Genomic DNA, 72,089 nt, shown 5'->3' on the forward strand with positions numbered 1-72,089 from the left:
GATCTAGATACCAGCCCAGGTAAGTCACTCCTTACTTTGTGATCCTGGGCAAGTCACATAGCCTCTCTGAGTCTTGATTTCCTCTTCTGTAAAATGGGGATAGTAATACCAATTGTTAAAGTATATTTGGAAAAATTTTATAAGATAATTGGAAACTGATAGGTAAAATGTAAAGTATTTTACAACTGCAAAGTATTAACATCAACAAAAACCCATCACAGTGGACCTACGAAGAATCCTATAAGGGACCTCTCTCCATTATGAGTAAATACGCTATACTGTGGTAGGATAGTTTTCCAGCTGCCCCCTCTTGTTAAAGCAGAGATTCGCCGATCAGCTTCCAAAAGACCATGAGAATAGTCACATTGTCTCAGAGAAGTCATTACTTGAGAATTTGCACTTGTGTAGACACGACTTTTGCAAGAGCAAAGGTGAACTCTGTGCCCCTTAACTGTTTGATATTTTCCTGGAAATACAGTGACTTTCATTCTATAGAGTGGCTGCACTCTCAAGCATGGGAGCCACCAGCCACAGGTGCCTATTTAAATTGAATTAACTAAAATTAAATAGCATTAAAATTTTAATTATTCAGTCATGCTGATCACATTTCAACTGCTAAGTAGCCCCAGGTGCCTAGACTACCATATTGGACAGGATAGGTAGAGAACATTTCCATCACAGAAAGGTCTATTGGACAGCGCTATTAGTGTATAAAAAAGTAAGCCTTTACTGGGATGAAAGTGGGGAAGTAAAGATGGCACGTGCTTTCAGGTTCAGGCTTTGACCCAATTCTGCCTTTTCCTTGGGCAAATGACTTAAACTCCCTGAGACTCAGTTTTCTTCATCTGTAAAATAACAGTACTGCTTCATAGGGTCATTATGAAGATTAAGTGAAATAATATAGGTAAAGTATCCAGTATATTATACACTGTCTATAAATGTTATTTATTACTGTATTTCATCAAGTCTAAGATGCAGAACTTTTCACATTTTAACATATCGCAAATTCGTATGTAATTTATAGTCAGTGCCAAAAGAGACTTGGCAGAGGAGTGAGTTGTGACATAGATGTCAATGCCTGCACACGTGCAAATTAACACATGTGTAGAAGGTTACAGATCCATCCGGGTCTCACCTAAGCTGAGATATAAGCCTTGTTAGCATGGCATGCAGTTGAACCTTATTTTAAATTTGGATCCTAGTTGTCATTTAAAATGTCTTCAAAAAGAACATATTAAAATTTAGCAGAGAAACAAATATATTAAAATTTAACAGAGAAACAAATAACAATGTCTTTGCAGAATATTGTCATGCTCTATGAAGAGCAAATAAAGGCAGTGGAAATTGCCAAATCTCTTGGAATAGGCATGGGTTCCTCAAAACTATGAAAGGTGATGATGTCTATTCCTGAGTGCCAAATGGCTACGGGTCTGGTACCTTATCCATGTATCAGAAATCCCCAGCTGACTTTTAAGGACTATTTAATGTCCATCAATGTGTAATTCAGTTAAGAGAGAAAAATGTAATAATTTTAATCGCAAAGGAACTGTTCATCAAGCCTGGAATACTGTGATATCCCTTGAAATTACTCCTTTGTTCCTAAATGTGTTAAAGAGGAACAGATTATAAAAGACAGATTATAAGGTGCATTGGAGAAGGTCACATGACACCACAAATGGTGTCCAAAATAGACTCAGGAAAACATCTGGACTCTAAATGTGAAAAGACAGGCTCCAACCAAACTTACGAACTGAAGAATGTATGTCTATGACAAAAAAAAAAGTTATGTAATTTTATAGGTGCTCCTTTTTTCTGAAAAGCTGTTATAAAATTCATGATGTATCTAACAACTCCTGATATCTGGTACCAAGGAAATGTGGGATTATCAATAAGAAGAGGCATATGAGGAGAGGAGAAAGAGATAGATACCTAAATCTCCTAAGCTTAGCTCTAGAAGACAGCATTGTTTTAGTTTGTTTTTTTATTTTGCTGTTAGTAATATATGTCATCAAATCTGGTAACCTAGTTGAAAAACACACAATTATTTTAAAAGCCTCTAGGGGGGAAAAAAAAGGAATGCTACCAATTAAACTGATAACGTGTTTGTTTAATCATTTAGAATTTTTACTTTATACTTATTTTATTCTATATTCTATTATTTTATACTATATTCATTTTACACTTATTTAGGAAGTGATTTCTTAAAACTTGTACAGATATTTGTGATTTATCACTACTGTGTGTCCACGAAAAGGAAAATATTAGCAAACATGCTGATGATTAAGAAACTACAAAAAAATTCTTCACATATAGAATCCAACAGGCCCTTCTGTACTCCAAGCTCATCATGAGAATATAGTACCTGAGTTCTCTGGGGGAAAAATGCACAAGGATTGGAGAACATCCCTCATCAGACAGCCCTGAAACAGTGTCAGAGGCGGGGTGGGTGGGCGTTCGCCAAGCAAGAAGAAGACAGGGTTCCGTCCACAGGAAGACTGCCATAGGCCTCCACAGCCAGGAACTGAAACTCATATGCAACCTGCAGACCCCAGAACATTCGTAGCTTCCCCTACAGAAGCCAATCCACAATCTAGCAAGTCAGTTTTCTGACATAGTGCTTTTACAAAAATAATACTTAACTGGATTTTTTTCCTGATTTTAAAAGATACGCTTGTTCGTTGTAAAAAAAATTCAGGAAAACAGCAACAAAATATAAAGAAAAAATGTGTCCCAGAATCTCATCAATATTGGTAGCAATTTGATATATTTCCATCCAGTCTTTTTCCTATGCATTAATTAGGCCAACACTGATTATGCAATTTTGTTTGTGCTGTTTTCACTTAGTGTTTCCCAAAGCCAATAAAGTTCTGCAAAACAAATAAAAAAGAATTCAACAAAAATCACTTTTATATTTAAAGCCATTGATTTCTGTGTTTTTTAACACTATTTTATTTTATTTTATTTTATTTTTTAAAGATTTTATTTTTTCCTTTTTCTCCCCAAAGCCCCCAGTACATAGTTGTGTATTCTTCGTTGTGGGTTCTTCTAGTTGTGGCACGTGGGACGCTGCCTCAGCGTGGTCTGATGAGCAGTGCCATGTCCGCGCCCAGGATTCGAACTAACGAAACACTGGGCCGCCTGCAGCAGAGCGCGCGAACTTAACCACTCTGCCACGGGGCCAGCCCCTTAACACTATTTTATTGAAAGACAACATATATCTTGAGTATAAGTTGAAAGAGTACTCCACTATTGACTATGAAATTTTCTTCCAAGGGGCCGATTTTCTATTGGCAAGTGTTGATGCTGGTACTTTTTTGATCCTTTTCAGACAACATCAGGACTCATATTTCTTCTTCAACGTCCTTTCTCAGTTTCTGGTCAGAAACATCAAGGGTTATAGTGATCCACTTGTGAATGAATCAAATTGACACCCCTTGTTCTGTTTCTGTGTTATCCTGTACACGCACTGACTTTCCTTTCAATGCACAATCATAGTGTAACCTTTTTGGAAAAAAAATTAAATAGCAATTGAACTCAACACGCATAACAGCAACAGTGCCTGTAATTCAGATGAAGTGAAAACAATATAAATAGTCAAGACAAGTTTGCACATGCTGAAGCAAGACAACAGTATCATAAATGTTACCTGAGAAATTATACAATGCTTTTGATGGTAAGATGCACCCTGATTCCAGTGTGTGAAAAATGCCACCTTAAAAAATCAATAATTAGGGACTGGCCCCATGGCACAGAGATTAAGTTCACACGTTCCACTTTGGCCGCCCGGGGTTCACTAGTTCAGATCCCGGGTGCAAACATGGCACCACTTATCAAGCCATGCTGTAGCAGGTGTCCCACATATAAAGTAGAGGAAGAAGGGAGCAGATGTTAGCTCAGGGCCAGTCTTCCTTAGCAAAAAGAGGGGGATTGGCAGCAGATGTTAGCTCAGGGCTAATCTTCCTCAAAAATAAAATCAATGATTATCAATTTATAAGGAAATATTAAGGACATGATAAATTAATACTGCAGGGAGCCAATCACCACAACTCAGACTGCAAGAAACTCTACAGTCAAATAGGCTGGTTTCCCCAAATAAATTACAAAGGGGGAAAAACGGGAGAAGAAAGAAGAGGGAAAAACAATAAGACCTAAAAGGTATTTTAAAACATATCGATCTATCTCAATGCATTATATATTCATGCAATTCGAAATTTGAGCAGTGATTGGATACTTAAAAATATTAGAGAATTATTATTAAATTCTAAGTGTAATAATAGTCCTATGGTTCCACACTTTTTGAAAGTGCCTTTATGTTTTAGAGATACGTGTTGAAGCATTTACAGAAAAGATGATATGAAATGTGGGATTTGCTTCAAAATAATGTGGGAGGGAAGGAGTGATTTGGGGGTGTATATGTGTGACAGGCAGACTTCAAAAATATCCCCCAATGACCCCACCTTCTGGTGGATACACCTTATGTAATTCCCTCCACTTGAATGTGGACTGGACCTAGTGACTTTTTTCTAAAGAGCAAATTCAGCAAGGATAATGGAATACCTCTTTTATGATTAGGTGACAAAAGACTGTGACTTCTCGTCTTGCTCTCTTTCTTGCCAGCACTCTGATGACACAGCTGCCATGTTATGAGATGCTCTATAAAGATGCCCACACAGAAAGGAACAGAGGCAGGCCTTGGCCAACAGCTCGTGAGCAACTGAATCCTGCCAACAATGACTTGAGTAAGCTAGAAAGTGGCCCCCTCCCAGGTGAGCTTTGAGGTGAGTGCAGCCTTGTGAGAGACCCGGAGCCAGAGGACCCAAATGAGCCCTCTCTGGAGAGCTAAGCTGCAGAAATTGTGAGATAATAAATGTATGTTGTTTACAGCTGCTAAATTTTGGGGTACTTCATTTTACTCCAATAAATAACTAACCTGGTATGTGACAAGACTGGCCATGGTTTGATGATTTTTAGGACAAGTGAACAGTGTATGGGGACTCATTTACTGTTCTTTCTACTTTTGTGTATGTTTGAAATTCTCCATGATAAAGAGTATTTAAAAAGCAATCAGTGAAATATGGTAATAGCCATTCACAGGGCTAGCCCCCTGGCTGAGACGTTAAGTTTGCACACTCTACTTCAGTGGCCCAGGGTGCACCAGTTCAGATCCTGGGCACGGACATAGCATGACTCATCAAGCCATGCTGTGGTGGCATCCCACATAGAAGAACTAGAATGACTTTCATCTAGGGTACACAATTACGTACTGGGACTTTGGAGAGGGGAAAAAAAAGAGGAAGATTGGTAACAGATGTTAGCTCAGGGCCGATCTTCTTCATACACACACACAAAAGGTAAACTGAGACACACTAAAAAAATGTTTTTACATAAAAAAAATTCACTGCCTTTCCTGTCTGCCACCATTTAAAGGCTGTACAGTTACTTTCCACATGGCTAAGTTTTGTCTACATCTTCTGTTTTTATGATATGATTCCTACTGTGACTTGTCTACTGGGCTCCATAAGACAGTAAATATTTACTGAGTGTCTGCTAAGTGCTGATGAAGAAATGACCTAATGCACCAATTTAAAAAAAGACTAAGAAAGAAGACTCTTCTTACACTACTTTTACAATCAATTAGGGAAATGCAGTAGGATAAATGAAGATAAACTAAAGCAATGATTAAAAGAAAAATAAATAAACAAGGGAAAAAAGAAGCTCTAGTATCAGAATAAAAAAACAGAGATGAGGGCAAATTTGTTAGCTCACGTCCAAGCTGTGGATTAATTGATGTCCCTGCTTTTGTTTTGCTTTGTTTTGTTCAATCTGCCTGATTTTTTACTATTTCACTAGTTTTTAAACCTCTTCTAACAGGGCAAGAGGGAAAAAAGGTAATTCAGTAGTCATATATTTTCCCCTGACAACACGTGTAGAAAATGTTAGAGATGATGGAAACAAATAATAAAGATTAAACATTGAGTTAATTAAAGCATATTAAATATTGAGTGGGAATTTGAATTCCTACTGAGCACACAGCTCGCCAATACATTATAGGTCTAAGTTTATAAGGTCACATCTCGATAAAATGTAACAAGTGTTTTAGAAGAGATATAAAATGTTTTTTATCAAACCCACACGTAATTTTCTTATCTTCTTTTGACAGGGATAATTTTAAATTAGCGATTTGCCACTTTGTTCTCATAAAGCGATTATAGGATGTGACTCACTGAGGCCTAAATTATGTGAACGTGCTAGAAAGAAATATGCTGAGCATCAGCTGTTGAGTACCAGGAACAGTTCTGTGCACAGAAGCAGGTTTCCTTCTATCGTGATCCAGTTCACAAAGGGAGAAACTGTATATAAGTAGTTCAACGTACAAGTTCTAGGTGAGACCACCTAGATTTACACACAAGTGCTGTTACTGACTAAGGATACAGGCTTGGGCAAATGCCTTAAATGTTCCAAGCTTCAGTGTACTCATCTGATATGAGTATGATAAAGTAGTTAACGTCTGCATTTGTTACAAGGATCAAGTGACTTAGCACAGGGTGGGGCGCCATAATTGTCCCCCGATAAATGAGAGCTATTATGCTATGACTATCAAAACCAACAGAAGGTAAACTTAGACCTTTGGCTACCCAAACCCATGCTCTTAGGAGGTATGAGTGTAAGTTACGGTATAGAGTGCAATAAACCTCCCACCCTTTTCAGTTGATATTTTGATGTTAAAACTGGGGAGATAAACTTAGGAAGATGAGTTTATGCACATAATTTGCTTCTTTATGATATTATAATGTAATATATACTTTTAGGATCCTAATATCCCCCTAATTCAGTGGTTATCAACTGGGGGCAATTTTGCCCCCCTTTAAGCCCCAGAGGACAACTGGCAATTTGGGACATTTGGAAACATTTTTATTGTCATGGCCAGGAAGGTGCTCCTGGAATCTGGTGGGTAGAGACCAGGGATTCTGCTAAATACCCTATGGTGCACAAGACGGCTCCCACCACACAGATTTATCCAATCCAAAATGTCAATAGTACCAAGTTGAGAAACTCTGCTGTAGCTAAAGCCAGGACCAGAATTCTCCTTTTAGTTGGCCCTTAAAGGTTTGAGGCAAGCATTTAACAACAGCCAAGACTGCTTTTAAGCTCTCCTACGTTCAGCCAACGGAACTACTCATGATTCTTCAGTCATACTCACCAAGACTTCAGAGGGCCTCTTGCTGATGCTGTTAGCTAAAACAGACTTTACTTTTTGAGAAGAAAGAGGAAAAGAACAGATATGCCATGAATATACTAAAATCTTATATTGTTCCTCATTGTGACCTGGGAAAACTGACACATATTATATTGTATATTTTATAAATATATGACATATAAATAAATATCATGCACAATTTATACTTCCCTATACCAAGAGTTTGTGGCCCAACTGACCACAAATACCACAGTCTGTTCAGGGAGGGTAGGAGAAGGTAGCAATTGAGCTCTACTAAGATTGCTTCACTAGCTCTGATCGTCCAACCAACCCTCCTCTCCACTCCAATCAAAACACTTCTAACAGTCTCTGTGGATATTTCTCCACTAAAAACCAACAACAGACCCCTACCACCATCAGCTACCACGGCATTTCACACCACCTATTATTATTTGAAGAGCTTGAAACCAGAAGCCCTATTTTTCCACACTGAAAATATTTGAATGGGCTGTCAAAAAGCCTCTCAGAAATGCGCCCCATCCAACAGCAACAAACCCTATGCAAACAAATCAAGTGGTGCAGAAATCCTTTGCACAAGATGATAGGGGAGGCCTCCATGCTGACACTGTAGGCGAGCCAAGTTTTCATGTACTTGGATGGCTGACCTCCAACTTCTGACATATTCATTATATTCCAGCATGTCGGCTGCAGATTGCATTGAAGTGATGACAGCTACAAGACAGCCAACGAGGAATATGGCCATTCTGGCAACAGGTGGCCTTTCACTTGCACTGGGAAAGTTAATCTAGTTTATCATCAAAGTATATTATGTTCAAGGAGTGTCATGTTTTGAGAGTTCTAGTGACAGATCAAATAGAGAAAGCATTCTTCCGTGGAACGTGACATTTGGGGAGACCAAGCCTTTGAAACCGCTTCATTGTTTATGCTTGATTCAGGTCTGTTAAGTTACTCTGTTGTCTCCAGGTTTACATTACAGGTTCCAAATTATGCTTTCCGTCCCCTGTCAAAGGCTGTGAAGGTATCCACAATCTCATCTTAAACAATCAAATGCCTCTACTGCAAGGAATTTTTAATGGTCCTAATTTGTCAGCAGAAAACTGCGTTGAAGAAAAGGCCAGCCGCAAAACTATATTCATATCCTTGCAAATTGACCATCACATTTCCAGAAGAATTTTCAAATTATAGATGTTCAAAACCAACTCTGCCTACCTCCATTCAAAATATGATTTTTAAATATAATCAGTGAAATGAAATCTTCTCCAAGGCTCATAATGGGGAAACAATGGCCCCTGGAGGATACTAACTTCTCTTTAGGTTTAACCTTGCATTTTGGCAGGAAATCCCTCCACAACTTCTCTCCCATTCCCACTAAAGCCTGAGATAAATGACACTCCATGGTAATGTTTATTCAGTCATCCCATTGCATGGCTGCCTTCCAAGTTGGATGATTACGTTTTGCTGCACTTTGGACCTTATTTGAAGAACTCTTAATACTTCTAAAACAGGGAGGCGATCAAAATGCTCATTTGCCTTATGGAAAATAATTCTGATTTTCTTGGAAGTCTTCTAGCCTATTAGGTGATTCTTTATGAAGAGTCTTAGTGTAAGAGGAATACAGTAACACTGTTTATATTTTTTTCATTCAGTGTGAATGCCTTTTTGCCCAAGGACAGTCTAAGACATTTAAATGTCTAAAAGCTACTACTTTTCTTCACTTAAAGGATGACAATAGTCCCATAAACATATATAGAGAAGGCTACCCACTCATGATACTTCTCTTGTGTCCTTGGGCTCTACTGAGGAATGTGAAAGTAGGCATCAGCCGACTCATCTCAGATGTTGATGATTCTGAAGCATTAACCTTCCCTCTCAACAATCTGGCAAGTGCTTCTTTGGGTATTGGTCAAATTGAGTACTCTTTAGTACTTAATCGGAACAGTCTCCGATTATGCAGTTCTTCTGGTTACTGAACACGTCAGAGAAAAAGAAATATTGACACAGTAGGTTTATTTCTGGACTCTCAATTCTGTTCCATTGGTCTGTGTCTGTTTTTGTGCCAGTACCATGCTGTTTTGGCTACTATAGCTTTGAAATAAATGACATGATTTAGTTTTGTTCTATAACTATTTCATCCACTTATGACTTAAAATATGGATTAAGTATTTTATTTAATTTAAACAATCACTTATATAGCAATTAGTATGTGCTAGACATAGTTTTCAGTACTTTCCATATATATTAAGGTATTTAATCCTCATAAAATCCCATGCAGTAGATACTGTTATTGTTTCCTTTTTACAGATGAGAAAACTGACACACAAGAGGATAAGTGACTTCCCATGGCCACAGAGGACTAAGTGGCGTGCCAGGTTTGCACCCAGTTAGCCTTACTCCAGAGTCCGTAGCATTAATGACCATGTTATGCTATCTCCACCAGAACATAAGAACTATATTAATAATATCTCAAATTTAATGATCCAGGATGGCCACTGGACATGACATATTTAATCCTTACCACAGCCCAATTAAGAAGGTACAATTATAATGTCCATTTTGCGCACAAGGAAACTGAGGATTCAGAAGGTTCAATCATTCGTCCCAGGAAGAAGTGGTAGGGCTTGGGCTGGATGTCGCAGAGGTAAAGAGATAAAACAGAAAATAATTCTGTTTCTTAGCGTTCTAATAATTTGTAACAAGAGATGTTTATTAGTCTGGAAGCATTGGGGACATTTTTAGAAGTATAATTTTTACCTTCCCCAGAAATGGAAAGTGAAGCTGAGGTTCTGGTTTACTGGCCTTCCTCAGACTTGAGGTCTTATTCCTAAAGAACTTGAAGATTTAATTATTGCGCCATTAGGTTAGTAAGACCCTAAATCTTTAAAAATACCCAAAGCTAATTCACTAATGAAAACAAAAGTTTAAAAATTGAATCCTTTCACAAAGGTAAAATTATACGGCCTTTAGGAAGCTCAGAATTTATAATTCTTCTTTTAAAAAAATAATAACTAGAAATGTAAGATTTTGACTTTAAAAAATGTAGTAATATCAGGAAGTAAATCATACTCATAAACGTCATTGTTTTACCAAGAAGAATACAATGCTTCCAGGAAAAAAATAACACAAGCAAAAAAGCAGAATAAAATATTCAGTTTAAAGGACACACATATACTGAAATATTGTGCAATTATTTAAAATCATGTTACAAAGATTTTCATGGATTTGGGATAATATTTATTTAGGTTAAGGAACAAAGTAGCATAAAGTCTATATGTAGAGTATAATCCAACTCTTTTTTAGAAATCTGTTCATTTTGTCAGATATGTTATACGTTTCAGGTAGGAAATGCACCAAAATGTTAACAAAGGATACCTCTAAATAGAATTACAAGTGGTATCGATTGTCTTCTTATATTTTTTCAAAATTTCTACAATTCACCATCTATTACTTTTGTGGTCAGGAAAAAAATAACAGTAATTAGAAGTCTATGGAATAACTGTCCGCCTCTGTCCCGGTCCCCATCTCAGGCAGCTGTGGTGAGCAGTGGGCTTCTGCAACCCAGACGGCAGCAGGACTGGAGACAGGTTCTCAGACTGAACTGAAACCTAGCTAGAAGGCCGTTCAACTGTGGAAACATATAGTCTAAAGGAATATTGGAAAGCACCGCTGAAAGAGCCGGGAAGTAAAGGAAGTGAATTTGGCAAGGTTCTATGTGGGAGCACAAGAGCATCTACCCCAAGGGATAAGTGGGGCAAAAAGTCTGTAGCCTGGAAGGGCAGAAACAGAAAAGGAGAGCCAGAGCAGAGAGGAAGTCAGTTCAGAAAGAGGAGCAGGCATTGCAGGAAGCTGCAGAGCTTCCCTTTTGTGACTTGTTGGGGCTTATTTCTACGGTGGTCACAGTAGCTCGAGGAAAGCATACAAGGCAGGACAGGCTTGTTTCTGGTTCCCTAACATAACCACGTGAGCCAGCCACACAGCAGGGAAGTACAGATCACTGACACCTAGACCAGGATAACCTGGGGAGCTCCCTATTTCCTGCCATATGGTTAAATTCAGGACAGCTCTAGGATCCCAAGGACCACCCAGACTCAGGCCTGACCAGAACAAACTTGGGAGGCCCAACAACCGTGGCTACTTTCAGGTGGCTATTAGAACAATTAAAAAAGAAATAACAAGCGTTGGAGAAGATGTGGAGAAAAGGGAACTCTCATACATTACTGGTGGGAATGCAAGCTGGTGCAGCCACTATGGAAAATAGTATGGAGATTTCTCAAAAAATTAAAAATAGAAATACCATACAACCCAGCTATCCCACTACTGAGAATTTATCCAAAGAACATGAAATAAACAATTCAAGGAGATTTATGTACCCTTATATTCATTGCAGCAGTATTCACAATAGCCAAAACATGGAAGCAACCCAAGTGCCCATCAACAGATGACTGGATAAAGAAGATGTGGTATATCTATATATACACAATGGAATGCTAGTCAGCCATAAAAAAGCACAAAATCTCTGCAGGAAGGGGTGAGGGGGAAGGTGAAAGGGATAAATGGGCACTTCTGTAGTAATGGATAAGAACTAAACTATTTGTGGTGAACACAATGCAATCAATACAGAAACTGGAATATAATAATGTGCACTTGAAATTTGCACAGTGTTATAAGCCAATATGACCCCAATAAAAAAAAAGAAAGGAAAATTCTGAAATTTAAAGATTCTAAGGAAAGAGTTGGCCTTAAGTAAATCGTCCAAGTTATAGGAAATCCTGGGAAGTTTCAGGAGCAGGCCAACATTAGCCTAGTTCAAGGGAACTCCTGACAAGGAACCAGGCAAAATGTAAAGACTTTCCCACAAGCATAATCAAAGATATTGAGCTTGTCTAGATGTAGCTACAGCTTCTCAGAAATACTTTTGGATGATATTTCCTTTCTCCAAAATCCTTTTCTTCCCAGCCTGCTTTCTTTTGGTTATTTTTTCAGCTCTCCTTTGTTCTTCACCATTCCTTGATTGTGTTGTGATTTAAGTGTGTAGTCCATAGATTACCAATTCTTGAAATTTATTGAGACTTGTTTTGTAGTCCAGTACCTGGACAGTTTTTGTAAATGTTGTATGACATGCAGGAGTCTATGTATTTCATGAAATAAAATTTCTTAATTGCACTGTTCAAATCTTTTCTAACCTACTTTTTGTCTATTCAATCAATCCATTACTGGTATAAGTGTATTACAATCCACACTATGACTATTAAATTTTTCTCTGATCCTTGAAATTATATTATATCTTCTCTATTGGGCATTCATGTCCAACTTTTAATTTTCCCACCCATACCTGCTCCTTCTGTGGTCCTCCCCATCTCAGTAACTGATAACACTTATTTTTTCCACTTCTCAAACTAGAAAACGTGGGCTCATTCTTAACACCTCTTTTTCTCACACATCAGATCCCAAAATGAAGGGCTCCATTTTGACATCTACCCAGAATCTGACTTTTTCTCCTTGCTTCCAGTGTTCCAAGCCACAATTGCCTCTCCTCTGAACTCTGGCAATAGCATACAAACTGGTCCTCCAAAAAAAAGAGACAGTCTTCTTGCTATTTCTTCACCCTCCTACAGCCTAAACTCTGCACCATAGCCCAAGTGAGCCTTAAAACAAAAGCGCTATCAGGTCACACCTCTACTCAAAGGCGTCCCATCTCACTCTGAAAAAAAGTCCAAAATCACTACAATGGCCATCAAAATCTGCACGATCTGACTACTACCTTTCTGACATCATTTCCTGCCACTTTCTTTACTGCTAACTCCACTCCCGTTGTACTGGCCTCCTTGCTGTTCCATGAGCACATTAAGCCTATTCTTGCCTCAAGGTCTTTGCATTTACTAATCCCTCTTCTCTGAAAGCTCTCTCTTATATATCCACCTTCACTTCCTTTGGGTCTCAGCTCAAATGTCACTTCATTAAAAAAAGCTTCCTTACCCTCCTATCAAAAATAGTACCCTCATATTATTTCTTTTTATCCTCTTACACTATTCATTATTTTTCATAGTACATATTACCTCTTGAAATTTTTTCTTTGTTTAATACTTAATTATCTATCCTCCTCTCACTCCAAAACTAGAATATAAGTTCTATGAAAGCAAGAATTTTTGTCTGTTTTGTTCACCAGTGTGTACCCAACACCTAGAAAAGGCTCTGGAACAGAACGACTTTCAATTAATATTAAATAAATGAGATTGGGGGATCCTATTATAAGTGATTATAGTATAGAATTGTAGAACTCAGAGTGAATTAAAATGTTAGTGATTATGGAGTAATCCCTTTACCCTTAAAGATATTTTTGGTGTTGAAGTTTGTTTTGTCTGAATTAAATATGGCTATGCTGACTTAAAGCTTGGTTAATATTTCTGTGTCATAACTTTTCCCATTCTTTCCATTAAGCTTTCCCAAATATTTATGTTTTAAAGATCATTTGTAAATAGCATATACCTAATTTGATATTTTAATGCAATCAGAGAAGTCATTGACTTTTAACTATCAAATTTAGACCATTTACATTTTTTATTGTCATATTTATATTTATTATTTTGTTCTTTATATTTGCAATAATTTTCCTGGATGTCTTATACTGGTGTTTTCAAGAAGTTTGCTGACTATTTAAGTGTCATAAGCTTTTGGTAATGTAGCTTTTCTTTCTGGCTGTTTTTAAGATGTTTCCTTTGAAGTTGATGTTTTCTATGTTTCACAGTGTTTCACTATGAAGTATATTGATGTGAATCATATTTTAGTCATTTTACAATTACTTATTTTAAAGTCTCCCTTTATTAATTCTATTCCCTCAAATTCTTGATTCACCTATTTGTTGAATCTGCTACTCCTTAATTTTGGTGTGTCTTTCCTTATGTGTTTTGCAATTTTGGATTATAAACTCATGTTCACTTCACTTTATAGATGGGATTATTGAGAAGATGCATTGATACGGTATCCTCCTAGAAATATTTTGTGTTTGTTTCTGTCAGGTCACAAAGAGATATTACCAGAGACAGACCAATATTTATCATAAATTCTTGGCTTATAGATTACCAAATGATGCAAGTAGTGTAACAAACCCATGTGAAGGTAGACCTATAATTATGAAATCACCAGGGAGACTTTTTCCCCCACCCATAACCCAAGCCAAACAGGCAGATAAGGTTTTTTCCCCTCCTTGGGCTGGTAAGTGGCTTTGTGGTTTGGTGTTCATTTGTTTGTTTGGTTCCCCCACACCCATACTGGTATCATTTAGGGTAATTCCTTATAGACTTTTATATGTGGGAATGTGGGGTACAGTCAGTTTCTCTTTCAATTCCTCTCCTTACATAGACCAGAGATGCAGTTCCTATTTTCTGCCTGGTGACCATAAAAATGCATGCCCTTGACCTTCAGAACCAGCACCCCACCCATCAATAGGCAGACAAAGATTATCTCCCACATTCAAGAAAATTAAAGAAATCCTAGGAACTAAAGATGAAAAGAAAATTGAGTTCCTAGGATTTCTTTAACTTTCTTGAATATTCAACTCTTCATTTAGAAATGTCATATTTTACCAATCAATTTCACCTATTTGTAGCCCAAGATTTTGTTGTTTTTTTTTCCATATCATCTAGTCTGCTACATATTGCCAGCAATTTAAATCTCAGTCATCTATCTTTAAAATAGAATATTTCCTTTTTCTTTATAATCTTTTGCTGCTAAAAATTCAAGCACCCTTTCACACTTAATTTACTACCAATCTTATTATGGTCAGAATCAGTACTGTCCACTTCTGCCTTGATTTTTCCCTGTGACTGGCTGAGATTTTCTCAGAGGTGCACTATAGTCTGAGGCTCTTCCAAACCAATCTTCCTTTCCTCCCTTTCTCCTTTCATAGGTGTCGAGCCCTTATTACAGTCTGAAGACTCTCCCCACCTAATCTGCTTGCCTTTCTTCTATCATTCACTGACATCTTCTCCAAAATATCTCCAGTGCATCTAATTCTGCCTTGATGTTCACTTCTCAGAGGATTCAAACTAGCACCCTTGGTGAAAATGAAGTCTGCCTTTTATGATTGTGTATCTTTGTGTCATACACTTTTTGGTAGTTTATCTATATTGCAATAAGCTCTCTGAGATTTCTGTATTTCTATGAAGGTGGCCTACCCTTGTTATTACCACTAACCAGGACTTATGTGCTTCAAAGTCTATTTTGAAGAAACCGTGTATAAAATGCTTATGGTCATTGTTATATTTGCAGTATAATCTTCCTGAATACTCGTGGAACTTCATTGCAGAATTACCAGACTAGAGCAACATTCTAGAACCTCCTATGACTTGGGTAAATGAGAAGTGATTTGGGCTGAACACTCTTCATGGTCTGTCCATGTAGGAAAGCTTTGTTCTATACATTCCTTCCATGAGTTCTCCACATAGCCACTGATTAGGGAAGTTTTGATAGGATAAAAATCCCTTTCCTTTTAGCAATTCTCCCTAGCCCACTCTCAAAGCAGTTAGAGTGTTTTTCTCAGATATAATCTCTGGAACAATTTCTCTCAACATATAATTTCTTCACCAAATTACATCTCATCACAGAAATTTGATTAAAATTTTGATATTTGTGCAGTATTACTTGTGATGCTCAGATGATCCAATTCTACAATTAAATTGAGGTTCAGATAAAATATTTAACTTTTTAAGTATTTATGCCTTGCATTTTTCATTTAAGTTATTCTTTGAATGCAGTGAATTTTAACTTGTGTTTCTTTGTATTCCATGCAACACAGATGATCATTAAATATTTGATGAGAATGATTTACTTTCCTAGTGAATTCCCATTCCTTAGGCTTATTCACAAGATTTCTCAAAAACTAATTTTTTAAAAAAATAAATACTATGTAGGGATTAAAGTATGTTTATTAGAAATGTTCATGGATATGAAAAATTCTGAAGTACTAATAATAATTCTTTTTATTTTATAGATGATTCAAAATAGATTCTTTACTTTTATTTTGACACAAATTGGTTCATATTTTGAAATCACCCATAGATGTAATCTTTCATAAAAAATGTTAATATAGGAGAAAGAGAAGATGGCGCCATGAGTAGTCCTCTTTGTCTCTCGCCCTTCGAGTCTACAATTATTTGGACACTTATCGCTTGACAAAGGATATCCAGACAACATCTCAGGACGTCTGAGACACCCACGCGACTATACATCGGAAGGCGAATGGACTTTCCTCCGGGAGGATGTGGAAATAGGTGAAAACTCTCCGACCCCGACGGGCAGCCTAGTACCCGCAAGCGGCTTTCTTCCAACGGACGCCCCCAGAGGATCCACACACATCTAGGCCAGGAGCGAGAACACAACAGAGGAGCGACGGTGGAAACAGGTGACCAGAACCCTACCTAAACCCCCCGCAATTACTCCTAAACGCAGAGGGAAACTTTGGAGTTGCACACCTGAGCCCGCGGGGAGAGTCTCTCCCCGCCATTGGCGGGGAGACCCAGCCTGGTGCTCGGGGCGCCCGGAGGGTCCCAGAGAGAGACACGGAGGGCACGGAGGTCTCCCAGCTGCCGTTGCCCGCCCCGTGGGACTAGGGATTGCCGGAGATCTCGGAGAGGACCGGGGCGGGGGGAAGTTTCAAAGGCCGGTTCTGCGACCCGGAGGGGAAGCGCCGGAGCTCCGCCCGGGCAGCAGACAAAACTCTCTGTCTGCCGTTAGCAGAGGGGCCACGCTGAACATTCACGGCTCCGGGAGAGGCCCGGAGAGAATCCCAGAGAGCGGGGCGACCCCCAGCTGCCGTTGCCCGCCCCGTGGGGCTAGGGATTGCCGGAGATCTCGGAGAGGACCGGGGCGGGGGGAAGTTTCAAAGGCCGGTCCTGCGACCCGGAGGGAAAGCGCCGGAGCTCCGCCAGGCAGCAGACAAAACTCTCTGTCTGCCATTAGCAGAGGGGCCACGCCCAGCATTCAGGGCTTCCGGCAGAGGCAGGGAGAGAAGCCCTGAGGGCGGGGCGACCCCCAGCTGCCGTTGCCCGCCCCGTGAGGCTAGGGATTGCCGGAGATCTCAGAGAGGACTGGGGCTGGAGAGAGTTCCAGAGACCCAGCTTAGTAGCCTAGTGGGAAACCCTACAGGCTCACAGCAGCCTTAGGGAAAGCCTCTGCACAGCACCAGTAGAAGGCACCCAGCCGCCAGCCACAAGGCTGGAAGACCCCAGGGCAAAAGCAGCATAGCTAGGTGTACTAACCACAGACTGTAGAAGATGCCAATAGCTCTCCTGCGACCCATAGAGGACAAGTGAGTTTTGGTGGGTGCAGAGAGCAACGGAGCAACAAATATAAGTGATCCCACCCCTGGCCGCTGGAAAAGCCCATAACACCGTTGCAGACCCCAAGGAGAGAGCACATCAAGGTGGGCTGCAACAGTAGGCACCTGCAGCCTGAAGCCCCCCTGTGACGGCCCCCACGGCAGAGGAGGGAATACAAAGGGCCACTGTGGCTACGAAGAGGGGCCCAGGCCCAGTTAGCAACTACAGACAGGGTTCCTGGTAGGTGAAGTATAAACAGCGGCTCCCCCCACCACAGCAGCTGAAACAAGTGAAAGGAGCAACTAAACTCTATCTCCATGCGGAGGCATAAATCAACAACATCAAGCAATATGAAAAAATACATTAAATCTCCAGAACAGAAAGAAGGTAACAAATACACAGAAAACAATCCCAAAGAAAATGAGATATATAACCTAAATGATGACGACTTCAAAACAGCCATCATTAAGATTCTCAATGAGTTAAGAGAGAACTCTGACCGACAACTCAACGAGTTCAGGAGCTATGTCACAAAAGAGTTTGATACGATAAAGAAGAACCAAACAGAAATATTGGAAATGAAGAACACAATAGAGGAGATTAAGAAAAATCTAGATGCTCTGAACAGTAGGGCCGATAATATGGAGGAAAGAATTAGCAATTTGGAAGATGGCAATATAGAATTGTTGCAGGCAGAGGAGGAGAGAGAAGCAAGACTTAAAAGAAATGAAGAAACTCTCCGAGAATTATCAGACACAATTAGGAGATGCAACGTAAGGATTATAGGTATACCAGAGGGAGAAGAGAAGGAGAAAGGGGCAGAAAACCTATTCAAAGAAATAATGGCTGAGAACTTCCCAAATCTGGTGAGGGAGATGGATCTGCAGGTGACAGAAGCCAATAGATCTCCAAACTTTATCAATGCAAGAAGACCAACTCCACGACATATAGTAGTGAAGCTAGCAAAAGTCAACGACAAGGAGAAAATATTAAGGACAGCCAGGCAAAAGAAACTAACCTACAAAGGAACCCCCATCAGGCTATCAGCAGATTTCTCGGCAGAAACTTTACAGGCTAGAAGAGAGTGGAATGATATATTCAAAAATCTGAAGGACAAAAATCTACAGCCGAGAATTCTCTACCCAGCGAAAATATCCTTCAAATACGATGGAGAAATAAAAACTTTTCCAGACAAACAAAAATTAAGGGAGTTTATTGCCACAAAACCTCCTCTTCAGGAAATCCTCAGGAAAACCCTCACTCCTGAAAAATCCAAAAAAGGAAAGGGGCTACAAAACCAAGAGCAGAGGAGATAAGTAGAAGGACAACAACAGAGAGTAGCAGCTCTACATCAGAACAGATTAAACCATGGGACGAGAAACAAAGGAAACTGAAGAAAACCGGAAAACAAGACACAAAATGGGAGTGGAAGGCCCCCACGTCTCAATAATCACTCTAAATGTAAATGGATTGAACTCCCCAATCAAAAGACACAGAGTGGCAGGATGGATCAAAGAACAAGATCCAACAATATGCTGCCTCCAGGAAACACACCTCAGCCCCAAAGACAAACACAGACTCAGAGTGAAGGGATGGAGAACAATACTCCAAGCTAATAACGAACAAAAGAAAGCAGGTGTCGCTATACTAATATCAGACAAGGTAGATTTCAAAGCAAAACAGATAAAGAAAGATAAAGAGGGACAGTATATAATGATAAAAGGGACTCTCCACCAAGAAGACATAACACTTATAAATATATACGCACCCAACACAGGAGCACCAAAATTTGTAAAGCAACTCTTAATAGAACTAAAAGAAGACATCAACAACAATACAATAATAGTAGGGGACCTCAACACACCATTAACACCAATGGACAGAACATCCAGACAGAAAATCAACAGGGAAATAATAGAATTAAATGAAAAATTAGACCAGATGGACTTAATAGATATATATAGAACACTTCATCCAAAAACAGCAGGTTACACATTCTTCTCAAGTGCACATGGAACCTTCTCAAGGATTGACCATATTTTGGGAACCAAAGCAAACATCAATAAATACAAGAGAGTTGAAATAATATCAAGCATCTTTTCTGATCATAATGCTATTAAACTAGAAATCAACTACAAGAAAAAAGCAGAGAAAGGTGCAAAAATGTGGAGACTAAACAACACGCTTCTCAACAAACAATGGATCATTGAAGAAATTAAAGAAGAAATCAAATTTTATCTGGAGACTAATGAAAATGAGAACACGACATACCAAATCATTTGGGATGCAGCAAAAGCAGTCCTAAGAGGGAAATTCATCGCAATACAGGCTCACCTCACTAAACAAGAAAAAGCTCACATAAGCAACCTCAAACGACACCTAACAGAACTAGAAAAAGAAGAACAAACAAAGCCCAGAGTCAGTAGAAGGAGGGAAATAATAAAAATAAGAGCAGAAATAAACGATATTGAAACAAAAAAGACAATAGAAAGGATCAATGAAACAAAGAGTTGGTTCTTCGAAAGAATTAACAAAATTGACAAACCCCTAGCCAGACTCACCAAGAAAAAAAGAGAGAAATCGCAAATTAATAAAATCAGGAATGACAGAGGAGAAATCACAACAGATACCAATGAAATACAAGAGATCATAAGAGAATACTATGAAAAACTATATGCCAACAAATTGAACAACCTGGAAGAAATGGACAAATTCCTAGACTCCTACAATCTCCCCAAACTGAATCAGGAAGAAATGGAGAATCTGAATAGACCTATCACAAGTAAGGAAATAGAAACGGTAATCAAAAACCTCCCCAAAAACAAGAGTCCAGGACCAGACGGCTTCTCTGGAGAATTCTACCAAACATTCAAAGAAGACTTAATACCCATTCTCCTCAAACTGTTCCAGAAAATTGAGAAAGATGGAGAACTCCCTAACACATTCTATGAAGCCAACATCACTCTGATCCCCAAACCTGACAAGGACAACACAAAGAAGGAGAACTACAGGCCGATATCACTGATGAACATAGATGCAAAAATCCTCAACAAAATTTTGGCAAACCGATTACAGCAATACATCAAAAAGATTATACACCATGATCAAGTGGGATTTATACCAGGGACACAGGGATGGTTCAACATCCGCAAGTCAATCAATGTGATACACTACATCAACAAAATGAAAAACAAAAACCACATGATCATCTCAATAGATGCAGAGAAAGCATTCGACAAGATCCAACACCCATTTATGATAAAGACCCTCAGTAAAATGGGTATAGAAGGAAAGTACCTCAACATAATAAAGGCCATATATGATAGACCCACAGCAAACATCATACTCAACGGACAAAAGCTGAAAGCCATCCCTCTGAGGACAGGAACAAGACAAGGGTGCCCACTTTCACCACTCCTATTCAACATAGTACTGGAGGTGCTGGCCAGAGCAATTCGGCAGGAAAAAGAAATAAAAGGAATCCAAATAGGTAATGAAGAAGTAAAACTCTCATTGTTTGCAGACGACATGATCTTATACATAGAAAACCCCAAAGAATCCACAGAAAAACTATTAGAAATAATCAACAACTACAGCAAAGTAGCAGGGTATAAAATTAACGTGCATAAATCAGTAGCATTTCTATACACTAACAATAAACTAACAGAAAAAGAACTCAAGAACTCTATCCCATTCACAATCGAAACGAAAAGAATAAAATACCTTGGGATAAACTTAACCAAGGAAGTGAAGGATCTATACAATGAAAACTACAAGACTTTCTTGAAAGAAATTGACGATGACATAAAGAGATGGAAAGACATTCCTTGCACATGGATTGGAAGAATAAACATAGTTAAAATGTCCATACTACCTAAAGCAATATACAGATTCAATGCTATCCCAATCAGAATCCCAAGAACATTCTTCACAGAAATTGAACAAACAATCCTAAAATTCATATGGGGCAACAAAAGACCGCGAATTGCTAAAGCAATCCTGAGCAAGAAAAACAAAGCCGGCGGAATCACAATCCCCGATTTCAAAACATACTACAAAGCTACAGTGATCAAAACAGCATGGTACTGGTACAAAAACAGGTCCACAGATCAATGGAACAGAATTGAAAGCCCAGAGATAAAACCACACATCTATGGACAGCTAATCTTCGACAAAGGAGCAGAGGGCCTACAATGGAGAAAAGAAAGTCTCTTCAACAAATGGTGCTGGGAAAACTGGTCAGCCACATGCAAAAGATTGAAAATCGACCATTCTTTTTCACCACACACCAAAATAAACTCAAAATGGATCAAAGACCTAAAGATTAGGCCTGAGACAATAAGTCTTTTGGAAGAGAATATAGGCAGTACACTCTTTGACATCAGTTTCAAAAGAATCTTTTCGGACACTGTAACTCCTCAGTTGAGGGAAACAATAGAAAGAATAAACAAATGGGACTTCATCAGACTAAAGAGCTTCTTCAAGGCAAGGGAAAACAGAATTGAAACAAAAAAACAGCTCACTAATTGGGAAAAAATATTTACAAGCCACTTATCCGACAAAGGGTTAATCTCCATAATATACAAAGAACTCACACGGCTTAACAACAAAAAAACAAACAACCCGATCAAAAAATGGGCAGAGGACATGAACAGACATTTCTCAAAAGAAGATATGAATATGGCCAATAGACACATGAAAAGATGTTCATCATCGCTAATCATCAGGGAAATGCAAATCAAAACTACACTAAGATATCACCTTACCCCCGTTAGATTGGCAAAAACATCCAAAACCAAGAACGACAAATGTTGGAGAGGTTGTGGAGAAAGAGGAACCCTCATACACTGTTGGTGGGAATGCAAACTGGTACAGCCACTATGGAAAACAGTATGGAGATTTCTCAAAAAGTTAAAAATAGAAATACCCTATGACCCAGCCATCCCATTACTGGGTATCTATCCTAAGAACCTGATATCAGATATCTCAAGAGTCCGTTGCACCCCTATGTTCATCGCAGCATTATTTACAATAGCCAAGACGTGGAACCAGCCTACATGCCCAGAAACTGATGATTGGATAAAGAAGATGTGGTATATATACACAATGGAATACTACTCAGCCATAAAAAAAGACGAAATTGGCCCATTCACAACAACGTGGATGGACCTCGAGGGCATTATGTTAAGCGAAATAAGTCAGTCAGAGAAAGACGAACTCTATATGACTCCACTCATAGGTGGAAATTAGTATATTGAGAAGGAGATCTGATCGGTGGTTACCAGGGAAAAGGGGGGGTGGGGGGAGGGTACGGAGGGGGAAGTGGTGTACCCACAATATGACTAACAAAAATGTACAACTGAAATCTCAAAAGGTTGTAATCTATCATAACATTAATAAAAAAATAAATAAATAAATAAAAAAAAAAAAAAAAAAAAAAATGTTAATATAATATCTATTAGTTTGTTAGTGGTTCAAAAAATATATTTTTGAAAGTAGTCACATAATTCAGTTTACTTCTTCAAATTAAGATATTTTACTATTAAACTGCCAAATTAACTAACTAATTTTCAGTTCAAAGAATGCACTTTTAATTGGATAAACAGGAAATTAAGTTTCACCAACATGTTCTATTAAATTGTAACACAATGGACAAATAGGAAGACAAGTAAGGGAATAAATATTCATTATCTTCTGGTATTATAATGAAGTAAATATTAGTTGGATTATTTTTAATAATAGAACACCAGAGAAGGAATTATGTAGATTTAAAAAAAAAATCAACAAAAAGAAAATGATAAAAGGGCTATGTGTTGATAGAACCTCTTTTTATAAAAAACTTTTTCTTCTGGAATACTGTCTTAATGTTAAATTCGGAAAAACTATATACCAAGGTGTTCATAGTAGTCTTATTTATAATAAATTAATTGGCCACAACCAAAATATTAGCTACAGTTTGAAACATTTAGCAAATTACTTGACACAGATTGAATGGGATATAATCAGAAAAAAAAAGATGGTGATTATCTTCTTCTAACACATAAAATACTTATGATCTGCATTATATTGGTGGGCTAATCTTCCTGAATACTCGTGAAACTTCTTTTCATAACTACCAGTCTAGAGCAGCATTCTAGAACATCCTAAGGCTTGGTAAATTGAGGACTGATTTGGGTTGAGCATGGTCTGTTCATGTAGAAAAGCTTTGTTCTATAAATTCCCAGAGCAGGGAGAGTGCAAATGCTCTCTTATAGTAAGATTGAGGTGAAGATTATTAGTCACATTGAATAAGGTAAAAATATTGAGAAAGAGAAAGGAAAATTTGTCAAGTAGTCCACAAGGGAAGTTTCCAAAATTAAGTAAATTTTAACATAGTCCAAAGCCAAAAACACTTCTCCCTATTCATCACTCCACCACTCAAAACCTCTGCAGAGCTAGCAGAAACGGGGAGAGGTGAGGAAATTTTGACATTCACTGGGCAGATAGAGACTGTAAAATTGGCAAAGTGCAAGAGAGTTCTCTGAACACCAGTATTTCCGTATTGAGGGGTAGCTCATTCTAGGAAACACAGATGATGGAGAGAAAGGAGCACTGAGAGCTGGGGAGAGTGCTAAAAAGAAGAAGCTGTGGATTATGGGAAGTGAAGGAGAGAAAGGGCAAACTCAGAGAAGGGAAGTGCAGGGGAATGTGGTTGTTGCCTTGAGTTGCCATTTGCCTTTTGGTATTAAGACTGATGATCCAGACTGAAAAGAGGCCAGATGTTTATTGACTCGGGTGACAAACATGACTCAGAAGGTCCTTGTGGATCTGTGCCTAACAAAAGATAAAAAATTCTGTGAAATGCACTTTTGGAATTTTCAGAATCTCTCCCTCTCATCCAGGTGCTTGAGTACTGAGGTTCTTGTGCTATACAGGGTAGCTAGATTAGGTATAATACCTGATGTACCTTCTACCTTCATCCTGCCCCACTCTATCTCTACAGGGCTTTAGTAATTATTCCCTAAACCCCTGCTTTGGGAGAAATGCTGATGAGGAAATACATGGCCAATGGATAAGAATGGTCCCCTTTCTTCACGGCAACTGATAGATGCTGACTACACCTTTAGAAATGATTAAAGATATCATTCTGTGAAGAGCTATGGTCCTCTGGGTGTTGAGAAGTCTCTATCCATGGTTGATGGACAAACCCACAGCAATAAATTCAACATTTCTGAACTCCTCCTTACCACCTCGCCATACCTCGGAATAGCTGGAAGTAATCCTGAAAGATGAAAGGGCATGATGGAGTACATGTCTTTAATTCTTGGAGGTGTTAAGAGGATTCAATAAAGCAAAGGTTATAAAAAGAGAGAGAGAGAGAAAGATTTTTTAGAAAGATCCCAGAGACCCTCTAGAGCACTGACTCTTCCTTTCTACATGCTATAGATTCACTTTCCCAAAGGCTGGAAAGAATAATTTACACCAAGAAGTCTCCAGAGCAGTGATTGCAGCACTCTTGTCTTCATTTTGAAGCATTTGGGAGGCAGAAAGAAGGATCCTCTAATTATTTTAAGTCATTTTGCAAATTTTCAATAAATTGTCTAGACAGAAAGTGTCTGTGCAATACCCCAGAAGGCATTTTTAAGAAGAGTGGTGAAGGAAAATCATAAAACTAAATAGCCATTAAGAAACAAAATATACAAATGGAAAATGGCCAGACCATATATAAAAATAGAACTCTGACCCACACCCTTCAGAAACCTGCCCAAGAAACCAAGACTTATCTACAAGAACCAGCCCAGGAAGCCAGCCTGCTGTAAGTCAGGCTTTCAGGAAGCCATATTGCTATCTCCAGTAACAATCCAGGAAGCCAAACAATAACCTCTGTAACAATCAGTCCAAAATGGCCAGGAGTTGATTAGTAACTGACAGCTTCCCTAATTTCTGTCCCTACTTCCAACTTAGGACCAATTGGAGAAAGCCAAATGCACACCTAACCAGTCACATAGGATGCCTTGCTTCTGGTTATCTCACCTCCAGCTTCCCCAGGCCAACACCCTCCAATTGGGGCACCCTGAAGCCTTCCTTTTCTTCCATTAGAATGCTTTCCCCTGCCTGCCTTTGAGTCACTACCAAATGCAAGTGATGGTGGCTGACTCCCTTGCTATAACAGGCTCAAAATAAATAATCTTTGCTTTTCATCCAGTTGGTCTTCATTTATTTATGAAAGAACAGGGAAAATGACATGACTCTATTGTAGAAGAACTCATAAAAAGGCAAAGTAGGATATCAGCATCATGGCAGAGTGAGTCGTTCCCTTAGTCTCTTCCCTTTAAGTTACAACTAAATGGACATTCATTAATCAACAGAGGATTCTCTACACAGCACAAAAGGATGTCTGAGAGATCCACACAGCTCTACATCTGAAGGTCAGAAGACTGGATCCCCAGGAGGGAGTGGAACTAGGTGAACACACTGCCCCTGCACCCAGCGGCAGCAAGCCAGGTCATGGATCCTCATGCAGCAGCAGGCACGACTGTAAGAGGAGCCAGGGAAAGCCTGGCCTGTATGAACGCTCTCAGAGTTGCACCCCAACCTGCAGGAGCACCCACCGTGCCATGGCAGCACCACCAGTGGGAAGACTCTACACCAAGTGGTGGTGGCTCAGCCCCTACAAAGGTGCTCACCTGCTGAGCACAACACAGGCAAGAAGGTGCCCCACCCACTCAGAAGGCACCCCTACCTGTGGAGCACAGCTGCCCACAGGACTCACTGGGTAGAAGCTCAGCCCCCACATGAGTGGCCCTCACCCCTAGCACAGCACAGTTGAGAAGGTGCCCCACCTGCTCAGAAGGCGCCCCTGCCCATGGAGCACAGCAGCCCACAGAACATACCAAGTGGTGGCTCAGCCCACATGTAGGAGCCCCTCCCACCTAGTGTGCAGCAGTTCAGCCAGTTCCCCACCCAGCACAGAGGCCCTGCCCATATGAGCACAACCTGCACAGTGGCTGCAGCCAGTCTGGGCAAATGCAGAGTAGGCTTACCCACACAACTTCCAGCACATGGGACGGGATCAGAAAACACACTGCTTCCCCCACAGTGTGCAACTGATCAATTTGCAACCTGATACTACCACAAATGTGCCAGCAAAGGATCAACTCATCAAACAACATGAACTACAGTAACACTTCAGAGCAGAAGGAAAATGGCAAGTCTCCAGAAAACAACCCTGAAGTCACAGAAATTTACAACCTAAATAAGACAGAACTCAAAATAATTGTCATAAAGAACTCAATGAGTTACAAGAAAACTCAGAAAGACAGTTCAATGAGCACAGGAATGAAATTAATGAGCAGAAGGAATACTTCACCAAAGAAATTGAAACTGACAAAAAGCAAACAGAAATTCTGGATATGAGGAACATATGAAATAAGCATCTGAAATAAAAATCTAGAAACTATAAAAATAGAGCTGATGGGGGCTGGCCCCGTGGCCGAGTGGTTAAGTTTGCGCACTCCGCTGCAGGCGGCCCAGTGTTTCGTTGGTTCGAATCCTGGGCGCGGACATGGCACTGCTCATCAAACCACGCTGAGGCAGCATCCCACATGCCACAACTAGAAGGACCCACAACGAAGAATATACAACTATGTACCGGGGGGCTTTGGGGAGAAAAAGGAAAAAATAAAATCTTTTAAAAAAAAATAGAGCTGATGTTGTGGAAGACAGAATTAGTGAACTAGAGGACAGAAATGTAGAAGTGCTTCAGGCAGAGTAGGAGAGAGAACTAAGATTTTTTTAAAAAGGGGAAATTCTTCAAGAAATATCCAACTCAATTATGAAAAGCAATATAAGGATTATAAGTATTCCAGAGGCAGAAGAGGGATGGGAAGGAGCAGAGAGCTTGTTCAAAGAAATAATAGCTGAAGACTTCCCAAACCTGGGGAAATAACTGAACTTACAAGTACATGAAGCCAATAGAACTCCTAATTACATCAACAGAAAAGACCTTCTACAAGGCATATAATATTAAAACTTCAAAAGTCAATGACAGAGAAGAAATATTGAGGGCAGCAAGGCAGAAGAAAATAACCTACAAAGGAACCCCATCAGGACTTCAGTGATTTCTCAGCAGAAACCTGACAGGTTAGGGGAGAATGGAATGATATATTCAAAATACTGAAAGACAAAAACTTTCAGCCAAGAAAACTTTATCCAGTGAAACTATTCTTCAGATTCAATAAAGAAATAAAAGTTTTCCCAGATAAAAAAAAGCTGAGGGAGTTCATTACCACTAGACCTCCCTTACGTGAAATGATGAATGTTTCTTGCTAAAACAAAAGACAGAGGTTTACAAAGCTTTCAGCAAGGAGACAAATAGATAGACAAAACAAGAAAATTGCAGCTCTCTATAAGAACAGGTTATCAAATACTTAATTACAACATAAAAATAAACAGAAAGAAAGTATCAAAATTAACTATAAATATTTCAGTGTAATCACTCACAACACAAAAAAGAATAACTTGTGACAACAATAACCCAGAAGGGGAAGAAATCAAAGGAGAAATCAAAAAGTACCTGGAGACAAATGAAAATACAACACACCAACTCTTACAGGATTCAGCAAAAGTTCAGAGGGAAATTTATAGCAATACAGGCCTACCTCAACAAACAAGAAAAATATCAAATAAGTAATCTTAAACTACACCTAACAGAACTAGAAGAAGACAAACAAAGCCCAAAGTCAGCAGAAGGAAAGAAATAAAAATTACAGCAGAAATAAGTGAAATAGAGACAAAAAAAAAAAACAAACAGTAGAAAGGATCAATGAAACTAAGATCTGGTTCTTTGAGAAGATATACAAAATTGACAAACCCTTAGCCAGACTCACTAAGAAAAAAAGAGATGGCTCAAACAAATAAAACTAGAAATGAAAGAGGAGAAATTACAATGGACACCACAGAAATACAAAGGATTATAAGAGAATACTAGATGAAAAACTAGATGCCAACAAATTGGATAACCTATAAGAAATAGTTAAATTCTTAGACTCATACAACCTCCCAAAACTGAATTAAGAAGAAATAGAGAACCTGAATAGACGAATCACAAGTAAAGAGATTGAAATGGTAATCAAAAACCTCCCAAAAAACGAAAGTCCAGGACAAGATGACATCTCTGGAGAATTCTACCAAACATTCAAAGAAGATTTCTCATTTATCCTTCTGAAACTATTCCAAAAGACTGAAGAAGATGGAACACTTGCTAACTCATTCTATAAGACCAAAATTACCTGATAACAAAACTGGACAAGAACAACACAAAGAATGAAAATTACAGGCCAGTGTCAGTGATGAAGATAGATGCAAAGATCCTCAACAAAATACTGGCAAACCAAATACAGCAGTACATTAAAAGGATCATACACCATGATCAAGTGGGATTTATACCAGAGAGGCAGGATGGTTCAACACCTGCAAATCAATCAAGGTGATACACTACATTAACAAAACGAAGAATAAAAATCATATGATCATCACAGTAGATGCAGGGAAAGCATTGACAAGATCCAACATCCATTTATGATGAAAACTAAATAAAACAGATATAAAAGGAAAGTACCTCAACATAATAAAGGCTATATATGACAAACTCACAGCCAACATCATACTTAATTGTGAAAAACTGAAAGCCATCCCTCTGAGAACAGGAAGAAGGGTGCCCCCTCTCACCACTCTATTCAACATAGTGCTGGAGGTTTGGGCCATAAAAATTAGGCAAGAAAAAGAAATAAAAAGTATCCAAATAAGAAAGGAAGAAGTGAAACTCTTGTTGTTTGCAGATGACATGATTCTATATATAGAAAACCCTAAAGAATCCACCAGAAAACTATTAGAAATAATCAACAACTATAGCAAAGTTGCAGGGAAAGAAATCAACCTATAAAAATCAGTTGCATTTCTACACACTAATAACAAACTAGCAGAAAGAGAAGTCAAGAATACAATCCCATTTACAATCACAACAGAAAGAATATCTAGCAATAAATTTAACAAAGGAGGTAAAAGACTTATACAATGAAAACTATAATACATTTCTGAAAGAAATCAATGATGATATAAAGAAATGGAAAAATATTCTATGCTCATGGATTGGAAGAACAAACACAGTTAAAAATGTCCATATTAGCTAAAGCAATCTACAGATTCATTGCAATCTCAACCAGAATCCCAATGACATTCTTCACGGAAGTAGAACAAAGGATCCTAAAATTTATTTGGAACAACAAAAGACCCTGAATGGCCAAAGCAATCCTAGAAAAAAGAACAAAGCTGGAGGCATCACAATTCCTGACTTCAAAATATACTACAAAACTATGGTAATAAAAACACCATGCTACTGGCACAAAAACAGACACACAGATCAATGGGACAGAATTGAAAGCCCAGAAATAAAACTGCACATCTATGGACAGCTAATTTTCAACAAACGAGCCATGAGCATACAATAGAGAAAGGAAAGGCTCTTCAATAAATAGTGTTGGGAAAACTGGACGGCCACATGCAAAAGAATGAAGGTAGACCTTTATCTTACATCATACACAAAAGTTAACTCAAAATGGACTAAAGACTTGAATGTGATACCTGAAGCCATAAAATTCCTAGAAGAAAATATAGGCAATACGCATTTTGACATCAGTCTTAGCAGCATCTTTTTGAATACCATGTCTACTCAGGCAAAGGAAACAAAAGAAAAAAATGAGACTACATCAGACTAAAAAGCTTCTTCAAGGGAAAGGAAACCATGCACAAAACAAAAAGACAATCCACCAACTGGGAGAAAATATTTGCAAATCATATGTCTGAAAGGGGTTAATCTCAAAAATATATAAAGAACTTATACAACTCAACAACAAAGAAACAAACAACTCGATCAAAAAACAGACAGAGGATACCAACAGACATTTTTCCGAAGAAGATATACAGGTGGGCAATAGGCACATGAAAAGATGTTCAACATCACTAATCATTAGGGAAATGCAAGTCAAAACTACAATGAGATATTACCTTATACCTGTCAGAATGGCTAAAATTAACAAGACGAAAAATAACAAACGTCTGGGAGGATGTGGAGAAAAGGGGACCTTCATATACTTTTGGTGGGAATGCAAACTGGTGCAGCCGGTATGGTAAATAGTGTGGAGATTTCTCAAAAAATTAAAAATAGAAATACCATACGATCCAGCTATCCCACTACTGGGTACTTATCCAAAGAACATGAAATCAACAATTCAAAGAGATTTCTGCGTCCCCATGTTCATTGCAGCATTATTCACAATAGCCAAGATGTAGAAGCAACCCAAGTGCCCTTCAACTAATGAATGGATAAAGAAGAGGTGGTATATATATACAATGGAATACTAATCATCTATACAAAAAGACAAATTGTCCCATTTGCAACAACATGGATGGACCTTGAGGGTATTATGTTAAGCGAAATAAGCCAGGCAGAGAAAGACAAACATCATATGATTTCACTCATAGATGGAAGATAAACACATGGATAAAGAGAATAGATTAGCGGTTACCAGAGGGGAAAGGTGGGGGTGGGGGAGGGGAGTGAAAGGGGTAAAGGGCACATATATATGGTGACAGATAAAAATTAGACTATTGGTGGTGAGCATGATGCAGTCTATACAGAAACTGATGTCTCATAATGCACACCTGAAATTACACATTGACCTCAATAAAACTGAAAAAGAATGGCAAAGTAATTTAGTTATTGCAAAGTGTATTTGTGTAAAATCATGGAATTTATGCCTAAATATGGCATACAAGGTAATAAACATTCTAAGCATTATAGAGCACCCCTTTTGAGAATCTCCGCAGCATCTCTTTTTCATATACACTCTCACATACGGTGATCTCCAAGCATTTTTAATTCTGTACACCATTAATGAATTTTGGCAAGCATTCCCAAATATGAATATTTATACATTTATACTTGTAGCAAATTTAGACAACTTAAAGGATGAGATAAAATGAAATAAAACTGCTTTTAAACATTCTGTGAATCGTGATGACTTGGCACTTATCAGTAGCTGATCCCTTTTTGTAGGTGTATATTCACAGGTCAAAAAGCCTTCTTGATAATTTCTAAGCTTTATGTCCAATAACCGGATGATTGGATTGTTATTGCTTTTGTCTCTTAAATGGCTAACCATGAGCTCTTACTAGGAGTGGGTAAAACGGCAGCTCTGCCATGTTCCTGATGCTTGTCTGTGCTTAACCATGGTCATTATTGTATTTTATCTGTGGTGTCTTTGCAGGAATCTTTTTGGTTCACTTTTTTTCTGAAGATTCAGATGCAAACAAGATAATATCCTCTGTAAAACCATTTAAACAGGCCCATATAGGCTGTAAAAGATTGCAGGTTGCTGAAAGCAAACAAATGGTGAACCATCTACCAACATCTGATCTTTTGTGCAACGATCCAAAATAAGGATGCCAGTGTCGATCAATAAATTAAACACTATAAACAATTTATTTCTCATTTTAGATAATATGTTAGTAGAATTAGAAGATCAATAGATAAATAGGAGCTCTAATATTTTCCTCCCACGGCTCACAGATACTTCTGTGGAGACAGGCTCTGTAGACTAGACAACCTACTATATTATTTCTCTGAATTTGATCAACAGTTTTTTTCCCTTTTTTTGGCAAATAAAGGTGAGGAGGAAATGAGATGGCGAGTGTGCTCCCATTTCGTTAGCTTAAATTCACATTAGATAAGGGATTACGCAGAACTTCTTATGACTACTGGCCTTCTGAGCTAAAGGAGGGAGGCGTTTAGCCTGAAAACTATTCAAATTTTTGTTTTTCCTGTTCCCCTGCTTTCCTTCTTTGAAAATTGGCAGCTCCAGTGTTCAGTGCATTTAGATATTTAGTTCACGTTAAATCAGCACAATCATCTTGTAAAAATTATGCATCATAAGTGGTTTGGTAGGCACGTTAGCTGATTCTCTTATTACCCAAGAGATGGCACGTCAACCAGATGTGCTGATAGATCTAAGTTCAAATTTTCCAGCAACAAACAGTCACTTATCTGCATTTTTAGTAGCCATGTTTGCAATTTTCTTCACTATTCATTAGTGATCTAAACTTCCCTTCTTTATTTCTCTTAGGAGTGACGGAATTTAAACACCAATATCTCAGCCATTTTAGAGTCATTCATATTATGTCTATCTCTACCGATTACTAAACTTTTTAAAAACTTTTATGTATTTCTTCCCTGATATATTTGTGAAAGTCCCATTATCATTATCTTGTTCTGTTAACAAACGCCATTTGCTTTTTGGCTGTTATCTTTTCCTTGTCAGTCATAACTAATGGGGCAGAATCTTGTTGAATTTCTTTCCATCTATTCTATTGCTGTCATGCTTTTATTTCCCCCTACATATAGATCTTAAAATAAGTCAAAGGAACCAGTTCATTAAAAACTTATTTGAATGCTTCTCACAGCGTGCAGGTTTTTACTGGGATGTCAGTTCAGATTCTTCATCTCTTTGCTATCTCCCACCTGGATCTTTCTCCTAGTACAGAATACAAGGAAACTCTTTAAAATAATCTCTCTTAAAGTCTGATACCCAATGTTATGATCTATAAAACCAATTTGTATGATAGCCTTCAGTTAGCCATGGTAACTGGGAAAATATTGGCCTGTTATAATTAATTGAAAGTTCTTGAAAGAAGCCAGAATTCAGGTAAAGTACAACTCTTTACCTTCCACCAAACCTGCTCCAATATGCGAATAAATGATATGCTTTCGAGAGGTTGTATTCTAAACTTTTCCATCTATTTTCCAGTAGGCCTGCTAATAGGCATTAAATTAATTGAAGGGCGAAAGTCAGAAACAATAGCCAAAAAGGCAGTACAGATCATTGACACCCATTCTTGAAAGTGGTCGCTTCTCGGGGGCTGGCCTTGTGGCATAGAGGTTAAGTTCATGCACTCCACTTCAGTGACCTGGGATTCATAGGTTCGGATCCTGGGCACAGACCTAGCATAATTGTCAAGCCATGCTGTGGTGGCATCCCACATAAAATTAGAAGAAGATTGACATAGATGTTAGCTCAGGGCCAATCTTCCTCACAAAAAACCAAACGAAAGAAAGTGCTCACTTCTGGGAAGGAGAGCATGATTGAGGAGTAGGAGAGAAGGTGAAGGGACATTCAATTTCCACTGTATCCCCTTCTGTATCAATTTAATATCTTATAGCAAGCACGCATTTTCTATAATTTAAAACAACATAAAGCAAAAGAAGGGAAAGTACGGGGCTGGCCCCGTGGCCGAGTGGTTGAGTTCGCGCGCTCCGCTGCAGGCGGCCCAGTGTTTCGTTGGTTCGAATCCTGGGCGCGGACATGGCACTGCTCATCGGACCACGCTGAGGCGGCGTCCCACATGCCACAACTAGAAGAACCCACAACGAAGAATACACAACTATGTACTGGGGGGCTTTGGGGAGAAAAAGGAAAAAATAAAATCTTTAAAAAAAAAAAAAAAGAAGGGAAAGTATGAAAGAAAATCACCTGTTAATACCTGTGTAAACAACTATAAAGATAAATTAATTTTCTTTATAAATAATTAGCTATTTCCAGCAGAGAATATAGTCTAATATTATGGCCAAAGCACTATTTGTGTTTGTGAGTTAAATATAGCTATAATATTTTTAAAATATACAAAATTTACATTTATAATATGTTAAGTATACTTAAAATATATTAAAATGTATGTATATAAGTCAAATATATCATTTAGACATATTGCACTTATGTCTTAAGCCCTTTTATGGTTGAAGTCCAGACAGGCAGTAGGTAGATTCCCAGATGCTGGTTCTTCCCGGGGCGTTCAGTTCCCACCCGCTCCACTAGGAAAGAATGAGGAGATTTACCCAGAGCACTTAAACCACGGGCTCCGGATTTAGTAATCCCAGGCAGAGCTGATCATTGGGATCATGCAAGAAGCAGAAAAGAGGGAGATGACAGTGAAAATGTACAGATGAAGCAGTGATCCACCAGTGCCTTCCTTGGCTGCCTTTCAGAATGCTGGCTGGCACTCCCCTAACCTGCCCTCGCTAGCGGGAAATTGGAGGAATTTAAATGACCCAGTGAAAGTGTCAGAGAACCTGCCAGCAAACACCAGCAGTTGACAAAGCTGCCTCATACAACCAGCGCTTCCATTCACCTTTAGCTCCTGCTTCTTAAATATGACCAGTTTGGCCAGAAGTCACCAGCATCCACCACCAACAAATAGGAAAGCCCAAGATCAAACAAACAAATATGAAAACAAAATTGCAGGAAAAAATAGAGACAAATACTTTAAAAATTGCAATTAAATTTTCAGGACATTAGAGAAACTCACATCCATAGAACAAGAACAGAAGGCTATTTTTAAAAGGAGCAAGGAGAGAATAAGAGAAACATCGCACAAATTAAACATAAGAAGGGAAAAAAAGAAAGATCTAAAAGAAGTTAACCTCGTATGCTCGTATTCTCAGAAATCGACTTGATGATGTATTTCACCAAAATGAAGAAATAAACAAAATAAGATGTGCTTGTCAGATGATTCCTTTTTGTCCTGCTCTCCATCTAGCTATGCATCCATCTATTTATCCAGTATTTTATGTACTATCTTGTAGGAAGGACATCATGCTTTCATACTGTCTTATAACTCACTTCTCTCACAAAATGACATGTCAACATCCTCTCGTGGCAATAAATACAAATTTACAGGTTTTCATCATTATTTTGAAACTCTGTCCAGTAAGGTTTATAAGCATAATTACATTTCATGAATCCCAATCTCATACACATACAAGAAAAATTTATAGTACACACATTATGGAAATGTTTTTAATTGGCTTCTGGATGTATTTGAGTCTTTGGAGGCACAGGAACCACTGTAATACCTCCACTCCACGACTTCTAATGTTGCAAGCAACAACACTACAGGGGAAAACAAGCCCATTAGCAACAGATAGGGATCAAATTCCCTTAGTCATGTGTGTCATTTATTCATTGAACAAACACTCATTGAGGACCTACTGGGTGACCAAGTATGGTGCACCTTAAGGTAGTGGGACCTACAGGACAACAAGCAGCTTGGGGCAGATGGAAGTGGCGTTGGGGGTCGGAATAGGAATAAAAAAAGCTAAAATAATAACCAAAATGTACATGTGTCAAACTTTTGTGACTTGAACATTTTACTGAGGGCCAATCCTGCTTGAGATTTGCCACAAAGCCACGCAAACAGACATGGCCTTTCCTAGACTTCCTTTCTTCTTCAGGGTAGACAGCACATGCATGGACCAAGCCTGGTGGAGATGTGCTATTGCTCGTGTTGGAGAGACCCTGCACGTTCAAAGGTCAGAGGTGGGATGTCTATCGCTCCTCTGTAAACGTGTGATGGGCAGTTGGAATAATCACCCATGTCACAGAAGGAGTTGTTTTCATGCTTCCCCAGATGTCGTTATTTTCTTTTTTGGGGAATATTTTACAAATTAAATTTGAGCAGGGGAGACAATGAGGGGAGGGGATGGTAAGAGAAACTCTCCTATTGATAGCTGAACTTTTGGAAAATGTTAATTCAGACCTGGCCACAGCCCCCAGACAAAGTGCTTTGTACATGTATTTCCCAGCAAGAAAAAATAACAAGAATGAAGCGTGAGTCAGAAGCACTGTGGAGCAAAAAGGGAAGCACTCCTGTTTTACGCAAAAAAGTTAAGTTCTGGCAATTCTGTAAATTCATCTTGAAAATGACAACTTTATGTTGATGAGTGACAAATAACATCTTATGATTTAAAGAAGAAAGTTACGTACATGCTCCTGGGATTACCTTGTTCAGGGTAAAGCACTTGAGCATAAAAGGCATGTGCGTCTCAGCCCCATGCTCTTTATTAATAGTGATGCTAAGTTTCACGACAATGTGGCTTAACGCGCTTAGGTAACAAAGGGGAAGTGACGCAGAGGTGCATTGGGGAAAACGTTGAGCTGCCCTGACAGACATAAAATAGAAGTCGGAACAATGTCATCCAAACCACAATCAAAAAAATCCTGCCTATCCAACTGAGTTACCTAAGAAAAAGGCACTCAGATGATTAGACAGGATTTAAAGTAAAGTGACCAGAAGAGTTGAGAGGTGGCAACATTTGAAGATGATCATTTGAATTGAGATCACTTGAGAGGTAAAAGTATCCATCCAATGGAGTCTGAGTTCTGTGCCTTCATTCTCTTTCCATGTATCAATCAGTCAGTCAACATACCCTACACCAAGCATTTTATTGAATCTTTACAAATAAACCTATAAGCTACGTTTAGTATCCCCATTTGAAAGATAAGAAAAATAAAACCAGGGAAGTTAAATAAATAATTAGTTTATTGAAGGGGACAAACTCAGGAAAGGGCCCTTATGTATTGTCAGCTTTCCTTTCCCTGCCCCTGACAATATCTGTGGCAGATTCCGTAGCTTTCTAGTCATTTTTAAGCAAAGAAAGAGTTATATGTTCAGGTGTTAAAAAGTTCAACCCATCACAAAAAGTAACTTGAAATGAATTGAAGACAAATGAAAGACATGTAACTATAAAACTCCTAGGAAAAAACATGGACAGTAAGCTCCTTGACATGGATCTTGGCGGTGATTTTTTGGATATGACACATAAAGCACAAGCAATAAAGTAGAAAATAAACAAGCGGGACTACATCAAAAGCAAAAGAAATGATCGACAGAATGAAAAGGGAGAAAATATTTGCAAATCATATGTCTGATAAGGAGCTAATATCCAAAATATATTAAGAACTCATAAACTCAACAGGGAAAAAAACAAATAATCCAATTGAAAAATGGGCTGGGGCCGGCCCGGTGGCACAGCAGTTAAATGCACACATTCCGGTTCGGTGGCCTGGGTCACCAGTTCGGATTCTGGGTGCATAACTATGTAACACTTGTTGAGCCATGCTGTGGCAGGCGTCCCACATATAAAGTAGAGGAAGATGGGCATGGGTGTTAGCTCAGGGCCAGCCTTCCTCAGCAAAAAGAGGAGGATTGGCAGCAGATGTTAGCTCAAGGCTAATCTTCCTCAAAAAAAAAGGCAAAGGACCTGAATAGATGTTTTTCCAAAGAAGATATTCAAATGGCCAACTAGTACATAAAAAGATACTCAACATTACTAACCATTAGGGAAATGCAAATCAAAACCACAATGAGATATCACCTCACATCTGTCAGAATGGCTATCATCAAAAAGACAAGCAAAACAAATGCTGACGAGGATGTGGAGCAAAGGGAACCCTTGTGCACTGTTGATGGGAATGTAAATTGTGCAGCAATTATGGAAATCAGCATGCAGGTTCCTCAAAAAATTAAAAATAGCTTTGCCATATGATCCAGCAATGACACTTCTTGGCATTTATCTAAAAGAAACGAAATCACTACGTCAAAGAGATGGTGGCACTCCCATGTTCATTGCAGTATTATTCACAGTAGCTAAGAAATGGAAACAACCTAAGTGTCCATCAGCAGATGAATGGATAAAGAATATATAGTATATATATATATATACAAAGGAATATTATTCCGCCATAAGACAGAAGGAAATTCTGCCATTTGTGACAACATGGATGGACCTTGAGGACATTATGTTAAATGAAATAAGTCAGAGAGAGAAAGACAAATATTGCATGATCTCACTTCTACATGGAATCTAAAGAAAAAAAACCTCATAGAAAAAGAGATTAGACTTGTTACCAGAGGCAGGGGGTGGGGGGATGATGGGAGAAGTGGGGGAATGGGAGGAAGGTAGTCAAAAGGTACAAACTTTCAGTTATAAGATACTAAGTGCTGGGGGCGTAACATACAGCATGATGACTATAGATAACCTGCTGCATAGCATATTTGAAAGTCGCTAAGAGAGTAAATCCTAAAAGTTCTCATCACAAGGAAAAAAACATTTTTTGTAACTATATGAGGTGATGGGTATCAACTAAACTTATTGTGGCAATCATTTCACAATATATCTATGCCAAGTCATTATGCTATATGCCTTAAACTTATACAAGGCTGTAAGTCAATTCTATCTCGATAAGACTGAAATTAAAAATAACATATTAAATTAAAAAAAGACGTCCAACCCAGTCCAAATCAAAACTTCAATCTCTCAACCAATGAAGAACACGTCCCCTCCTGCACCTCTAATCCTAACCCACAATTTTATAGACCACAAGTGAGGAGGGGGAGGTGGCACGAGCTCTTCTTTTCCTCTCCTCAATCAACTCCTCGCCTACTCATGCTGATGGCTCTTGCTCCTCCGTGGTCAAGAGTAGCAGGTGGAATAAGTGGTAAAGGAGGAAAAGCTTCTTTTCCTAGTTGATGCTTTTTATGGTTCTCTTTCATATCTCTAACAACCTTTGCAAAGCAGTCATTCAAATTCTAGCTCTTGTATGGCGTTCATTGCAAATGTTTCCACATCCTCCTCAGTGACCTCCCATTGCACCAGTCCTAAGGGCAGGGAATGCTATTTCAGGCTGACCTCTTTTACTCCACCTCAGTTCCTGCCTTCTGTTTGTACACTTCATGTACCTCTTTCTGTTAGGATCCCCTCGTCCCAACAAACACTCCTTCGAGACTGGTTTCTTCCAGTACAGTTCGCTCCTGGCTATCCTCATAGTCAACCTGGCCTTCAGGAAACATTGTGAATGTTTGTGCAGCGAGCAATTAAAGGGCAGGTTTCTCCCTGTCTTAGCCTAGGTTCCCAAAAAGTAGGGCCTGAGACAGAGGCTTGCTTGCAGCTAGTTTACTTGGGGTTATGATCCCCAGGAGCAAGAAAGCAGGAGGGGAGGAGAGAAACAGAAGGAGGCAAAGCCCGTGCAGGCATGCTTTTTACCAAGTCGGCCCTCATGAAGGACACGGTGGGCATCCTGTCAGGACAGACTACAGACCTTTAGGAAATGCATCTAAGAGTAGGGAGGTGGGGGGACTGAGGAAAGCAGAAGGCATTTGTCTGTTGTCTCTCATCCACCATTGGCCACATGTGGCCCCACTGGTATTAACTCCCCACAATTCCAAGCTGAGTATAAATGAGTTCAGGGTCCCTATATCAGAGAAGCCCCAGGGCAGGAAGGGAAGGCTGTGCAGTGTGGGCCTGAGGCCAGACTCTGTCTCATCGCGCCTGCAGGAAACAACAGCAGGGCCTGGAGTCAGAGGTGAGTGGCCAGGAGAATTTTGAAGTGATGCATGAGACATGCCCAACACACTTTCTCTAGTTTCTTCTCTTCTTTCTTGGCTGTTAAAGAACAAAATCATGACTCTCATGCAAATATAAAATGAATACGTGTCAAAGATTATCTTTAGCTCATTAATTAGTAAAGGAACCAGTAAGATGTTAGAAGCAGCTCAAGGAGAATTCGAGATGCAGATTCATATTTGGGCAATTAGGAATGCTGAAATGAAAGGAATTTGCTTAATAGATGTAAAACTGGCTTCTTTGGAGGAGAAGAAGGAGGAATTCGCTACATGTCCGTCAGACACAATTCCTTGCATCTTGGTGGACAGAAAGGATTTGCATTACTATCAGGTTTCTATAATTTACAGAGTTGTAAAGTAACCCCCAAAACATGAATGCTGCAGACTCCAGGGAATCACATAACCCAGGAAAGCGGTCTAGACAATGCCTAGCTTCATTAAAAAGAGACTCAGTCATCTTTTTTGCTCATTGCAAAGTCTTTCACAATTTCTATGGACCAGGTCATCACGGGATACTGGAGTCTTAATTTTCCCACATGCCCATCGGACAATCTTCCAGGAACCTACTTCTAATCCAATCCTAAAGAACTAAAGGGTGAATCTCTAAGTCAGGGACCCACAAACTATGACCCACAGGCCAATGTGACCAGTAGACTTTGAAAGATAAAGTTTTATCGGAACACAGACACATTTACCTGTTGTCTAGGGCTCCTTTCGCTCTCCAATGGCAGAGATGAATAGTTGCATCTAGGACCACATGGCCCACAATGTCTAAAATATTTACTACTTGGCTTTTTATAGAAAAAGTGTGCTGACTTCTGTTGTAGGTCATTAAGCAAACAGCAGGATTGTGAAACGTCAGCTTCCCTTCCCATCCGATGCTCTCTGTCTCTAACAATGGTTTTCCAGGATCTGAAGCAAGAAGGAAGTACAGGAGGAACACCCTGGCATTTTCTAATCCTGTTCACACCCTTCAAAGAATCCTTTTGCTCTCTACTACACCATCTAACTTTCTCTTATATAGAGTGGAGCCGGGGAATGGGGGCAAAGAGCTCAGAGACTAGTTTTACCACTTCCTAATAAAGCCTACAAAGAAATGTCTAGACATCTTCTTACAAGATATGGGCACTTACTGCCCATTGTCTTCGATTTACGAGCCTTAAATTCCAAGATTACAAGAAAGGTCTTGTTCTATATCCCGTCCCGTCACTATCCCAAGACAAAGCTGGTTAGAAGTCATTAGGGCTGAGATTCAAATCCAGGGCTGACCCAGCGCACAGCTTGTCTGCCTCTCAGGGTAAGCGTGATTCACAAGTTTAGAAGCCTTAGGGACTCACCTCACACTAACGCCATCTACTTTCAGAGACATTTTGCTGTTATTTTAAAAGACATTGGATGTGGCAAGAGCACTGGGATGAGAAAAAATGTTTTAGGCAGAATGCTTGATAATACCTCCTTGCCGCTTCCCCCCAACCCCCCATTCAGACGACGGAGGAGACACGGTCGGCTTGCACACCAGCCTGGCAGCGGAAACAGACATCTGTCTCAGGACCGTATTTCTTACTCCTGATAGCAGCCAGGAGTGCTTTCTGATCCAAAAGAAAAATGTGCCTCAGCTGAGAAACATGAGATTAAAATTCAAGCATATTGAAACTAAACTTTAAATTAAGTTTCTTTCTTTCCTCTTTTTTTTTTTTTAAAGAACTGCTTAACAACAACAATGAAAAAAATCTTCACATTTTTAAAGCACCAGGTAGGATGTTTCTAATGAAGTCTTGGAGGAAAAGCATTCAGAAGCCAATTAGTGGAAAGGGCGGAGCGAACCGTACCATTAAAATGCAGCATCTTCACAATCATTCATTTTATCCTTTCCTCTCAACAAACAGAAAAACCAGCATAACGCTTCCCTTTTTCTGTGGCTAAAATGGGAGAATAAGAGACTCAGGTTTTGAGGTGGTTGTTTTATGGCATAAATAGGGATTGTCAGTCTGAATGTCAAGAGTATGTCTTGGGCTGACGTTTAGAGACCTTAAAGTGTTTCCCTCATGTTCTGTGAAGGTAATGCTTCTGGTTGTTTTCACTTAGGGAGGTCAAATGTCACATTTCAAGGAATTGTGAGGATGTCTTGGCCCCGTCCTCCCTGAGGCATGGTGAAAGAAAATAGTTGACAGATACCATTTATAGTTTGAGTATCCTGGAAAAAAAGCAAGGCTTGTGGATTCAAATTTGGGTTCAAATCCTGGCTCTTTCTTTACTAGCTGTGTAATCTGGCACAAATTGTTTCACGTCTTTGAACTTTAGCTTTCTCATCTGTGAGTTAGGGATCAATATCACTTCCTAATTATGTTGTGCGATTTAAATAAGAAAGATCGAGAAAATCTTAGCCCAGAGCCTGACACGTGGTGGGTATTTCAATAGGTGTTAGCTCCCTCCCACTCTGCTATATTCAGCAAGTTATTGTGCTTCAGGAAATGTTATGAGTTTTGATATTGCCACTACTCAAACTTGCCCTCCGCTCTATTATGAATTTCTCCTATTTTCTCTCCCATCCCTATCACAGATGCATTTGTGTTTCTCCTCAGTTTAACTGGAAACTTCTTGACCAAACAAAACGAAAGGAAACTCACATTTGCTGCCTGCAACAAAACCCATTACTGACATTGGGCATGATTTAATAATTGGCCTGTAGATCTTAGGTATAAAAATACCAGAGATCACCTCAGGAGACGGCAGTGACACTGTTGAAGATAATTAGTAAAGACTGGCATTCCAGAGCAGTAGAGCATGGATGTAAGATGAGGATGCTAAGCTTTGTAAAAGGTAAGCACTCTTTGTGCATGTAACAGACCACCAGCTGCTTTGCTGGAAGATAGTTTCAGAACGAAACCCTTTGGTGTCTTGAATTCAAAAGGAAAAGGAGTCCTAAACAGCATGATAATAAAAAGTAAAAAATACCCAGAAAGTCTAGAAGCAAATAGTCTGTGAAAAGATGTTGGCTATTTATTTTGATTTAGATGAACTTTTTTTTTTAAATGAACTCTTTTTGAGGGTTTTTTTTTTAACAGCACTGCTGGGGGTATGCCTTCATGTTGATTTTTAAGCTCCTCGATGAATTGAAATAAAAGCTACATGACAATTTAAAATTTGCTTTTCTGCATCTTTCCAAACTAAATAATTTTGCAAATTTCATTAGGGTTAGAAGTTGTTGGAAGCCAAGAATGTCCTTAAGTATAATCCAAAATAAGGCACAGTCTCTGCCCAATATAAATATCACCAAAGACGTCTGCTTTCAACCGCGTGAATGGTTTTATGGCATTTTTCCTAGTTATTCCTCTGGAAAGTCCCTATTAACATTACCAAATAACTCCAGTCCAAGGAATAAGTCAATCAAGACAATCTAAAATCCAGAAACCTGGCTCACAATATCCAGGACAATCCACAATGTGTGAGAGCCAGTAGACTAGAGTAAGATGACCCTTCCTGGTTCTTTCTCTCTTGGCATCTACCTCAAACAGGTTTTCTGCCATTAAAAGCTGTCATCATAGAGGACTTCCCGATTGCATCCTACCCAGTGCAATATGTGTCAAAAGGGAAAATTATTTTCTCATCAATCGTGCTACCTTAATACCAAGGATAAACACATACTCTTTCCAAGTTAAGAAGTCGGAAAAGTCTGCTGGCTCAAGCTGCTAGCTAGTTACTCATTCTTTCCCAAACACTCATCGTCTTCAGAACACATATTTTATGTTAATGTAAATTTATACAATAATATTTGAATTTCTGTGGTGATACTGCCAGTTGAAAATAAAATTCACAAGCATAAAACCACTAAAAATGTTAAGCTGTAACTGTATCCCCAGCTCTTAGAAGAATGCCTGGCACACAGAAGGCACTTAAACGTTCGTGAAGTTAGTGACTGTCGGCAATAAATAGTAATTAAGCCAGAAGAGGGAATAAGGTCACCCTTGGAGAGTGTGGTGAGGGAGAAAGGAGCGGAAAATATGGGAAGAAAAAGGAATTAAAAGGAAGGGAAAAAGGGCCTTGGAAGTAACCGTGGAAACCACCAAAAAGTAAGGGATGGACAGAGCAAACAAAGGCCACGAAAAAACTGAGTAGGAGAAGCCAGAGAGATAGAGAAAAACTCACAAAACGAGAGGTCATGGAAGAGGAACATTAGACTATTTTAGGATAGGGTACAACATTTCCCCCTTTTTCACCAGTCTTTTTCTTTCCTTTTGGTTTTAAATAAACAAATGGATCCGTTTTCAACTTCAGCTTTCATTCTGATCTTTTGTACAAAGGAATTTCACATATCCATAATTTGACTCCACTAGTGAAAGAACGAATAGTAAAAGAAAACTAATTGCTATAGAAAAATTTTCTCTCATACTAAGATAGACAAATGATAGATAGGTAGGTAGATAGATGATAGACAGATAGATAGATAGACAAATGAGAGAGAGAGAGAAGATACTTAAATGGTTTAGTTCATCTTTGACAGTATCGATTTCATTTTTATAGAGAGTAGGCTGAATAAAGCAAGCATTCCAGCAAATGATGCAGAAGTTGCCTCATGTTTTGTGTCTTGGAAATCACACAGTATCCCTTTTGCATATTCTATGGGTTGAAGCAGTCACAAGTTCACCCACATTCAAGGGGAGAAAAATTAGACTCAACCTCTAGAGCAATAGACGGTCACATTGTCGAAGAGCATGGGAGATGAAAGATATTGTTGTAGCCATCTTTGGAGAATACCGTCTGCCACGATGACTTTCTGAAGCTCCAGGTGGGTCAAAACTCTGGCTCTGTCTTCTCTCCAGGCCTTAACCCCGCTGCTTTTCCTTGGGAATGTTCCTTACTCCTAGACCAAGAATTCTTTAATTGCCACAGACTTGTTTGCTCAGCTAGAGTTGCTGTATTCAGTACCATCAGCTTAATTCCTGAATCACTCAGTCTCCTGACCACAGGGAAAAAAACAAAAAAATTTTCTTTTCCATGCACAGGTGTTATGGAAGAGAAATATTGCTGTAGACCAAAACTCCTTCTCCTAAACACAGAGCTTAAACTCTTCCCACTCCCATCCAACAGCATTAGGCCCTCCTTTCCTCAGGGTCTCATTCATAGCTCTTATTATTGTCCTTACCAAATTGCACTGCAAAGGCTTCATGACGGATACAACGTCTGTCTCCCAGCTGAACCTCCCAACTAGCCCCTGAAATTAGGGATGGTGTCTCATTCATCTTTGTATGTCCAGGCCTCACCCTAACTAACCACTTCTGTCTTAAAAATCATAGCAGTGTAATGTAAAAAGACAGGACTCGTAGGGGCTGGCCCCGTGGCCGAGTGGTTAAGTTCGCGTGCTCCGCTGCAGGCGGCCCAGTGTTTCGTTGGCTCGAATCCTGGGCGCGGACATGGCACGGCTCATCAGACCACGCTGAGGCAGCGTCCCACATGCCACAACTAGAAGGACCCACAACGAAGAATATGCAACTATGTACCGGGGGGCTTTGGGGAGAAAAAGGAAAAATAAAATCTTAAAAAAAAAAAAAAGACAGGACTGGGAGACAGAAAACCTGGATTCCTCTCCTAGTTCTTCAACATACCAGCAGGATGACAGGGCCCATTCACTCAACCTCTCCCAACCTCAGTTTTCTCGTAATTAACATGGGGATGTGACAGACCTGACTTGCCTATACCAAGCAAGGCTATTTTGAGAACCAACTGAGATGATAAGCTATAAAATTACAAGGCATTATTTTCTAATGTTAGTTTCTAAATGAATTTAGATCTTTACCCTTTATTGCCAAAGATTATAAAATTTCATTAGTTTGAACTAAATATTCTCTCCACTCCATCAACCATACCAGACTTGATATACTGTTGACTCTAAGTAGTGAGGGTCATAAATCTAAGCTACTCAGGACCATAACTCTTAAAAATGCATTTTAATGAACCAAGTAAGAGTGTAAAACAGATATAGAAAGTGGTTGCTCCACAAAATATTTCAACTCAAAGCATAAAAACAATTCCTAAACATATAAAGAAAGAATTCTTAAGGAGCACAGAAAAATGAAAAGGGCAGAGTGGATCACTATGAACTTACTAAAGAAATATGCAAGTTCTTCCCAATATTTTGTTTGGCATTTTTGCATTTAGAAATGGTCTTCTTGAAAGCACTTGTCAAGAAAACGTATCATCAGCCCTCATTCACTGGATATTACATTTTTTCAGAGAAATAAATAAAATAATTTACCCTCAAGTCAATGAATATCTACTACTTGAAAAGCAATAAATATTAAATCATGCTAATAGCTGCTTCCTCTTCTTTCAATCCTCAAATCTTATTATTTACACAAAACAAATACATATCAGAAAAATCATGAAGTTACTTCATTTAACAACAGCAGGAACCAAATTCGGAATATTCCACACTAATGTAGAATTGGTATGATTTCTCTCTGGGGGAATTTGTAACTCAAAAATGTAAGAATATATGAGGAGTCAAACACCATTTTTGTATTCGTTATCTCTAATGTATAGAAACATTGATTATAAAATTAACAGAATATAACAGAAAAATAGAGATTAATTAATATTTCTGTGCAGTTAGTTTTCATACAGGAAGGTTTCAACCAATTTTAATTCTACCAAGGGGCATTCTCCCATCAGACTAACATGTATCTAAACCTGGAAGGAAACCAGTTCAGAAACTGGATTTCTGTGTCTAAAGCAGATATGGACCAGGAGTTCCCAGTCCTCGCAGGGAACTGGGGAATGTACACCATCGCCAGTTGCTGGGAAACCCTGACCTGAGTTACATTCCATTTGCCAGCTTCTTCCTGCCACTCCTGCCTCTGTCTTTCAAGTATTCTAACTCCCATTTGGTGCTGTTCATCCTTCTTCCAGCTCATCTGGTTATTCTTTCTCACACATGATTCTGGCACCATAGTACCCTGACATTCTCCGAGTTAACATTGACAGTTTTGACTCTTTGGGACCACGAAGGAGCAAAAGGTGATGAAATCTGTCATGCTGCCAAAGCAGAAATTTGAATCCTCTGTACTGAAACGCTTTATGAGAACGGGAGTCACTTTAGCAAGGGAATATGTCCCCTTCTCAGCTTCTCCTGCAAGCAGAAACTCAAGTCCTCAAAATAAAGTCAACGTCTCCTGCTAGTAATGCAGGGGAAGAGAACACGAAAAGGAGCACTATGACTGTGATGGTCTTTAGGCAGAAAATAGGAGTTTATAAAACAGCTCATGTGGTGGGTTGATTGCATAACTCTAACCATCCCTAGATCCTTCCTTTTGTCATATAACTTTTCAGGGCCTCCCTCTGTGGACAGGGTGATCTGCCCTGCCCCCCACTCGGAGCTCAGCCATGTGACTTCTTTTGGCCAGTAAAATGAAGTATAGAGCTGCGAGACTTAGCAAATAAAAAATACAGGATATCCAGGTTGAAAAGTGGCATGTTAGTTCCAAGCCTGGGCCTCAAGAGTGCTTGCGTATTTCTACTCACTTCAGTGCCTCTACCTGCCTGAGCCAGCCGGTTATAGGAGAGGATGCAGATGCAGCACAGCCAGAGCTCCACTTTCACTCCAGCTGAGGTCCGTCTAGATCAGCCAGCACCCATTCAATCTCCATTCAAGTCGAGTGAGCGGAGCCAGATCGGCAGAACCATGTGCTCCATCCCCAAAGGATCTCCTGAAGCACAAGCAATAGACATTGATGTTAGAGGCCACTGAGCTTCCGAGGGCTTGCAATGTAGCATTACTGTATTATTAGATAGCCAGTATAGCCCATAAGGGGAAATATCATGCTATGGTGGCACTTGTGAACTCGCTCACTAGAGATTGTGGTTAGCGATTAGTGATTAGAGCTGACTAGTGATTTCTCTCTGAATGCCAATGAATATGCACCTCTCCCTTTCCACCTCATCTTGTACACTGAAACACTACAGGAAAAAAACCTCTCATTTTCTGTTCCTCCACTCACAGAAGTGAGCTGAGACCCTTCCTAATTGGCCATTACCCTCCCCACCTTTACCTCCAAGGATTGGGTAGAAGTACTGGCATTGCCTAGGGCAATATAAACAAAAATAAAAAGGACTAGTCCCAACAGGCTTATTCTTTCGTGGCTTCTGAAATTGACAGGCCCAATAGTCTTGCTGATATCCCTGGGCAGGAGCAGATTAGAGGCACAGATTTAACTAATCAGAGCTACTTTGGAGCATACGTGCAGCACCGTGTTAGAATTAAATTCTTCCAGCCTCACCTTCAACTGGGTAACATGACAGATACCACACATCGAAATGAGAGTAAGCAAGATCTTCACCTCCATAGACAAATGGATGAAGGAAATGGCCTCAAAACTTTGTCCCATGAATCTTGAATGTTAGCCAGATCAAAACTATAAAAGAAGATCAGAGAGGATGGGAAAAGGAAATTGGCAGAGTGTTTTTTCCCCTTTTTGTCTGTTTTCCTTTTTTCTTTTAATTTTTAAATTTTTTTGCAAGAGGTGTTGCTGTACTGTGAACCCCCATCCTCCCTTTTGTCAAAGAATGATGGAGGATATCACCTTCTATCTTAAATGATATAGAGTGATGGGCTGGTGAAGACTTTCAAGGACTCCTCAGAAAGGTTTGAAATGTAGTTGATAGATACAGAAGACCAGTTTCCAACTCATGACTGAGAAAGCCAAAGTGATGTACTGTCTGAGGTCTGCCTTCTACTGGGGAAATGTATCCAAGGAATAAAGAGCTGCCCGGCTGTTTCGGCCATGGAGCCAGGAGAGTGCTCTGTGGTGGGGTCATCCTACATCCTCAGGGCTGTTGGGCTAAGGATCCTGGGAACTGATGTGAGCCATGCCAGAGAGACCCAGCTCATCTTGTGTTGGGTCCTACCCAACAGGGAAACACAGAAGGTAAGAAGGAGGGGTTGGAAGGGTATCACTGGATACCTATGGGCTGAGGGACGAGTGACAAACGGCTAGCTGAAATTGAGATGAATCCACATACGTAATGAAATTTGCAGGAGGAAAGTTCAGCAGGGTACCTCCAACAACCAAAAAAGCAGCCATGGAGAAAAGGTCTGTTTTAATCATCAGCAACCTAACTAGGGATGGTAGCTTTAGGCGTAGAGGTAACAAAGCTCTCAGCCTAGTGAAAACCACAAAGTCCCCTTCTTTTACCTTGACAGGGAATCAGCAGGTGAGGAAAAGTGCATAGGGAGGAAGAAGTGAGCAAGGAGAGCAAAATGAGCAGAGATGGAAGGTAAGCAGAGAGCAGAGGGGAGGTGAGCAGAGAGGGGAGGTGAATACGGAGGGTGAGGTGAGCAGGGAGGCGCAGCTGAGAAGGAGTAAAGACTGGAGGACCAGGCCTGACACAGGTCAAAGCTGAAGGAAGCAAATGATCGAATGCTGTCACTTTCAAAGGTTCGATTAACATCTTTACCGTGACATTCTAGTTACTGAATTGAGATTGTGTTTGCAAACTCAAGTGACCTTGAAGTATCTTTTATAAAAAGTCTGGAGGAAAAAGTCGTAAGATCTGCCTGAGTTGACATCCGGGGCAGGGCAAAATTAATCCCCCAGAATCAAGCTTAAAGGCATGTTTGGCGAAAGACTATAACGCTGTGTTTTGTTTACGTCATAAGTGATGCTGTTAAACTCACCAGTTACATATTGTTGAAGCTGCGGTTTCTACTCTTGATGATTTATACACATTCTTTCCAGTGTCTTGTCCACACTGAAGAATAGGTGAAACTCTTTTGCTTTCAGTCAGTAGATCCTGGTTGTGATCAGCAAGAGACTGTAGAAGATGAGAAGGGATCAAAGAATATAGGGGTGTCAAATAAACAAGGTGAACAGGAAGGACCAGGGGACGTTTCAGGCCTCCTTCCAGGTTTCTAGTGACCTTGTGACTAAAGAGATGTGTCCACTCCAGCCACCTTACTTCCAAATACCTCATTTCTGTGTCTTCCACATCCCAGAAGCCAAGCTGAGTGGCCAGGCGCTGAGCAGAAACCCCTGGCCCTGGTCCTCAGGTTTTGTCTCTGCGTGTCTTTTTAAGATTTACCTCCCCAGGAATTCTGTCAAATAGTCAAAAGCCAGGCTCTCTTAAGAAAGTAGAGATGAGAATTAGTATCAAGATCTAGAGGTTGTCTGATAATTCAGCTAGGGGCCATTACAGATACAGAACATTCTGTAGGTTTTAAAACGAATGGCAAAAATATTGAAACAGTAGAGTAGAAAGAGCAGAAAACTCTCTATTCACTTTCTGCTTTTGAACTATTGGGCCCTGGCCTCAAGATATACAAAAATAATCATGGACTACTATTTGATAACAGCAATGACAAGCTTTCCCCTGGGCTGATGAAGCTAATCCTCAACCAGCTGATGGGGAGTGTCACTTATTGCTTCCATGAGCCCATCTTCTCAGGGTCACAGAAGTCCAAGCCTGGTAGCCAGAGCACAGCTGCCCTGGCAGCAAGGAGTTCACCTCCACACTCCAGACTGAGGCTAACGCAGCAGAGAGAGAAGGAGACAAACCCTGCTGAACCCCAGAGAGGCCCTCCCCTCCGCTGACAATCCAAGCTCTCTAAAAAGCAAAGAAGATGCTAGTGAGTCCTTTAGAGCATACCAGAAAAAAAGGCAGCTACTGGGTTAATCTCTGCAAGGAGAACAAAGAGACCAGCCAGGAGAAAAACTGAGGAGGAGCCATTACTTAAGGAGCATCTAGATGAGGACTGGCTTGGTGTAGAAACGCTCAGACCTACAAATATCTCTCCACATGTGGAGGCCTCATCTATGGCTGCCTCAGTCCACCGCACAAAGCTTTGAGTTTTCAGAAAAGTTTGATGTTCTCTGTTCAACCTGGACTACAGAAGACCTTTAATCTTCAAGATTAATCCAGAAGAAGTTATTAGGTATCCACTTTGTACAAGACACTGTGCAAGGTGATATGGAGGCAGCACCGATGACGAAACATGAATCCGACCCTCAGGGGGCTTTCAGTCAAAGTAAGACATGAACACAAATAATAAAGATAAATACAAGATAGTCTTAGGTGCATGCTATAATACAGGAAGCGCAGAGAGAACGATTAAATCAAGCTTAAGATGGGAGGAAACAGAATATTGGAGAGCCTCATAGACAAAGCAGCCTCTGAGATGCACACTAAAGAGTATAAAGGATTTCAAGAGGTGGGGGGAGAGGGAAGAAGGATGGAAGGGCCTGAGGATAACTGAAATACTAGCACTTCCAAACTGCATTGGATTAACCCATCCTAAGAGGCCAAATGGACAGAATTCCTGAGGATCATGGCATTGGGGAGAAATTGGAGACACCCTATGTGCAGTCACTGGGGTCATGCAGTAAGAACAGAGCAGAGAATGAGGCCCTGTTCCTTCTCCACCCTTAAAAATGCCCATTGTCTTGGATAACTAAGCATTTTTTTGGCTCATAATGAGCTAGTCCAGTGCTGTCCAGCCTAGTTTCCTGGTGGCCCTTCACCTACCACTATGGTATAAGCTAGCTGCTATAAAACAGAACAGTGACGACACTTGGGATTAACAGCCTAAATTTTGAACCACTTGTCTTAATCAACTTCACCTGCCCTCCACATCCTTTCTTACTCACTGAACTCCGTTCTTCCATATTGTCTGCCAGCACCCTGACAATAATCCCAGACTATCACTCCACTGCAGGATTGTAGGTACTGTGAAAACATTGTCACAGTTCAACCAGCACCTGGCTCTGGGCATCCTCCCCTCATCAGGTTTGCAGTCAAATCTTCCACCAGATTCTGCTGAGTTCAAAGGGCAGGAGTGATCTATAAATGCTACCATCTTGCCCAACTTATTCCTCATTGCCAATGGAGTAAGTATTGAGTTTCATTTTGTTAATCTCCGTTTATTTGTTTTAAGGTAACCATGACAGAAGATACAATACGCAATTTGGGATATGCTCCACCGACGTATTCTAAATGAATGGGCTATTAAACCTCCTTTAAAGAGTTATCGGAGAAGAGATGCACGTTGATGCCTTTGCTTTGGAAGGAAATGTGGGATGTTTTACAGAATCACAGGCCTAAGGTCAGAGACTCGTGAAAGATCTGAAAACTACAGGTGTCTTCTATAAACATGGCCGTCCAGGCCACCTCCTCCACGACATAGAAGGGGCTGATATCAGTGCTACTTCGCCATAGCCCTCTTCCTCACTCTGTCTGGATCATCTGCCATTGTCTGCAACCAACATGGTAATTGCTTAGTGAGCAAATGGTTCAGGCCAGATCCCTTAGGAGAAGTTCCCAGCAATTGCCACCTTCAGGTCAATAACTGTAAAACTAAAGTGATTCCTAGTAACAGAAGGGAATGAAGAAAGCCTCACCTCCCGCTGCCTCAGTTTCTCTTTTTGTGCATCAGGGATAAAAATGGTGCCCACCTCACAGAGGTGCTGTGAGGAATAAATGAGTTCAGACCAGCAGAGCGCTTAAAAAACAATACAGGGCGCATAATCAGCACTCAGTAAATGTGCACACAGGATGAATGAAGAAAAGGTCAGCCATCAATCTCTCTGTGGCAGCCTTCGCTTTGGAATGAATACCACACACACTGCAGAATGCCCTGCCTGCCGACATGGAGCGATGGAGGCTGAGCAGAATCTGATTCCCGCCTCGTTGCTGCAAACCAAAACCACACGCTGAGAGAAATGGGAAAGCTGTCTGAAGAAACAATTCCTCTTCAGTAATAGCTTCGGCTCTCCCTTCACTTCCAAAGCCCCCCCTCAGAGCTGTTGCTGTCTCAACCAGAGTGTGGTTAGTGGCTTTGCAAATGACCACGCGCCCCACCAATCCTTTTCTTGGCTTAGCAGGCATCTCAGGTGAGCACATGCTCTGTGGCCTCGGACCACAGTCAATAAGGAGCCATCGGAAGTTTGGAGAAGGCTCCTGTGGATGCCCGTGCAAACCTTCAGTGATCACTCCTGAACAGCATTAGATCGCTGGGATGTTGCTTTACAGGAACACACATCGACAAGCCTGCTCTATAAAAGAAAACCCAACATTCCGAAAGACTTGCATAGGGGTTGGACAATGTTCACCTCCTCTTCCCTCATTTCCTAGGGACCTCTGCCTGGAATCTAGAGAAACAAGTGTACCCACGGGGCTCTGCAGAAGGCCACGGGAAAGGAGAAGAGAAGGGAACTACCTTTGCGGAGCCTCCACCTGCAGCCCACTTGGCCAGGCTCTCTTCTATCAATTGACGCAATTCAACTTTACAACAGCATGTTATTAGAAAATCTCTCGATTTTGTCACTAACTTCCATTTCTGCCTTCTTAAGTGAGTCTGGCTTTAGCTGTTAAACAGAAGATGTGTGGTAAATCTTCAAAAAAGTACACCTAGATATTAAGTCTGAGGGCCTGGGGAAGGGGTTTCTGTTGGCTCCTGTTGACTTTGCAGGGGATGTGTATATCCATTTTACATGTGAAGAAACTGAGTCTCAGTTAGGTTAAATGACGTTTGAAGATCACACAGACACTAAGCTCACAAGCCAGGAGGATTGAAACTGTTGTCTGTCTGGCTTCAAGTTCAAAGCTATCTCCACTCCACTCCAGGGTCCTCCTCTCCAACTAGCGTCTACGGTTCATGAAGCAACTAAACAAAAGGCAGAACAGAAAGCGGTTACCAGAGCTTGTCCGCAGGGGTCTGTCTGGCAGAAGAACACAGGCCGGAAGCATCTGGCCTGTGGTTAGGTGCAGTTCTGCTGGTCATTTTTGAGGCAGAGAGAGGAACTGTTTGAAGTGTTTCAGCATGAAGATAGATGGAGACAGAAGAGGGCCCAGCAACACATTGGCAAGAAGAAAAAGCAAGACATGAATCTGAGAGGGGTTTTCTCTGCTTCCTTCCTCCAAGTGGAGCGCAGCAACCAACCAAATTCAGCAACCAATCCACGGAGCCCAGAAACCCAGCAAGCAACACTCGGATGCAGAAGTCCATCTGAGTCTTGAAGAAGTCCCAAGGGCACTCTGGCCAGGTCAGAGCTGGGAGGGCAAACCCCCTAACCAATGCAGCCTTCCATGAGGAGCCCTGAAAAGGGAGACCCCTGCTTCCCAGAGGCAGAGAGAGGGGAGAATGGACCACAGGATAGATATTCTGGGCAGAAAGGAGCCTACAGGTGTGAGAGTTTTTGTAGTCATACATGGTCTGTGTCTATATACGGCTTTCCCTCTGCTAATTGGGTTTCTTTCTATAAACTTGCATTTAGAGTGCTGATAAAAGATTTTCCCATCCCCGCCTATCTGGAGAAGATGTTCCCTGGGAATGGAAGAGAAGAGACAATCAACCTGAACTGGGGCCCTGATTGCAGTCCTGAACGATTCGGCGGTCACGGCATCATCCAGTAGAGATGGTACTCAACACTCTTCATAGACTTTGGTTTTCTTGCCTGGTGTATGGACTCAGACTCCTGCCAGGGCCTTTCCTCCCCACGAAGTGGCAGCGTGAGCTCCAAATAGAACTGGGGCTTCAGAGCTACTGAGTTATTTAATTGACTGCTCATAAAAAGTGGACTTCTCCATGGATTCATGGGTAAAGAAAGATGCTCCATTCAAATCCAGAAAATTTTCTTCCTGAAGAAAACCAAGAGAATAGATCATTGCAGCAGTTTTGTTCTGTTTTGTTTTGTTTTGTTTTTTAAGATCTCATAACGAAAAGACAGCCCAGATGAAAGGCTGATTCTCCTTGTAGGCACTCTTTCTATTTCTCTGTGTTATTAGAGGTTAAAACTGTTAGGTATGAAGTCTGGCCTACTTCAAAAGCTGGAGGTCTTGCCTTAAGGGATCATAATTATTTTAGTTCCAACTTTCTGTAGTATCATAGCTGCAGTGTAAGAAGGAAAAATGCCTGGACTTGAGATTTTTTTAAATGACATTAAAAATACACAAGGTATAAACTATAAAGTACACAAGGTATGAACTCTAAAATGTGAAAAAAAAAAGATCCGTCAGAACTCTGATGAAATATAACAGAAAGTTACATGGAAGGCTTGATCTTGTGTAAACGAGAACACCATTTTAATTCCTTTACTGTTTCTTTAGAAAATATTTCTTCCTTCAGGTTATTCATTTTGACTGTTAATGTCAAAGCAGTCACATTGAAAAAACAATGTTACACTGGTAAAATCGCATCTATTTTATTCCGACCCATGATGGGTGTTTGAGCCGGTGTATCTCATTTTATGTAACAGATGGATTATGTGAAAATTTGAAGTAATTTGGGCACAGTATTGTAAATGTGTAAGGAAATGTCACTATTTAAAGGTATTTAGGTATTCAGCAAACTATTAGGTGTTCAGTAAATTATTTTGTAAAGAGTTCAATCTTTTTGTACAGGCCTTATTACTCTAAATATATCTGAATTTTCACATACTGAGAGTTTCTACAGCAAGGCAAGACTGTGTTTTAACATCTTATTACTTCTGATTGGTTTGATTTTTTTTTAAAGAGTCTTGTACAATTTGTACTGCTGGGATAAAACATAAGTATAGGGGCTGACCCTCTAAGTGAGAAGAGAATAAATCAGAGGCCGCTGTAGTACAATTCGGTATATTAACTCATGTCTGATTTAAGTTTTAGCCTAATAGAATGAAGTCACAGCTGAGTAGAGAGAAGAATGGTTTCCTGCCAGTCAGTGTAGCTGCCGAGCCAGGAGAGAGAGTGGGTACTGCCCAGTGGGTCCCAACATGGACAGGTTAAAGTTTCCCCACTCACACATCTCCACGCAGACACACACACACACAACACCCTCCTGCATTATTTAGAATATAGGTTTAGTTGTGGATAGCAAAGATCCAAAATAATGGGGGTTTTAAGAAAGCAATTTATTTCTTACACGTAAACGGACAATTCAGGACAATCTGGCAGCTCCTCCTTTATCTGGGACTCAGGATACTTCTAGACTTTCTCTCCTCCATCACTGGAGAGTGGCTGCCATCCTTATGGTCCAAGATAGGGGATCAGTAACCATTCCATTTTCCAGGAAGTGTTAGAGAAGAAAGACCGTAGAAGGAGCTTCAGATTGTTATCTAGCATTTCACCTCCCTTTCCGAGTAACCGAAGCCACGTGGCCACCTGGAATAAAAATTCCATTCCCAATCTCCTTTGCTGCTAGAATTTATGGCTAAGGGGATATAAGGGAAAGCAACTTTCTGGTTGTGTCATTAAAGGGAGTGGCTGTTTACCACTTCTGGCTGTGGAGCCTTTCCTCCCTCTGGGACAATGAGGCCAGAGGTCACTGGGACACACAATGGGGCCACTACACCAGCCCTGTACTGCCTACATTAAGACTTTTACATGAGAGAGAGATAAACTTCTATCTTTTCAGCCCCCAGGTCTCTGTTAAATACTGCTGAAACTAAAAGCTATCTAACACACCCACCTTAAGGGAAATTCATGGGAAATTTCAAAGGAAAAAGGTCAATATTTAATTTTCTAGGGTGCAATGGTTAACCCCATAGTCTCACCACTGGCCCTTTCATATGTACATATAATAAGTGTTTGTCTAGCACCTGCAGTGTTCCAGATGGCGCTCCAGGCCCTTAGGGCGATGTGAAATGAAGGCACCCTGATCCTTTCTTCAAGGAACTTACTATCAAATAGAGGAAAGAATTAAGGGAGCCAAAATGGTTGAATATTAGTGATATGCCAGGCACTGCTATAGTTTTTTTCACGTGTGTTATATCATTTGCGTCTCACAAAATTTCGGTGGAATACTCATTTCATAGATGCGGACACTGAAGCTCCCAGGGGAAATAGAGTTTGCCCGGGACTACACCTACGACAAGCGATGGGATCAAGATTAGGTTTAGATTTTTGACTCATGAGTCAACCAGTCACCAGACTGCTTCTTAGATGTGAGTATGAAAAACAAGAACGCAAGTCTCCGCGTGACGAGAGCCAAACACATCAAATGCTTCAGCTGATGTGTGACTAACTCTTCTTGAGAGGCCACCCAGCCATTATAGTTTTCTCTTGTCACTGTGTGTCCTGGATCAAGCAACTGCTAATTCTTCCCCTTCTGTGAGGAAGAGCAAACCCACTCAGGGCCACCCTATAGGTCCCACCACTATGACTACAATCTGCATTTTATCTCCTTTACTCACTGCCCAAAAACAAGATTCGCCCCCGACCCCGGACAATTCCCTTCCTGAACATCATCTTTGTCTGCTCATCTACTTTGGATTCCAGGCTTTTTCCCTCTGGGTATTTCTCTTCCACATACATAAAACAGCATTGGGAGCCTATATCCCTCTTCATCCAATGGGCTTGTTATGCCTAATTGACCCTAAAACATAAAAAGTAGCCTGTCCAGACATTTATAGAATTAATTATATCATCTCCTAAATCACATCACACTTTCTGCTAAAAATACCCAGCTCTTATATCATTTGCAGAGGTAAGCTAATGTTCAAAATCCCAGACAACCAGAAAGTCTAAGTGGGATGAAACTTTTTAAATCGGTTGAAGCATTTCTATGTGATCAAATTATAATACGAACTCTGAATGATCACCCAACATGTGGATGAGGCCTGGCCTGCCTACCTATTTGAGGGTAGTAAGAAAAGATGACAAGCCTCTCTTATATACCAGGAGGACTTGTCCTGGAGAATTATCTGAATTCAGCTGAGCAGAGTTCTTTGCCAACAGTAGCCTTGAAGAGAGGGGTTGTGATTCCCTGTATTATTTATGGTAAAGTAACCCTAACTGATGAAACTAACAGCCTCAGATCTCACTGCCTTCACTAATTAAAGACTTATTTCTTGCTCATATCATTATCCATTGGGTGTTCAGCAGTCAGCCTTCAATGGGGTGATTTGGGGACCCAGGCCTCTAGCATCTGGTTGGCTCCTCATAGTGGTGCATCTGCATTTGGCCCAAAGACAAGGGAAGTGACAAAGTATGGGACATTGTGCTACTGTTTTATAGTCAGGTCTAGACACCACACCATGTCCACTGTGTTCCATTATCCAGAACCCAGACTCCATAGCCCTAACCTAATTGCGAAGGTGACTGGGAAATGTAGTTTTCCAATGTGTCCTGGACAAGGAATGGGGCTGAGAGCAAAGAGCTAGTCTTTGGCTCACCCCTGGGGAAAAGACATTGGAAGTTGGCTTCCCCACCCAGGTCGGAGGTTGGCATGTGTTTTCTCATTCCCATGATTGCCTGGATGCAGGTGTGTCTGACCCAGATGAGGCTCTGGCACTCTGACTCAAAGTGGGGCAGATCTCGGTGATGAATTTGTAACTTCTAGTTGCTGTGTTTTCACATAATCTTGGATTTCTATCGGTATCGCTGCCAGCCATCCTCTACCCACCCACATTGCCACCCCAACATGCCCTTTCTCAGTTTTGGGAAGTGGAACACTGAGTATCTTTACCTTCTCCCTCCACAGATAACGGAGAAGACCCACACACCTTTATCCCGGTAAGAGACCTTTGCTCCAAGTGTATGGTTTTTGTTTGGAACAAGAGTGTCTCATCTTCAGAAGGGATTCTCTTCTAACACTATCAAGAAAGGACCTGTCCCAGTTCAGCATTTTGTGTCTTTATGAGAGTTGTAATGGCAAATAAACCTAAATGTGTGTTCTTCTGCAGCTTGGGATATGACAAGCAGCAATGAACTCAAAATTTGGCTGTGGTCATATGGCAGTCATTATGGTCACTAGGTTTATTCACAAATATTCAGATTCTCTTTCCAGAGGCATAGTAAGATGGCACTTTCCTAATACTTTGGTGCTGGCAGGGCCATATGGCTTGACTTGGTCAATGAAATGTGAGTGGAAGTGACGTATCATTTCCAGGTAGGAATTTGAGGAACCAGTGCTTGATTCGTCAGGTTCCTTCTTCCTCTCCCTTTCCCCACCCTCAGTGATGATCTGGTGATCATTTTTCCCACAAGCAGTCATAGAAGCTCTTTTCCATATGGAAGCTCTGAAAGCCTGGGTCCCTCAGTCACCACTATGGTCAGAGGCCCCCAATGACTCTCACTGGACATGCAGCCATGAGAGAAAAATAAACTTTGCTTCACTGAGCCATTGAGAATTTGCAGATGTTTGTTACTCAGGGATAAACTAACGGGACCGAACAGATATGGGTCTCATGGTTTCTTTATAGGGTATACTCTTTTTCCATTTATTTTTATTTTGTTATGAAAAAAATGTCATGCCCATAAATTATATATAACTCATCTGTCTGGTTTTAAAAATACACCCATGTATCCACTACCCAACTCCAGAAATAAAATATGACCAGTTCCTCCAAATTTCACTATTTCTCTCCTTTACCGATTGCTCCTCCTTCCCCCTAAAAGATAACTATCTTATTTTCTGTTAATAATTCACTTGCATTTCTTAGTCATATTATTGCACATACATATTGCTAGTTTTGCACATTATTTAACTTTATTCAAACAAAATCTTATCGTATGTATTCTTCTAGAACTTGCTTTATTATCTAATCGTATGTTTTTAAGATTCATCCATGTTGATGCATGTAGCTGTATTTTATTCACTTTTGCTGCAGTTGTATGAATACAACAGTATGAATTTATCCCTTCTCCTGTCAGATGGCCATTTGAGTTTCTTGGGAATTTTTGCTATTAGAAACCGCACTAAAAAAGAATATCTTTTTGTATATCCTAGGGCACGGAGGCAAGAATGTCCATACGGTAGACACCTAGGAAGGGAATGCTGGGTTGTAGAGTGTTCACGTGCTCTGCATTCCTACATAGGACCAAATTGTTTTCCAAAGTGTCTGCACCAATTCACACTGCCACCAGCTTGTATGAGAGTTCTCTTTGCATCACGTCCTCACCAATACTTGGTATCGTTGACTTTTTCCCCTTTTTTGCCACTCTGGTGGATATAAGATGATATCTTACTGTGGTTTTAATTTGTGTTTTCTTTAGGGCATACTTTCATCAAGTGAATTCAAGAAACCAAGATGAGAAACCATTCAAAACGACTTGCCATAGGTATTCTTAAAATCTGGATAGACTTCACAAACCAGGCCCCTTCTTATAGAATAGGTCAAATAATTGGGAAAGGCACGATTATTCATTTTCAGACACTAGAAAATACCAAAGGTCTTATGCTACTGTTTGTGTTTTAGGTTAAACAGCTATTTCTTAAATGTTCCTTTTAGGGGGTTAACAGTATTATCTAAAGCCATGGGAAAAGCAAATACATTTCAGGGAAATTATAAACATTTATTTTATCTTACCAGATAAAGAGATTTAGTATAAATCCTAATGCACCCACTTGGCTGTACACAATTTATAGCAGATGAAGAGTTTGAAACACTTTCATGTAAACAATCATAGATTTTTTTCGAAGGTTGCCAAAAGGCTGTTTGACACTCTTTGTAAGTGGGGAGCATCTCAGAGTAAGAAGCAGTTCTGGATAATATCAGAATTCATTTCCCACTAGCAAAGCAGCGCCATTAAGCACTGTTCTCATCTCTGAAGCCTTTACTTTTATGTAATGTTTACATCATTGACACCTTCTCTTACTGAATCCCTAATATAAACAAGGGGTGTAATAAGCCCTAATGTATTTTAACAGGATTTTAAGTGATGTGTCTGTGGGATGAGGATAACCAAATGGAGAACAGATTAAAGCAAAATTCTTGTAACACCTCAATCTCATGTGACAAAGTCAACTCTGTAATTTAAGTCCAGGAGAGAAACATTCTCCCTGTGTTTATTCATCAATTAGAATCTGATGGACTCCAAATGTCATCCGACCAGCGAAATTCTGTAACATAGCCTTTTAGCAGAAAATTAGAAACTCAGTCCTATTGGAAGAGAGACATGAAAATAAATTTACTTTGCCCCATAATATCTACATACTCATGGCAACTGTTATTTTCATGAACCACAGCAGTAATATATGAAGAGCGAATCTTTGTGATTCACCATTCGAATGCAATAACGTAAGAGGCGATCCATCCGTGACTAAAATTTTGCCTAATTTATTTAGCTGAAAAGTGTTATTTGAAAGTGTGTTTAGTAACCGTCTGACCAACCTAAATAGAAGGGGTACTTTCTGATTTACTCTCATCTCCTTGTCTTTATTTTCTGGAGGTTCCGTGGCAAAGATCCATGAGTGCCAGGGAGCAGCAGTGATCATTCTGGAGTGAGGAACGCCCGTGTACTGGAGAAGTATGGCTTCGATGAGTGCTACTGAAAGCGGGGTTCGTGGACTGGGCCAGCCCATGAACTCGTTGTTACCAGTCTCCAACAAAAAAGGTACACAAGTGGCAAGGAGGTGTTTCAAACTTTTACAGCAAGGGACATTGCTGCAACAGCCCGGGGTGACTGTGGATTTGTCTCACTGAAGAGGATATTTTACAAAAGAATGGGTTAATGACAAATTAAAAAAAAAAAACAAAAAACACCACTTGTCCTTCACCACAGATAGTTTAAGAAGCACCGATCTGGGGATATTGTTAAAATGCAGATTCTTGGTCACCAACCCCAGAGATTCTGATCTAGCACATTAGAGATGAGGTCTCAATTTGCATTTCTAACAAGGTCCCAGGTGATGCTGACACTGCTGGTCAGGACTATGCTTTAAGGAGCACTGGTCCAGATAAAACAAAATGCAAGATGCTCTCCGCCATTTGTCACTGATGATCAACAAACTTGGAATCTTATTGGTGGTCTCAATCCTTTGGATATTTATACTTGGCACCTTCTGTGCTTTTAGGAGAATTCCGAAGTGTGTCATCCTCGGATGTTCTGCTCTTCCAGACTTTTCCATCTTACCACTTTCTACCCTCTCAGCACTGGACTATGGCCACAATCTCCTGAATTTTTAGAGCTTCTTCTTTTACTGTTTGAAAGATTTGCCAGTGTGTTAACTGCACACAGCATGCTGGGTCTCATGACCACAGCAGGCAATGCCTTCTGAAAAGAGACATGGGTTACAACTAGCATCAGTTCTGACACGAACTTTTAAGACATACTCGTAAAAGAGGGGAAAGGCTTGGTCTCGGGTACGGAAAAACAACAGTGCCTGCTATCCAAGCCGTTCAAGTTATTTTTGACGAGTCACCTGAGTTTCTTTGTTGCAGTTTCTAGAACACCAGCCAATCCAAGTTCTCTTCCAAATGAGCAAAGCCTAGCGCTTGGGAACTTAACTGCCTCGGAATGTTGCGACTCCTTCTCTCCTGGTCTTCCCTCTAGGAAGAACAACCCAGCAGCTCCTGGGCCCCTTGGAGTCTTCCAGCACCACACGGCCGTAGAAATGCAGGAGGCTTCTGCCGGGGCAATTCTACCCTAAGTCAATTATCACGGGGTGTGGCAGGCTTTTAGAGAGATTACCCTTTCTACTGAGAGAAAATGGTGAATTCTCAAATGGGACCCTTCTAATAATCCATTTGCTCAGCTACAGTGTACTCCTGTTAGCCAATTATCTAGTTTGATCCGCGTTGTTTGAATAAATGCCTTAGAATTCTGTGAAGGCATGCACAATTCAGAGAGCTGCTTGTGTATGAAAACGGGGCCAGTGTCCTAAGAGGATGAAAATATTCTCAAGAATCTGAAAGATTGAAGCCAAATCTGTAAATGGAAGTCACTGAAAGAAAGTTCTGAAAGACTGTTTGAAATTCTGAGCATATCCCAGTCCCTGTCCTTTGATTTGGCTGCTACTAAATATCTGTGTACGTGCCTCTGTGCCTCAGTTTCCTCATCTGTAAAATGGGGATAATAATAGTAGTACCTACCTCATAGAGTTTTGGTAAGGATTAAATGAATTAATAAATGTCAAGACTTAAAAATACTCCCTGGTACCCAGTAAGCACTACATAAAATTTCCCAGGACCTCATGGTTAAGGGTCATGGTTAGTGATTTAGTGCAACCCCACCCAGCCCACCCCAGCTCCTTGTAATTTGCATCCCCTAGCCTAAATACGAATACTATCCATGCTGGGGTCCACTGGAAAGAGCATAGACCAACTCTGTCCAATAGAAATATGTCACATATGTAATGGTAAAATTTTTAAAAATTAAAAAAATGGGTGAAACTAATTTTAATATTTAAAAATTTAACCCAATACATTCAAAATATTATCATTTCAACAATATAAAAATTATTAATGAGATAGTTTACATTCTTTTTTCATAATAACTGTTCAAAATGTGTCTATTTCACACTTATGGCATGTTCCAATTTGAATACTAAATTTTCATTGGTAAAATTTGATATTTTAGATTTCATAAAATTTACAGTTGAAAAAGTAGATTCACTTACCCAAAATGTTATGAACATACTTAAAATTTTTCCAGTAGATGAGCTGTTTTCTAATAACTCAACTGAGTATCAGTTTTTTAAGTTTAAATTAAATGAAATTATAAATTCAGATGTTTAGTCACACTAACCACATTTTAAGGCTCAAGAGCCACCTGTGGCTGGGGGGTATCACATTGGATGGCACAGGTGCAGACTTTGAAAACAGACAGGCTGGACACATAATCATACGGTTTTGGATAAGTTATCTGACTTTTCTTAGCCCTAGTTTCCTGATTTACAATTTGCTAATTTACAACAGAAAAAATATAATATCTTCCATAAATTATTCTCATTAGCCTTAGAGGTAATATATATCTAAAATGCATTGAACAGCGACTAATAGATTGTAGTAGGTATTCAATAAATAGTGACTGTGCTTTCCTTAACATTTTATTAAGAAAAGATTGAAACATTAGCAAAGCTGAAGACTTGTACTGAGAATCCTCCCATATCCACTACTCAGATTCTACAGTTGTTAACATCTGGCTATATTTGCCTTATCGCTTATCTACCTGTATACCCATATCTACCTGTATACCAGTCCATCTTACTTTTTCAGGTATTTCAAAGTAAATTGCAGACATCAGCCCATTTCACCCCTAAAACTCCAGCATGCATATCATTAGCTAAAGTTCAATATTTGCCTTTTCTTTCTTTTCTTTTTTCTTTCTTTTTCTTCCTTTCTTTTCCTTCCTTCCTCCCTTCCTTATTTTCAGGTAAAATATGCATATAGTGAAATGCACGAATATTAAATGAACCATTGGATGAGTATTGACAATGCATATACCTGTGTAAACCAGATCTCTATCAAGATATAGAACGTGTCCATTAACCCAACCAGTTCCCTCACACCCTTTCCTGGTTCATCCCAGCCCTCACCATCCTTTCCCTTCCCTGGGCAATCCCAGTTATGGTAGATTAGTTTTGCCTATTCTAGAATTTCAAGTAAATGGAATCACACAATATATTGTCTTTTGTGAAAGGCTTCTTTCACTCAGCATATTTTTGAGATTCACCCACATTGTATGTTTCCTCCTTTTTATTACTGAGTAGTAATTGTGGCTGTTTTTAATCAAGCGAACTCCTGACCTGAAGCCCCTCCAAACAGCCCGTCCATTCTTTCACAGCTCAGAAAATCCTTCATCCTGTCACCCAGTATGGCTAGCCCTAAAGCTTCCAGCTTTTGGTGCCAGCTCAACCCCTTAGAATGAAAGAAAGTGCTTTCTCATATGTCATCCTCTCAAATTTGTGTACAGTGAAGAAATTCTTCTGAGCCTTCCATGGAGAAGGCACAAACTTCCTAATTCCTCCAATTCTCCAAACAATAATATTTTAGCCTCTTTCAACTTCCCAGTCACTCTCTGTGTTCCCTCTCTTAGCACAATTTCATGTTTCTTTGGTTTTTTGTTCATTGAATATCTTCCCTATGGGGCTGTAAGTTCCATAGGGCAACATCAAGTCTACTTTATGCACCAGTGTACACTCAGCACCTAGGATAACGCCTGGCAATTAGAAGACGCTCAACAAATATTTATTGAACAAATAAGTGAATATATAAAGGAAGGAAGGAACTCACCTTTAAGCGTGTTTAATTTTGTCTGTATGTTAAGTATTTACGGGGCAGCAGGCAGGTGTTGGAGGGGGACAAGTGCTGGATTTTGAAGAAAACACTAATTTCTAAGAGATACACCCCAGGGAATGCACGAGCCAGATGCAGTGACTTCGTTCCTGGCCAGAAGTATAACCTTGAGTCTCCATCCCTCTTCCAGTGAGCCAAACGGTTAGCCTAGACCAAAATCTGAAATTTCTCTTATCACCTAAAATCAGTCATAGTTAGCTGCGTCCCTGCTTCTATTTTCCAACCCTCCATACATCTCCAGAATTAAGCAGACGCTGCCCTCTTCCCCTCACGTCCCAAGTCCAAATGCGTGAGATAATTTTTTTAAGTTGATTCGTTTTTCCCTTCCTGTATTTTTCCTTTCCCTCTTTCAAGCAGATAGCCAGGCCTTTGTGTTCACTTCCTTGCTTCAGAGGAGTTTGTGATCCCTAAAAGCAGAAATCGCCTTTAGACAATTTGACTCTCAAGCTTGTTTTTCCAGAAGCACAGGATCCCTGAAGGAATCATCCTGGGGATGGGGAAGGAGGGAGAATTTGAAGGTTGCTAAAGGAAGCAGAAATATTTCCCCCAGACTGGCAAAGGGTTGGGGTTGGCAGACCCATCAAACAGTGTGACCCCCATTCAGCTCTCTCAGCACCTTGGAGGGTGGCAGGAGCCCGAGGGAATGGCTGTGGGATCCTGGAGAGGCTAGACTCCAAAGACCAGGCTCCCAACAGTAGTGATGACTGAGACTGCGTCCCGGCTTTGCAAGGAAGCTGCACAACCGCCAGCCCTCAGTGAGTCACCTAGTTTGGGACACAAGCTTTCAGTGATCAATCTGATGTCCTGAAGTGAGAGACCCTTCTGATTTCTGTTAAACTTTCTGATTTGTTAAATGGCTCTAGAGAAAGAGAAAGAGGAAGAGAATTCCACCCTCACATCCTCCTCCATAATAACTAAGGTTGGGTTTTCTAGCCATCTGGGAGAGATGGGGCCTCAGAGACGGCTTTGGTGCGATTTCACGAAAATAAAGAAATACTACGTTTATTAAGCACTTGAGATTATGCAGCGAGATTTATGAGGACAGAGGAAAGACGAGAGGAATAAGAGGGAGAAATAAAGCCATATCAAAGGAGGAGAAAGTCAAGAAGGGGGAATGAAGGGAAAGAAGGCAAAATGTGGGAAGAGTTCAAACGGAAGCCCACGAGCCGTAGATCTAAATAATTATAAGGTAAAAAAAAAAGGTAACAAACGGATGAATAACATATCTTCTATCCCTGTCCTTGACACATAAATACTCATGGTGATAGAATGGACACCTTTGTTTAAAGCTGTGGTTCTGTGTGACCGGAAGTCAACAAGCTGTCAGAGCTGACAGGATTGAATGATATTGTGCACGTCTGGGGGTTTTCCTGATGGGCTAGTGATGTTTTATAAGGACGAAAATAACTCTCATTAACTCATAAAAACATTCCATAGAATTTGCTTTTCTTGCCTTTGTTTCAGCAAAACACTAATTATGTTATAATCAACACTTGCACATATTTAGCAGTCTATTGACAGTAATGCTAAAATAGACACTTTCCTTGAAATGTTATATTCTCAGGTAATTCTTTTATTATTAATTTCTATTTGGATAACATTCATTCTAGTAAAGTGGCAGCAACTGGAGTTTTTAATAAAATTCCTTTATAGAGGCCAGCCCGGTGGCGTAGTGGTCGAGTTCACACACTCCGCTTCAGCGGCCCCAGGTTCGCTGGTTCGGATCCTGTGTGCAGACCTACACAGCACTCATCAAACCATGCTGAGGCAGCATCCCACATAGAGGAACTAGAAGGACCCACAACTAGGATATACAACTATGTACTGGGGCTTTGGGGAGAAAAAAAAATAGGAAGATTGGCAACAGATGTTAGCTCAGGGCTAATCTTCCTCACCAAAAAAAAAGATTATTCTCAAAATAATTTCTTTATAGAACATGCACAAACATTGCATTTGAGTTGCATACAATAGATTATTGTTACCATGAAAAATATTACAAAATATTTTAATTTCAGTATATAAATTGTCTTATCATGATTTCCACCCTCTTTTAATACAATATCTGAAGCCATATAATAATGTAAAGAATTATCCTTCTCACATTATATCTAGGTCCACATCCATACAGATTTGGTAGTTATTTGGATTATTTAATTTTAGACAATGCTCCTCAGACTCCATGTGCCAGTGCTCTGAATGCTGTGCTAATTTGTAAAGGCCTCTGGAACTACGAGGAAGAATAAGAAAGGGGATGCTCGGCACTACTGGGAAATGATATTTGATCACACAAGACTCTATCACATTCACACTATCAGAGAAGAATGATTTGACAAGTTAATTAATTCGTCTTTTCTCTTACCTAAGCGCTTCTGCTGCTCAAATCCTTTCACATGCTCCAAAGCAGTGTTCGTCGCTGACGTAAGTACAACTCATAAGTCTGCAAGACATTTGGATGGAGTCACCTTTTTTGTTTGTTTGTTTTTAAGGACGAAGGGCAAGGACAGAGAAGTATTTCCCTGGGGCCTGAACAGCGTTCGTCCTGAAGGGGGACGTTTGGGTTACCGTCCCAGCACTGAACACTGGATCCCAAGTGGCAGAGGTGCCCGTGTGCTCTTTCATTCATGCGTGTCTGCCTCTTTGTGATAAGCAGGGCTCTCCAAAGTGTGAGGCCAGGGAAGGGCCCCTTTTGTCTGGTCTAAGCTCGGTACTGAGCAGGAGAAGGGGGAGTGAAGAGAAGGAAAGAGACAAGAGAAACAAAAGGAAAATAGATGCCAAAGGATCTGAAGCTACCTCCCCCACCCACAGGAAATTAAAGCCTCAGACCTTAATGGTCCCCATCAATAGTCCCCCTAAGCTCTGGGGCACCCAGTGAGAAATCTTCAGCTCACCTACCTTCAAAGAGCTTCTATGAACAAACAGATATAAACATGTAAATGTACATATTCTATGTAACTTACTTAATATATAATTACTTTGTATGTAATTTAAACATATAAATGTGTAAATATATATCCTCTTCTTGTCTTTCTATAGCAAATGGGATTATTTTCTTTTTCCCAATTCCATCTGCTTTACCCTCCTTAGAATCTCTCCAGACAAGGGAGTTTGGGAATGAAGGCGTAGGACAGTGGAGATGACAAATATCATATTTGGCATTACTGGTTCCCAGATGTAGGATTTCAGGGAACAGTAGGAATTTCTTTTTTTTTGTAATTTTAAGGATCCGTAAGGAATTGACCACTTGCTGAGGGTGAGAGGATAGAATAGGTCATTGAAAATAAATATCAACCATCTGTAACATCCACCAATTCATGAAAAAGACATTTCTAATACACATACACACAATCATGAAGAGCATATACTAAAGACAGTTTGTTTAAATTGATTCGTTTTTTTAAAAACTTATTTGTTGCATTCATTTATTCATTTGTTTGTTCGTTGCCAAGATCTGGTGAAAGCTTCATGAGGAATATAATCTTGCCCTTGGACCAACTTTTGGGATACAGTGCCTGGGTATGTCCAACCAAGCCGAGCCAACGAAGCTCCTACAGGATCTCCATTCAAAGACACTGCAGAGCTGTGATACCGCAGGACACATTTTTTGTGAACAGGTTGGTAAGGAATTTATTACCAAACTGATAGAAGGCTAGAAATCATTGAATATTATTCATTGCATTGGCTTCAAAACATCCCTATGATGGTGGCCCTGAAACCTGAAGCTGTCAAGATGCTTTTGGCTCATTTTAACATTAAGCTTAAGAAATACAGTAGTATATCCACCTAAATTTAACCAGGGACGAGAGGAGAGAGAGAAACACAGATGTCGCTGTGAGACATATGGCCAGGCAAACAGCACAAACTCTTGCACTTTAAGGGCCCAAATGACAGCTGGATGACAACAATCCCAGAGGGATGAATAAGGACTTCTTGCTCACCCTGAAAACTGAAAGGCTCCCAGAGGGTTGACAAATGGTTTAATAATCCCCTCTGCAAAGCAGGCCTGGTGCTGAACTACAGTATGTGGCCTCTCCACAGAATTGCCAGCGATGGCTGGCTGCTGAGCCCCTACCACTCCTCTGTAGAAGGGCAGAGACATAAGTCACACCCCAGCCTACATGGCAAAGGCCCACTGGCCCCCTAGATAATCAGGCTTTCAATGCAACCTACAGGTGTGCTTTCCTGATGGGAGGAGATGGTGAAGCAGGTGATCATGGGTTGCCAGGTCAACTTGGGTAGACTGATCACACCGCTTACTGCTTGTAGACTTTGAGCCAATCACTTTGCTTCCCTGAACCTCCATTTTCATCCATTTAAGTTGGGCTGATGCCACCTGCATAACTGTGTTACTGTGGGAATTAAATAAAACGCTGTAAATGCAGTAGCCCACTCAGCACATACTGTTACCTCTATTATTTTCCTATCTGAATAGGAGCATCCCATAATCCTCCCAAAATTCCCATAGGCCCATCGTCTCATAAAATGACTATCACCATCAAAAAATAAGGAAGCAAAAGAGAATGGCTGTCACCTCGGAAGATGAGTTGTGGTCAAATAGCTATGGGTAGCTCTGAAGCTCTGTGACACTCCAGAGCTCCCTCAGCCTCCTCTGCGACACCCTAGCCAGCCTCACATCCTAACCCAGGCATGAGGATTACTGCCCCAGGAAACATCCCAACTCCTCAAGGAGCACATTCAGAGAATGGCTATTTGCGGGGCCCCTTTCTCCCTTCTGTCACTACTTGCCAGCTCACGACAGCTGAGCTGTCCTGTCAAATACACACTAGCTGCCTTCACACATGCAAAAAATCAAACGGAAGCTCCCCCTCTATGGCATGAACCAGATTCCTTCTATTTATAAGCGGCAGCCCAACAGGCAGGCTTCATTCTGTAACTTGCAGTTCTCAGCAAGCTGCACCAGAATAGAGATGTGTTCATACTTTCCAGTCGCCCAGATTGCCACTTCCAAAAGAGAGTGATAGACAAATATGGTGCAACCCGTTTATAACATTTTCCCATGTTTAACTTCCAAATTTGAGAGTCTTAAGCACAGTTGCCAAAAGCAATTTTTTCTAAATGCAGTACTTTTTTTTTTTCTTGGTCTCTTAGTAAATGGTAACTGAATTTTTTTTTCCTACTGTTTCTTCTCAGAGGCCAAGAGTTTTTCACTCCCGGTCTGCAATACCCTGCCTGGGCTATCACCCAAATGGCTTTCACACTTAAAGTGAGAAAGAATTAAGTGCTTTTGCAATTGAAAAATGGTTCTGTCTGCCTTGGAGTCACAAAGCTCTCTCTACTGAACTGGAGCTTTTGGACTCCCAAGCTAAGTGTACTGATGAGCCTACGATGGTGCCAAAAAAGGAACTAGAAAATGAAGACAAACCCATCGTTTCTCTCTCCAGACCACATCCAGGGGTATCCTCCTTGTTCATCCCCCAGATGTTTTGGGGGAGGAATTTTCACAGCTGTTCTCTGGTTTTCCAACCTCAAAAGTTGTCATCTTTGTATCATTTCCACATAGTAACAGTCTAAGCTGGTTGATGACCACATTTTCATAATATTAGTTAGAAGGAGATATCACCTATGTTCCAGTATGACTTTGACCTTATCTTAATGGCAGGAAGAAGCAGATGCACTGATCTCCATTAGTGATCCTTCTCTGGAGGGCTAAATAAATCTCTTTATATTTCAAAAGTATACATTATCCTGTAATCTGTGTACGTCTTTCACAAAACGAGCTTGCCAAGGGGAAGAAATATTTGAATCAAATTGCCTTAAACATCTTTAACTATTTCACTAAGATGACTTCTTGTTCTGCCGCTGTAATGGTAACCTTATAAATTCTAGGTTTTGTTGAAGGACAACCTGAGAGCGGCGGATGGTGACCTAGCAAATATTTAGGAGTTTGCCAATTTGTAAGAAACTCCAGATTTCAGTTCTTTGTTACCATGTTTTTTTTAAAAAAAAAATTGACTGCGAATGTTTGTTTCCTTTCCTTTTACTGTTTCCATTCTAAGCAAGCCTAATGAGGTTTTTCAAAAGCAATCTTGAAAATTAGACAGAAATCAGTGAGGCCACTAAATAGTACAAAAGTAGAGATAAGATCTATATTTGAAACCGAGAAAGGGACAGCCCTGAAAATCATAGAGTAGTCAGTTTAGTTTTCATACCTGAAAAATACTAGAACAAATCATCAAAAAATCAATTTGCAAACACGCATACACTTGCAGAACACTAGGTAATAATCAACATTGCTTTGTGAAGAACAGTCTTGTCAGAACCATCTAATTTCCTTCTAAAACAGAGTGACAGGCCCGGTAGATCAGAGGGATGAAATAGACGTAATAGAGCTTGAATTTTACAAAGCTCTTGATTCTGTCTTCCATGATATGCTCATCAACAGATGACTTCAGAAGAAATTTGCTGTAAAGGTTTACTAAAAAGCACAGCTCTCAGTGTTTCAGCCTTAAATTGGTGGGTGGGGGGTTGGGTAGGAGCTATTTGGTGTGATATTTGGCACAGGAATGAATGGCTTTAGGACCGTTTAACAGGCTCATCAGGCCCAAAACAGCCCTAGTGTGCGCTCAATCAACACGTGTTCAATGAAAGAATGATGGGTGGGATAGGTACTGATCAGTGAATTACTGTGACTCTGAAATGCACTGGTGGGCAGAGACCAGCATATTGGAGATGTTCCCCTCCCTATGAAGACCCAGCTCCCTCAGGGCACATGGGAGGATAGTAGGGAAGGGATTTACATTGTTTGGGATAGACTCAGTTACAAATTACTTTGATAGGTTTTATAAATATGGAGAAATAATGGTATAAAATTCATTTTGGAGAAAAACTACATAAACTCAAGCTTTGTAAAATGCAAAAAGAATGGCATGCGAAATGCTGGGTAAGTGAAAGACATGCCATATCCTTAAGACATCTTGGGGTAAAAATTTTGAGAAAGACTAGGTGATATGAGGAGCCAGCATAGGAGTCAGGGCTTCAAAGCTGGCTTGGCTTCTCACTAGTTGTACAACTTTGGGTAAGTTATTTAACCTTTCTCAGCCTTCCAAGTTCTTGTATGTAAAACGGGCCTCCTAAATCTTAGAGAGTTGAAATCAGAAATAGATTTTATTATATCATATATAAATTTATATATACAGCTTATGTATATATGAAGGTGTTTAGATATAGGTATTTAGATAGTAGGTACTTCCCCCAGAGTTAGGCATATCACAGGTATGTAATAAATAGTATTTCCTCACTTCCATTCACATGCAGGAAAGTCGACCACAAGAAAGTAACTTACAG

The sequence above is a fragment of the Equus asinus genome, chromosome 23 (assembly GCF_041296235.1).
Source record: "Equus asinus isolate D_3611 breed Donkey chromosome 23, EquAss-T2T_v2, whole genome shotgun sequence".
Classification (NCBI taxonomy): domain Eukaryota; kingdom Metazoa; phylum Chordata; class Mammalia; order Perissodactyla; family Equidae; genus Equus; species Equus asinus.